The following is a 60,948-nucleotide window of genomic DNA, read 5'->3' on the forward strand; positions in this document are numbered from 1 at the left end:
TCGGTCACCTGTTCTCCCTAATTCAAAGGTTTCAATAGTTTTAAAGGTTGCAAAGGTCTTTTATTGTCACATGTATCAAACAGTGATATGCGAATTACCATCCAGCCATACGGGAAAAAAAAGCAACAAGACACACAACTACATAAAAGTTAACATAAATATTCACCACAGCAGATGTTAAAGTCCGCGGTGGAGCTCTCAAAACTAAGTTTCCAACAAAGGCCGCCAACTCCTCGATGTTAGGCCGCAGTGCGGAAGGAGATACGATACGGGAAAAAATCACATCTTCATCGAGGTAAGAGATTATAAAAGTTTTCCCCAACCCCACATAAAACAAGCTAAAGAACACTAAAAACATACATTTAACACATACTATTTAAACACAAAGAAGGGACAGACTGTTGGCGAGGCAGCCATTGCTGGCGCTACCCGGTTATCTATGTTATCCCACTTTTACATCCACTCCCTACACACTGAGGGTAGTTTACAGAGGCTAATTAACCTACAAACCCGCGCACTGTTGGGGTATGGGAGGAAACCGGAGCACCCGGAAGAAACCCACATGGTCACAGGGAGAAGGTGCAAACTCCACACAGATAGCACCCAAAGTCAGGATCGAACCCAGGTCTCTGGCGCTGTGAGATAGCAGCTCTACCATATGTAAGTGACCTTGGTCTTTCTGTAATTTCTGAGGAATTTACATGGAACAATGGGATTTGTCTCCTAATACACGATACTCACTTCGTACAAAATAGCAATAGCTGAAGACCACATTATCAATGTGCGGTGCTAAAGTGGCTCAAGCTTGTAAAATAACTTAATGATAGCACCAGGATACATTGCATTGCCAACAAATTAATACAGGAAGTAAAGATGGTTATTGTAATAATGAAGCTTGTTATATTAGACAGTCACTATCTACAGACATGAGTGGGAACAGAAAGAAAGGCTTAAGAGAACAATAATGTATATGAAAATAAAACAGTGGAGATTTCGGAGATCTAAGTCTAAACAAAAAAGCTGGAAATGATCGGGTATCTGCGGAGAGGGAATCAGTTAACATTTTAGGTCAGTGACTTTTCACCCTGGCCTGAAATGTTAACTATTTTACCTGTCACTGAGATTGATGGCTGTTGAGAGGTGTTCATCACAAAACACTGCCCCGTTTGGCATCTCTCAGTTTCTGACTATGGGCCTCATTGGTCGCTGCTTGCGGTGCTTCTAACCTCTTCTAACTGCGGTTTACATCCGCTGAGGTTTCTCACTTTGTGGAGCAAAGCTTGGCCCTGTTGTTACCCAACGTTAACAAAGTGCTTGATGTATTCAAGAGAGAGTTAGATATAGCTCTTAGGGCTAACGGAATTAAGGGATATGGGGAGAACGCAGGAACGGGGTACTGATTTTGAATGATCAGCCATGATCATATTGAATAGCGGTGCTGGCTTGAGGGGCCGAATGGCCTACTCCTGCACCTATTTTCTATGTTTCTAAGAGCCTTTGATGGGTGGGATCCTGTCCAGACTCATCATCCGTGGTTACCACTCGTCCATGCTTTCCCCATCCACATCTAGAGGGTTCACTGAGTTGACCCACCTCGGAGGTCCTGTGAGGCGGAGTGGTCTCCATGTGGTGACCTGTTCTCATAATGTGTTCCATTAAAGCCCAGCCTTGACTCTCCCTGACAACCCTTGACGAGATGGATGACTTATGAACATACGATTCTGATAGTCAGAGACATTTAAATTATTCAATGTTTAACAGAAATGTGCAGACATTAAAACCCTTTTAATTAGAAAACCTTAATTAGGGCGGCACAGCAGCACAACTGGTAGAGCCATTGCCTCATAGAGTCAAAAACCCGGGTTCGATCCTGACCCCGGGTGCTGTCTGTGTGGAGTTTGCATGTTCATTCTTCTACACTTTAGCCGTCCTCGGCCTGAAGCTGAGGGAATTAGAAGCAAATGGCTATGGGTCTGTTTAAAAGGAGTTTGAAATGGCTACCCGAGGACTTTTATGGGCCTGTCCCACTTAGGCGATTTTTTTGGCGACTGCCGGCGAATACAACATTAAAATTCACCAAAGTCAGCACCGGCGACAACCTACGACATCCTGTCGACAACCGACGACATCCTGGTGACCGCCTACATTAACCTGGCGACAACCTACGACAGCACCTACGTCAAGCTACGCTAATTTGGCGTAAAACCCAATGTCGCTACTGTCGCCGAATGTTGAAATTTTTCGGTAACCAGAAAGACGCTACGACCCTACAGGCAACACCCCTGCGACCACCGACGACCATGTGGCAATCACATAGTTTCCTGTAGTCGCCCAAAAAGTTGCCTAAGTGGGACAGGCCCATTACTGTCATGTTAGAGATGCCTTCAGTGTATTGCAGCCTCTTATAAATCCCATGGCCTGTATAATCAGAGGAAGATTGCAGCTAACTAACTGTGGTATCTAATTGTAGACTGGCCTTTTCCTCAAATGTGACCTGGAAAAGCAGTCTGTTTTTTTTAAAAGAGTTGGAGAACAAATGAATGGGTGGTTCTTGAGACCAGCCCTCTCCACAGCTGACAAGGTAGTTAGCATCACTGAAAAAGATTATACTGAATAGCTGAGATATTTTCTTTTCTACCTGATGGGAGTGGCGAAAAAAGACTACAACTGGGGTGTGAGTGGTCCTTGATTGAATTGGTGGCATTCCAAAGGCAGTGTAGTCAATGGGGAAGGGTGGGGGGGAAGGGGGCTTGTTTGTGTGATGGACTGGGCTATGACTCTCTGCAGCTTCTTGCCGTCTTGGGCAGAGGAGTTGCCATACAAAGCAGTAACGCATCAGGTTAAGATGTTTCTATAGCGCATCCACAGAAATTAGTGAGAAACTTTGGGGATTTGCCAAACTTCTTTAGTCTTCTGAGGGAGTAGAGGCACTAGTTAGTGAAGCACTGCCAATGCCTGAAGTGAAGTCCTAATCCAAAACCTCGCCTTTCCATGTCCTCCAGAGATGCTGGGTTACTCCAGCACTTTGTGTCTCTTTTTACCACCATAACCCATGACTCAAGGACTTACATCAAATCAAATATCTGAGCGCCATCTAGTGGTGCACTCCAGCTTTTGCAGAAAATAAGGTAATTTAGGAAATTCTTCGATTACTGCAGTTTAAATAAGTAGAAGTGATAGAAATGTAATTTAAAGAAATGGTTGGTAGGGAATAAAGTTGCCAACTCACAGTAAGCATCCGTGAAGAGCACAAGCAAAAGAATTACAAATATCCATTAAATACTGGAAAATATTTTAGCCATCAATTTCTTATAAAGGACAAACCAAAGTAGCTGGGCCAAGGTAACAAGGGCTTAGACAGCGTAGAATTCATCAAGTGTGTTCAGGAAACATATCTCAGGCTATAGACAGAGGGCTCTACAAGGGAGAGGACATAGCTGGACCTATCTGTGGGAACTGGGCAGGCCAAGTGACTGAAGTGTACATGGACTAGGAATTTGGGACCAGCGACCAACTAGTTCTATTAGCTTTAAAATAATTATGGATAAGGACAGGGTAAGAAAGTTACCGGGGAGGATTCTGAGGGATAAGATATACAAGGGTTGATGGTTGATAATGTCTCATGAATTAGATTGAGTTTTGGAAGAAGTAACCTAGAAGATGAGGGCAGGGTCTATATGGATTTCAACAAGGCCTTTGATAAGGTTCCATGTCATAGCCTGCTCTGGAAGGTAAGATTGAATGAGATCCAGGGAGAGCTAGTAGAGTGGATACAGCAGGAAGCAGAGGATGGTGGTGGAGGTTTTTCAGACTGAAGGCTTATGGCTAGTGATGCGCCTCAACAATTGGTGCACCCCCCCGTTGCTGTTTGACATCGATATCAACGATTTGGATAATTATGTACAAGGGATGATTATTATGTTTGCAGATGACACTAAAAGAGGCAGAATCAAGGATGGTGAACATGGTGATCAACAGTTAAACAGTGAGATCTTGATAACCAGTGAGCTGAGGCATGGTTTATGGAGTTTAATTCAGGTAAGTGTGAGGTGCTGCAATTTGCAAATCAGGGCAGCATCTGCACAATGAAAGGTAAAGCCCAGGAGAATGTTATAGATCAAAGGGATTTAGGACTACAAGTACATAGTTCCCTGAAAGTGGCATCACAGGCAGAGTGGTCAAGAAGGCTTTTGGTATTCTGGCCTTTATCAATCATGGAATTGAGTATAGAAATTGGGGCATAATGATACAGTTGTACAAGACATTGGTGAGGCTTTTTTTCTAGCATTATGTTCAGTTTTGGTCACCCTACTACAGGAAAGATGTACCTGTATTTCCCGGCAATGAAGATGCACCCCACAACCTCCAGTGGTTGCGCCTGTGCTGAAGGATACTGTGGCAGGCTAGCGGGCGGGCGGCAGAAGGCGCTGAGGTGGCGGCCTGTTCCGCTGTCCGGTCCCGGCAGTCGCTCGCAGCCACCCGAGCTACTTCCCGCACCAGCCACAATGCAGTGCTCTGCGCCCGGAGCGCCATGGCAGCGGTGAGTGAGTTGCTGGCATGATCCCCGACCCCCTCCTTCTCAACGCTCCTGCCCCGCCCCGCAACTTTACCCCTGGCGGCCCAGCCAAGTTTATTACTTTGTGCAGCCAGGCCGTGCTGACCCGGGCCAGACTCCCCACATGCTGTGGAAAGGAACTCTCCTCCTCTCTCTCCCCCCCCCCCCCCCCCCCCCCCCCGTGGCACTGTCCTTTTACAGCCACTTCCCACTTCACACAGTTCCATGATCGTAGGCGTTGCAGGTTCCACGGAGCAGTCACTACGAGAGTGGCATTGCTCGGACTAACCTTCAGTCTCCAAGACGCAGGTAAATTTCGGGCCTTTGAGTAAAAAATAGCATCTTGGATGCCAGGAAATACGGTAATTTTGCTGGAACGATTGCAGAGATTTACAAGGATGTTGCCCGGACTCAAGGCCCTGAGTTAAATGAGGAGGGTGTGCAAGCTAGGACTAGATGGCAGGAAGCTGAGTGCTGATCTAATGGAGGTGTATAAAATCATGAGAGGGATATGCAGTCTTATTTCCAGGATGGAGGAATCAAGAACTAGAGGGCATAGCTTTGAGGTGAGAGGGGCAAGAATTGATAGGAACCTGAGGGGTAACTTTTTCACACTGCAGGTGGTGGGTATATGGAACAAGCTGTCAGAGGATTTACAATAACAACATTCAGAAGATATTTTGACAGGTACAGGAATAGGAAAGGTTTAAGAGCGCGGGTACCCAACCAGGGGGTATATTTCGCCTATCCAGGGGGTAAATTTGTTAATTCTGGATTTGTACATATTTTTTCTCATTGACTGACTGTGTTTGGTTCTGGTGTTTGGCTCTGTTCATCATTAGTTGTTCATAATGTGTTCTAAAAAAGTTGCCTGGGGTAAACGGGACGAAAAAGGCTGGGAACTCCTGGATTAGAGAAATATGGCTCAAACACAAATGGGACTAGCTTAGATGAGGCACCTTGGTTGGCACGGATGGGTTGGGCCCTAGGGCCTATTTCTGTGCTATATAACTATCTCCTCAAATGAATATTCTCCTTCATTAGGACAGGCAAAGCCTTCAATTGCCATTGTAACCCACCTTAATGGGACAGTCTAGTCCTATTGCACACAATCCATCGCCCAGAGTAGGGGAATCGAGGACCAGAGGACATAGGTTCAAGGTGAAGGGGAAAAGATTTCATAGGAATTTGAGGGGTAACTTTTCACAGGTGGGTGTATGGAGCAAGCTGCCAGATGAAGTAGTTGAGGCTGGGACTATCCCAACATTTAAGAAAGTTAAATTCACCAGAGAACATATGGCGAGCAGTCTTCTGTACTCGCCTAAGTGGGACATACACATGGATAGGACAGGTTTGGAGGAATATGGACCAAGTGCAGGCAGGTGGGACTAGTGTAGCTGGGACATGTTGGCCGTCCTGTTTCCACACTTCATCACTCTATTACTGTTGTTTCACCTCACTGGATTACAGGTTTACACCGAAGATGGACACAAAATGCTGGAGTAACTCAGGACAGGCAGCATCTCTGGATAGAAGGAATGGGTGACATTGTGGGTCTCGACCCGAAACGTCACCCATTCCTTCTATCCAGAGATGATGTGGGGCTCGTGTTGTCGACCTCCCCGTGGTGAGCCCTGTCAACTGATCTCAGTCAGGCGAACGACAACATAGACAGCAGCAGCGCCGCAGCTTGGCGTCAACCCGGAGCATGCGCCCTTTTTAGGCCGGGCACCTACGGAAGTCGAACCGGATGGCATCACACTGCTGCAGACGCCTGCTGCCTCAAACGCAAGAAGAGATGCTGTCTGTCCCACTGAATCACTCCAGCATCTAACTTCCTGTAACATACTGGCCCAATATTCTCTCCTGGCCCTACGTTTTGAAAATATGAGACAAATACTTGTCCAATCATTTTCTCCAATTTGGCGGTAGTGCACCCCAAACAACCTTCCTCGATAAAATTGCAATTTGCATGAAAATTGCTTCCTCCAGCCTACTATATTCTGTTACCAGTTATCAACGGGCTCCATTTTAAAATGCCCCATTTGATTTTATCTGTCAGAAAACACAGTATCACTCTATACGGTAAGCATGTTTCCAGTGTTGTAATGAGTGGTATATAAACCACTTAATACTGAAAGAAAATGTGTAAAAACATAGAACTAGGGGAGAGAGGGGGCGCTGCACTGCAGCAGCCTCTACCTACAGCTTATTCCAATCTTTTTTTTATTTTTAGTTAGTCTAAAGTTTTGTGTTGGGGGAAACTTTAACTTTTCTATGTGGGGGAGGGGGGCAGGGTAAGGGGGAAACCGTTTCCCAGTCTCTTCCTGGCGGGGACGCGACTATTTCTCCGAGTCGCGTCCTCGCCCCCCTCCTCGCGGCCTACCAGCTGGATCGGAGCGGCCTTTCCTGCCGGGGACCGGGAACCGGACCAGGACTGCTACAGCGGCGGCGCAGCGTTGGAGTCACCGCGGAGCGGGCGATGCCTACCTGGGTCGCCGTTTGGAGCTCCGGAGCGTTGAGCCGTTGCTCCAACATCGTGGAGCTCTGGTGCGGAGAGCTTCCAACGCGGGCGGCGCTGAACAACATCGTGGAGTCTTGGGGCGCCTTGCAGAGGGCCTACAGCAGCAGGTCTCCACCCGGCACGGCCTGCGGACTTTGGAAGCCGCCGACTCCGGTAAGAGGGGGTCGACTCTGGTGTCCATGCCGCTGAGGACGTCCCGCAGCCCCGACGTCGGACTTGTATCACCCCGGCGAGCGGTCCTGGACATCGGGCCGCCCGTAGCTGCAACTGCGGAGGGCTTGGGGACGCCCTGACCACGAGGAACAGTGGAGGAAGAGACTGACTTTGGTGCCTTCCCACACAGTGGGGAAACTTTGATTCTGCGGTGTGGGGATGTTTTATGTTAAATTCTATAGTGTGTGTTCTTTATACCCTTTCTGGCTTAATCCCTCCCTTCACCACCTCCAGTTTAAATTCCAGTTGGAATATTTTGGAGGACCCAAGAACCAAGAACTGGAAACAGGCCCTTCGGCAGACCAATCCACACCACCCACTCGCACTAGTTCTATGTTATCCCTTTTTCTCATCCACTCGCAACACATTTGGGACAAATTACAGAGAGCAATTAACCTTTAGTTATTCAGGTTTTAAATCTTTTTAAATTCAATTGAAATTTCTAGATCGGGATGAACCTAGCAAAATATTGGTAGTCATATCAAAAATGGCAGTATTAAACAGATTATATTTTAAGCTTTGTAAATAAATGTGGTTGTTAAATTACAATTGTTAAACATAAATGGCTTTGGTAAAAGTCTATTGAAAACAATAAGTCATCCATGGCTACAATAAGGAAATGAACCCTCAAGATGCCAGCACCACAATCCAAGATTGTCCTTGGAGACACTCAAGAGGTGAATTATCTTTTTCGTGAAACAGCAATCCAAAATCGAGGGCTGCAAGATCAGCAAGGACTCATGTACAAGTCACAGAAAGCAAAAAAACTAAGAAAATACTGACATTTGTTGTTCTAATAAACATTTCAGCAACATGTTAAATAACAACGATATGAAAGCAATTGAAGCTAAAAAAGCAGAGCAGACCCATTCAATTGTAAAGATGTGTTCTGTGTATAATGCAACAATGTTACTTGTTCAATGTAAAATATTGACCATTGACTTTCTCAGTCATACATTATAAAACACAACTGCCATGAGTTTTGCTCAAATTTTTATTTCTCTACAAACATCAGCATTTCCAAAACACATCTTCTGTTTGTTAGACAGCCCTGAAAAAGAAAGGGACACATATTAAAAATTCTGAAAATGAGCAAGATTCAAATAATTGTAGGTTTTAATTAGTCAGTGTTATACAGCATAGAAACTGGCCCTTCAGCCCAACTAATCGATATCAGCTAAATTGCCCCATCTACGCTAGTCCCATTTGCCCACATCCCTCTAAACCTTTTCTATCTATGTATCTGCCCAAGTCTTTTAAATGTATTATTTTATCTGCCTCAACTACCTCCTCTGGCAGCTCATTCCATATACCTAGCCCCCTCTTGGTGCAAAAGTTGTCCCCCAGGTTCCTATTAAAACTTTCTGTCCAGTTCTCAATTCCCCTACCCTGGGGAATTGTGCATTCACCTTATCTGTTCTATTCATGATATTATATACCTCTGTAAGACCATCCTTTGGCCTCCTGTGCTTCAAGGAATGAAGTCCTAGGTTGCTCAATCTCTCCTTGTAGCTCAGGCCTTCGAATCCTGGCAACATCCTTGTAAATCCTCTCAGCACCCCTTCCAGCTAATGATATCCTTCCTATAGCATAATAACTAAAACTGGACACAATACTCCAAATGCGGCCTCACATACGTCTTGTACAACTGTAACATAACAACCCAACTTCTGTACTAAATATATAGGAAGGAACTGCAGATGCTGGTTTAAACCGAAGATAGACACAACATTTTGGAGTAACTCAGCAGGACAGGAAGCATCTCTGGAAAGAAAGAATGGGTGATGTTTTGGGTTGAGACCAGTTCAGACTAGACTAAAGAAGGGTCTCGACCTGAAATGTCACCCATTCCTTCAGTACTAAATACTCTGACTGATGAAGGCAATCTCGGAGTTGTACCTCTGCCTCCTCGAAACAATCCCACATTTTAAATAATATACAAAAGAAAACATGAAACACAATAAACAATTACAAATTTAACAGCTGGATTATGCCTGAGCCTTCAATGAGATTAACAAGATGTTGGAACACAAGGGGAACATTTGAAGAGAACGAGAAATAGTAGCAGATTCAAGACATTTCCTATATTTCCAGATCAAATCCACTGGAAATGGGATCAAGATTTTTATCATCCACTGAAAATTAGTTCAGACATACGTTAATATAAACAGAATACTGGAACTAGCAACTGAGAAACAGAGTTACATTCCATGTCAATAACTTTCATTAATACTTGGCATATTAATGTTGATAGTTACAAATAGAACTAATTAATTTATTTTCTTATGTCCTAGCTGATCCAATGAGTAATTGCACTATTTTCTTTTTTTAAATTAATTTTGTGGCGTGTCTTGGATTCACAGTACATTTCTTGTAATCAGAATTGTGAGTAAGACCCCCCCCCCCCCCCCCCCCCCCCCCCCCCAGTTCAATATCTCTTGAATGTTAAAAAATACAACTAGGCCCATGCAAAAGAAAATCACAGCGGACAAGAGGTTCAGAGCTTAACTTACTTGGCCACAATCCCATCATTCTTTGCTAGCCTCAGGATACAATCATCTGATTCACCCTGATAAGAAAAAGAGTGAAAATGTAGAATAATTCCTCACATGCACGCATGCATTGTGCTGTTTCCAAAATTGAATGTGTAAATGTAAAGAAACGCTGTGGTCTGCGCAAACAGATAAAATTGCATTTTATAAAGATAGCTCAAGACATATACACATGAGATGCCACATAAGTTTCATGCAACAGGGCACCGTGTCAAACTTTAGTCTTCTGACTCTCAAGCAGCTATTCTTGTTATGAATATCTATTCGATACGATAGAAATGTATTTATCCCAGGAGGGAAATTGATCTGCCAACAGTCATAAAAACACAAAATACACGAAACATTAAGTTAAGTGACTAGTGGAAAGGATTGGGCATGTGCAAAGATTGGGGAGGAGGGCAGTTACTGGTCATAATCATTACAGACAGTAATAACAAAAGGCTATTCCCTCTCAGTGTGGACCAAATGCTGCTTCAATTAGGAGTAAATAAAATGTTGTTGGGAAGTTGAGGCACTGAAACATATAAATCTACCAGGCTGTGGATCCCTCTTCCCACACCCAGTACTATCACTTTGCCCTTAAACAATCTGGAGATTCGCCGCTTAGTAATAAGTGATTTGAAAATGAGAATTGGTGAATAAGATGCAAGAGGCAATAAGAAAGTACTTCCTTTTACTGAAATCAAGATTTTCATTGTACCTGTAGCTCGCCATACTTGTGTATAATAAACTCCACATGACTTCTCCCTCAACTTTTACCAATAGTGTTTTAAGATCATGAGGGAATAGAGTAGATTCATAGTATTTTATCCAAAGTAGGGGAATGAAGAACCAGAGGACATAGGGTTTAGGGGAAAGATTAAAATGTCAGTTGTAGGGACCACACACCAACGCCCAGCTCTATGGGGAGACTCCACCTCTGACCAAGATCAGGTGAAGGATGAGGCTCGCTGGTCACTGCCACGGCCACCCAGAAATGCCAGCAAACAAGGTTGTGCTGTGGGAACCCGCCCATGGAAGACGTGACCCGGAACGGCCAATCAAGACGATGCTGAAGACGTTGATGGAAGACGCATATGTAGAGACAAAAGAGGAGCTTGACAGCTGCATGGAGGACAGAGATGTGTGATGCGTCCGTCACCTTGCCCGTCGGAAACCAGCACCACTGCATCGTTAATGTTTTCAACAATGATGATGATTTGATTAAACTCTGAGGGGGATCTTTTTCCACAGATGGGTATATGGAATGAGCTGCCAGAGGAAGTAGTTGAGGCAGATACTATAACAACATTTAAAAGATACTTGGAGAGGTACATGGACAGGAAAGGTTTAGAGGGATATGTGCCGAACAGGAACTGGGGCAGCCTGGTCATTATGGGCAAGTTGGGCCTAAGAGCCTGTTTCCATACTGCATGACTCTAAATAGCTAAGCCAATACACTTTTACAGAAAACCAACTAAAGTTGGAGCCATTTTGTAATTAATAAATCTTTGTGTAGTGTATTTGTCTGAAGAAGGGCACGTCACCCATTATTTTTGTCTGCAGAGATGCTGCCTTACCCACTAAGTTACTCCAGGACTGCATCTATCTCCAGTGTATTTAATATGGACGATCAAAGGGTCCACTCAACCAAAAGCTATTATTTTTAGTTTTTTTCCCCCACATTTAGTTTGTGCAAGCTATTAGGATGAAACTTTCGACATGGAACTTTGAACCTGTAGAGTAGGTTCTCATTCAAAAGTATTAAATTAGCAGATGCACATATGTCCATAGCAATTGCATATCAGTATATTTCTGTCTGTAATGATTATGGTCAGTAACTGAACATGTGACTAATAGAAATATGCTTAACACAGAGAATAGGGAGTCAGAGTCGTTTCATCCTTAAGCAATCCAGTAGCGTACAAATTATGAACAGACAAAAATATTCTGCAAGTAAAATGTTTCTTTTTGCCAATATATACATACCATCCTACGGATAGCTCCACAGATGGCATAGGTTTTGTGCTGTCCATTGAATCTCCCAGTCACTTTATCAACCTAAGACAAAGTATTTCAACAAAAAAACAATCTAATTACAAAAAAATGGGAAACCTGAAAATAAGTCAACAACCAAGCCAATGTAAGTCAATTAAATCTGCATCTTTGATGAAGTGAAGATGAAGGCTGAGAGGGGTAGTCTGGATGATAATGTGAAAATGAATAATCAAAATTCTCAAGATTCGGCAGGAAATAAATAGTTAGCACTTTTCATTGGAATTGGAGTAGGCTTTATATTGATCAAGTTTTAAGTTGCAGAGAATGGGGAAGGTGCAGAGTGAATCTTATATTTAAACTTTCTCAGGCATACATTTTAACATCTTGTTGGCCAGCACCACCGACCATCATGCGTGTCATTTCCCCAACATCAACTATATGAGACTTTCCCTTTTGCTATGTTCCCTTTTCTCCCTCTTTTTGCGTGACCTTCCTCATCTCAGCAACTTAAAACGTCCACTATTTTGACAATAAGATACTAACTTGAAACGTTAGCTCTGTTACTCTCTCCATATATGCTGTCCAACCAGTTGAATTATTTCTAATATTTTCTGTTTTCCTTTCTCAGTGTTTGGGCTGTTTTTTCCCCCCTCTGTTAACCTTAGATCAGTGTCTGCTAACTTTTGCATCGGAAACACTTTCTACGTACTTAAACAAAATCATTCATTTTGAACAAGTTCCCACAAAACCAAACAATTAGACCCACTCCCACTCATTCTTTGCGGCCCAGTAAAAATTTCACTTTGGGTGTTACTGCAATACTCTCAAATGCTTGTACTTTACCTGTTGCCACCCCAGGTTTCAGAAAGATTAGGACTTCAGATCATAGCAACCGTGTAAAAAGATTTATTTTGGTTGCATCTGCTGCTTTTGCTGATTTCTTTAAACCTGTCCATTGTGCTTTGTCACTATTTTTTTTCATTTAAAATTGTTCTAGATATTAGATTCCATTAGCCTCTGACCATAACAGGATACACCAGTGTGTATTTCCAATACCACCAAGACAACCTCCCGCTGCAGAAATACTCGTTGCTATTCTAATCTACGAAGGTTTAACTCACATCAGCAAGGTTGATTTGAATGGAGGCATGGTCCTTGGCACCAATGATTCTGTTGCTAGCAGAGCTAAAAGGCAAAAATCGACAGATCAGTGAACATAGTCAGCGCCTGTAATGCACAGTTCACCACATGCATATATCATACCCACCATTTGCGTGGAACGTAAAGATCAACAAATTCTCCTGCATCGTTCTGCATGTTGGACAGTTCAGTAGGTGGCCTTGTATTCAGTTATTGTAGAGATCTAGAAATGTCAATAGGAAAACATTAGTTGGTTGTTTCTTTTGTCACACTTCAATTGATTAAGCCACCCTACTTTTATCAATTATGGAAGCAGTAAAATGCTTCCTTTATTTTATTTCTATTTTAAGCATTATTTGTGGAACATTTGTTCAAAATTATATGAAAGTTATAGTTAATTGAAATTGGAAAGACTGCCATGAGAATAGGAATGGTTAATCCTGAAGGTAAGAAAAGCAAGAAAGTACTTCTCAACAGAGGTACAATGCTGAAAATATGGGTTTGTAGAAGTCTATTCTATACTCACTGTAATTTTGAAGAGCGGAAAGTGAGTTTATTGAAACATATGAGACTCAGAGCGACTGATACGGTTACTGCTGAGAGAATGTTTCCCTGAGTGGGGATATCAAGAAAAGTAGATAGACACAAAATGCAGGAGTAACTCCGCAGGTCAGGCACCTCTGGAGAAAATGTACAGACGACGTTTCGGGTTAGAACCCTTCTTCAGACCGATTCAGTCTGCTGAGTTTCTCCAGCACTTTCACCTTAAAACTAGGTGGCGAGGCCGCTGGTCTGCACCAGTGAGCCATTTTCCACCATCTATCACAAGATGCAGTTGACGTGGCTATTGCAGCTCACATTGTAGGCTCGGCCATCAGCTCTTTCTTCCGGCTGCTGCCATGGACAAGACACGTTTGGTCATTGTGGGGGCCCCTCTCATCAGCTATCGCATCTTCCTGTCGGCCTTTGTCGTGTCCTCCTTCCCGGCAGTCGCCGATATCTTCCAAGGTTGAGTGTGTTAATTCTGGGGAAGGTGGCCGATAGGATCCAGAAAGATAGGCGGCTATTTTATCTTTTGAGCCAGCTCCACCATTTGCGGCCAGCCTTCCAACTCAATATCATACCCCCATTCTCTCACCATGCCTCTTACTGTCTTGTACCTAGGAATCTATCTTTTTCTTATGCTGTGTCAGCGATTTGGTCTCCCTGGCATTCTGTGGTCGTGAATTCCATGTGTTCAACACTTTGAGTGAAGAGAATTCACTGCTTTTCTAACCAATGTCTGTTTTAGAGATAGTGCGAAAACACCCTTTGGCCCAACGAGTCCACACCAATCAGCGATCCCCGCACACTAACACTATCCTACACACACGAGGGACAATTTATAGTTATACCTAGCCAATTAATCTTTGGAGCATTGGAGGAAACCGAAGATCTCAGAAAAAAAACCCACGCAGGTCAGACAGCACCCTGTAATCAGGAATTGAACCTGGGTTACTGTCGCTGTAAGTCAGCACCACCCCGCCACCCAGTATATTTTGAAACACTTGGTTTCAGACACCACAGCCAGGGGAACCATCTTCTTAGCATACCACTCACCACGCTGTTAGAATTTTCTTTTTTTCATTAAAATCTCTTCTGAATATTGAACACGCCTGGGTGACCCAACCTCTCCTCGTGACAGTTTTGCTGTGCTTGGAATTAGTCCAGTGAATTCCAATGCACCCCTTCTGTCACAAATATATCCTTTTGTTGTTGGATAAAGACAGTACTCAAGATGTGATTTTGCCAAGACCCACCAGTCATTACTGCTCGTTAGATTTAGCTCTTAGTGCTAAGGGAATCAAGGGATATGGGGAAAAAAGGTAAACAGGGTACTGATTTTGGACGATCAGCCATGACATATTGCACGGCGATGCTGGCACGAAGGGCCGAATGGCCTACCCCTGCACCTATTTTATATGTTCTCAAATCCTCTTGTAATCAAAAAAAATCAGACCAATGAAGGGTCTTGACCTGAAACATCACCTATCCATGTTCTTCAGAGATGCTGCCTGACCTGCTGAGTAACTCCAGTGCTCTGTGTCCTTTTTTGCATCCGAAGCAATGTTGGAAACACGACATTTAGTCTTTTCACACAAATCATTGATTTGGATCATATATCACTGTTCACGCACGTTGCAGTTAAAATTTGCACTGCAAAACACAGGGCCCTTTCCTGAATAAATTTTCTTTATTATTGACTCGACTTGAGTCTTAATCCTTTCAAATAGTATCGTTCTTTGCTGTGGTTGTCATAAAAGCAAATTTTCCAGCATGCGACTTTAATACTTTTGACATCACCATTCAAAAACTGGTCACTCCCAGTCCTCACCAATGACTTTTGTCATCTTTCCAATGGGAAACAAACCAGGAATTTGAGACCCGGTCACATGAATCCGGCTGAGCCAGACCCGATGTAGACATAGAATAAGGGATTTACCCCATACTTGCCACCACTGCTCATGAAAATTCAGTAGAAACACAGGGGAAACACGTGTAATGCTTATTACACCCTAATTCCGTGTCTACATTAGGACCAGCAATGCAGGAAGCACTTGGCTGAATTGAAAGTGTCCTGCATTTGTCCCCCTCCAAAGGTGTCTAAACTCTTTGCAATTGGTTGCATTCGTTACTCTAACGAAGAGGTGTATTGACGGCTTTCTGCTGAAAGTTTGAACAAACTTTGTTCGGTGTTGTGAGATCTGATAATAATTATTGGAAGAGCGAGGGGTTTATGTCCACTGTTGGGAGAGCAATGATGTTCCTCACATGCAGGTGATTGAAGTAAGTGACAAACCATGTCGCTGACACATAGCCGGGACCTCACTGTCATGTATCCCGCGGGCCATCCTAAACTCCTCAGATCCTCCGGGAGCGCAGGGACAGCGCGGAGAGATGGGCTTCCCGGTGCCCATTAGTACAGGTGTCCGGGGGTTACGGGGAGAAGGGGGGTTAGGAGGGAGAGATAGATCAGCCATGATTGAATGGCGGAGTAGAATTGATGGGCTGAATGGCCTAATTCTGCTCCTAGAACTTGAGGTCGGGCCCCAGAGGGGGAAGTGGCGGGGCCTCGGAGGGGGGAGCGGCGGGGCCCCGGGGAGAGAGCATCAGGGCCGGGCAGGGCTCGGGCAGACACGCGGCGCCCCGCTCCTACACCCAGGCCTCTCACATCCCATCGTTATCCGGCCCGGCCGGGGCCTACATCTTTACCGCCGCCTCCCGCCCTCCAGCGGGCTCTCTCCCGCCAACGCCCGCAGCCCCGCTCCGCCTCCTCCCCGCTCCCGGCCCCGCTCTCACCTCCACGCTAATGGCCGACAACGGCAAGAAAGGGGCTTCAGCAGCGGACGTGACGACCAAGAGACCGCGCGCACCACCGTCACTTCCTGCCGGGGTGCGTGCGCACTGAGGGGCAGCGTCCCATCTGCGGGGCAAACCATGGTCTGGCCACTTCAAAATAGCTAGTTTAGTTTAGTTTAAAGATACAGCACGGAAACAGGCCCTTCGGCCCATTATTGTCATGTCCCAGATAGAACAATTAAATTCTTATTTGTAGCAGCACAACAGAATCTGTAAACATACTACACTGTAAACAATATATTAAACGAGAAAAGTTCAGACTGTGTGTGTGTATACACACACACATATTATTATATACATAAAAAACAAACAATACAGAAGGGCAACATGTCCTTTCATACCCTGCACACTAGAGACAATTTACAGAGACCAATTACCCAAGCCTTTGGAATGTGAGTGAGAACCTGAAAATCTGTAGGAACCCCACATTGTGACAGGGAGAACGTGCAAACACCACAGAGTGTCAAAGGCTTCAAATTCATGGGTGTGCATATCTCTGGAGACTGACCACCCCACCATCGAAGGGATCAATAAGAGTCACTGTCTGAAAAAGGCAGCCAGCATCATCAGAGACTCACACCACCCTGGCCACGCTCACACTCCTGCCATCAGGAAGAAGGTGCAGGAGCCTGAAAACTAGCGTCCAGGTTCAGGAAAGCTTCTTCTCTACAACCTCCAAATAGGCTCCTAACTATATGGATAGACACAAACAGCTGGAGTAACTCAGCAGCATCTCTGGAGAGAAGGAATGGGTGACATTTCGGGTCGAGACCCTTCGGTCGTGTTCTAAAAACCTGTGCGGACCAACTGGCGGGAGTTTTTACGGACATTTTCAACCTCTCACTTCTGAGGTCTGAGGTCCCCACCTGCTTTAAAAGGGCATCAATTATACCGGTGCCCAAGAAGAGTAAGGTGACGTGCCTCAATGACTATCGACCAGTGGCACTAACGTCGGTGGTGATGAAGTGCTTTGAGAGGCTGATCATGGAGCAAATCAACTCCTACCTCGACAAAAACCTGGACCCACTGCAGTTCGCTTACCGCAACAGATCAACGGTGGATGCGATCTCACTGGCCCTCCACTCCGCACTGGACCACTTGGACAACAAAAACTCATATGTCAGGCTGTTATTCATCGATTACAGCTCGGCATTCAACACAATCATCCCCTCCAAACTGGTTACCAAACTCGCAGAACTGGGTCTCTGTGCATCCCTCTGCAACTGGATCCTCGACTTCCTCATCCACAGACCAGTCTGTTCGTATTGGTGGAAATGTGTCAGCCTCGATAACAATCAGCACGGGAGCACCTCAAGGCTGCGTGCTCAGCCCCCTGCTGTACTCACTCTATACCCATGACTGGGGTGGAAGTTTGCAACCTTCACGTGGTCCGCCCTGTTTCGACTAATGCAATCAACTCGACGTACACAGGCGGAAGATCAAATAGAACAAGTCGTCCAACAACTTTGGGTTGTGCACGCCACACAAAAGAAGAAGACCCATGACTGCATAGCGAACCACAGTGCGAACTCCATCATCAAGTTCGCTGACGACACCACTGTTGTGGGACGTATCAGTGATGGGGATGAGTCAGAGTATAGAAGGGAGATCGAGCAACTGTCCATATGGTGCCAGCGCAATAACCTGGCCCTCAACACCAGCAAAACCAAGGAACTGATTGTGAACTTTGGAAGGAGTAGGAGGGGGACCCACAGCCCCATTTATATCAATGGTTGAAAGGGTCAAGAACTTCAAATTCCTGGGCGTGCACATCTCTGAAGATCTTTCCTGGTCCGAGAACACTAACGCAATTATCAAAAAAGCTCATCTGCGCCTCTACTTCCTGAGAAGATTACGGAGAGTCGGTTTGTCAAGGAAGACTCTCTCTAACTTCTACAGGTGCACAGTAGAGAGCATGCTGACCGGTTGCATCGTGGCTTGGTTCGGCAATTTGAGCGCCCTGGTGAGGAAAAGACTACAAAAAGTAGTAAACACTGCCCAGTCCATCATCGGCTCTGACCTTCCTTCCATCGAGGGGATTTATCGCAGTCGCTGCCTCAAAAAGGCTGGCAATATCATCAAAGACCCACACCATCCTGGCCACACACTCATCTCCCTGCTACCTTTAGGTAGAAGGTACAGGAGCCTGAAGACTGCAACAACCAGGTTCAGGAATAGCTACTTCCCCACAGCCATCAGGCTATTAAACCTGGCTCGGACAAAACTCTGATTATTAATAACCACTTTCTGCTATTTGCACTTTTTCAGTTTATTTATTCATGTGTATATATATTTATATCATGGTATATGGACACATTTATCTGTTTTGTAGTAAATGCCTACTATTTTCTGTGTGCTTAAGCAAAGCAAGAATTTCATTGTCCTATACAGGGACACATGACAATAAACTCACTTGAACTTGAACTTGTTCAGACAATGGGGGGCATTATTTTTGACTTTGCTCTACTATGCAAATTTGTCTTTTGTTTTTACACACTTTTTCTGTTGTTTATGATGGGTTTTACATATTTGTTGTGCTGCTGCAAGTAAGAACTTCAATTCTTCCATTGCTGGACATATGACAATAAACCACTGGATAGTATGCTTGATATGGATCGAACCCAGGTCTCTAATGTTGTGAAGTTGCAGCTGTACCACTACCAGCTGCACCTCTGCACTGTCGAAGACCCAGTGGAAGATGCTATTGTTGTATCACTTTGAAAGTACACAAATATTTTTTGTACGGATAAAATAAAATGTTAAATACTTGCTCCACTGATGAACATGTGCAAGATATGGGGCATTACAGAGATTCTTCATATCAATAGCTAGGTATGTTACAATACTTACCTTCAGCGGCGCTGCAATTCTGCCACTGGCCGTGTGCGCGATTTTGGCGCGTTTGAGAGGGGGGGGGGGGGTTAAAACGTGTTTTTTTTCCTACCTTGTCCTGGATTATTATTGGTTGGAGTGCAAGCTTTTGCTGAAGAATCGTTCCGACGGGCGTTCTGTCTTTTTTTTTAAATTATTTTTTTTTTATAAATCGCCCGACTCGTTCAGCGCTGGTCATTTTTAAATCAGCTTCTAAAGCCGTCAACGCCGACGGATTTCATGTAGGTGACAGGTAAAAGAAAGCTGTTTATTTTTATGTATAAAAGTGGTCCTTAAGATACCTTTAGTTCACATTTTAAGTTGCGAAACGGTGATTTAGTCCCCATACCAACCGACAGTGTTTTTCATGCAGATATGGGGGTCTAAATCTCTGCAAACCGCAACTTTCCAAATGGTTGCGTTCCAGAAAAACCCACTCGCAAGATGATTTAAATGGCCATTAATTTACAGGTATTAAACATTAAATTCCTTCCATTTGGCCTATAAATCCATGACAATGAGATTTTAAAATTATGTTATATTGTGAATTATTGTGTGAATGTTATTTGGACACTTAGGCTATTAAAAAATGTTAATCTATTCTTAAGAAATTGATAGATGTTTAGATCTAGTAATTAAATTTTGTAATTAGCTACAATTAGGTAACTAACTAATTATATGCTTTAATTTCAAGTCATCTAAGTAAGATTGTTTCATATTTGTTTCAGAATGCTTCAATCTATAATAACTGAAAATGTCTTTTAGTTCTCTTAATTTTTAAGAAAGTTATGGCCATTTGACTGTCCTCGATCACGGCTTTTGTGTTAAGTCAATGGAAAAGCAATAGAGAACAAGATGCTAATTTCCGAGTATGAAGATGGCCATAACCTTTTTAATACTGAAGATATGAAAGTGAATTAGGTGACAAATTAAACTTCTTTTTATGCTTTATCTGATGGGATAAATTACAGACTTGATTTTTTAAATCTCAAAATGTTGTAACATTGCTACAATAGCTAACGAATAGGCTGTTTAAAGTTGAATCACAATTTAACATGATGTCATCACTGTTTCACTAATTTTGTGTTGCACCGTAAGAGGGTAGGTTAAGGACATTGTCAATGTGTTCCATGCCCAACTGTGAGCACGGGCAATGGTTATGGACTGCATTGTGTCCCAAATAGAGTGTGGAAAAGTCATCTAAGCGTTAAAGTGACACACTGGGAGAAAAATGTTACAGCAGCTCGGAATGTAAACAAGCTTGATATCTGGTACCATAATAGGATAAATTAGCAAGAAAAATATTTCAAAACACTACTCTAAAAGTAGAAAGAACATCCATCAGGAAACTATGCAAAGTTGATAATGAGGAAAAGATATAGTTAGTACATACCGCCGTCATGGTGCGCGTGGGTGAAAGGAATGAAAACACAAAGAAGTTGAAAAAAATTAAAAGAGTACACAAGGCAAAAGTGAAGTAAATCGATGTAGGAAAAATATAAAATTGACAACTAAACAAAATCCCAAAAAGTTTAATGCTCAGCTACCAGTCACAACATTTCTCTCCATACCAAACTGTTAGTAGAGGTTCAGGCCAATACTTTCCAGTCGGGGTGAAAGGTAAAGTTGTTAAGATTCAGTAACCTTGGGTTACAAAGGCAATTAAAGCTTTGATCACGGAAAAATAAAAAAATATATGGCAGGTACAAGCTTGAGAGAATCTCTTGAAGAATTTAGAGTACAGGAAAGTACAGGCAGCACAGTGGTGCAGTGGTAGAGTTGCTGCCTTACAGCGCTAGATACCCGCGGTCTATCCTGACTATGGGTGCTGGCTGTACAGAGTTTATACATTCTGCCTGTGACCGTGTAAGTTTTCTACAGGCGCTCCGGTTTCCCCTCACATTCCATAGCATGCAGGTTTCTAGGTTAATTGGCTTCTGTAAATTGCCCCTCATGTGGAGGGTAGAATTAGTGTATGGCTGACTGCTGGTCAGCATGAACTTGGTGGGCTGAGAGGCCCGTTTCCATGCAGTATCTCTAAACTAAACAAGATGAGGTAAAAAAAAAATTGGCAAGATTAAGGAGTATTCAAAGACATTTTTCTAAGTGTATCAGGAGCAAGGGAGTATCTGTGGAAGGGTGGATCCCATTAGTAACTAAAGGGGATGATCTATGTGTGTGCCAGGCAATATGGATCAGTTCCTAAATTAATACTTCTCATCTGTAGTCACGAAGGAGAAGAGCATGGAACATAGTGAGTTCGGGGGTGGGAGTGTGTGGAAAATCTGGAGCTGGTCAGTATTAAGGAAGAGGTATTAGAAGTCATATGATGCATAAGAGTTCATAAAAGCCCAGGCCTGATGAGATCTATCCAGATTGTTAGGAAAACATGGGAGGAGATGCAGACCCTGAAGGGGAGATTTGCAATGTTGTTAATCACGGGCAAAGTGCCAGACGAGGGCAGTTAATGTCACTCATTTATTTGAGAAGGGGATCAGGAGTTAAGAAAGGCTGGTGAAACGTATTGGTGTTAGGTAGATTGTTGGAGAGAATCCTAAAGAAATTATTTACATTTGCAGAGGCTGGGGTGATCAGGGATAGTTAGCATAAGGGTGGGTCATTCACCAGTAAATGTTAGGGCACTAAGGAATGTTGCTGAACAGAGACCTTTGAGCTAAATTCCATAGGTCTCTGAAAATGGCAAAATGGTAGATTGGGTGGTGAGGGCATGTGGCATGTGTGCTTACATAGGTTGAGGCATTGAATATAAAAGTAGGAACATTATGTTGCAAACATTGCTTGCACACCTTAATTATTATAGTCTTAGACCGACACAACACGGAAACAGGCCTTTTGGTCCAACTCGTCCATGTGTGGACATAACCATATCCCTCCAAACTGTCCTATCCGATACGATAAAAGTTTAGTTGTTCCAGGAGGGAAATTGATCTACCAACATTCATAAAAACACAAAATACATGCAATTATAGCGACGAGTGAAAAGGATTGGGGATGTGCAAAGAGTCACTCAGTCAAGCCCACAACAGAAGGGGGAGGAGTTGTACAGTTTGATAGCCACAGGGAAGAAGGATCTCCTGTGGTGTTCTGTCCCGCATCTTGGTGGAACCAATCTGTTGTTGAAGGTACTCCTTATGTTGACCAGTGTGTCATGGAGGGGAAGAGCTGTATTGTCCAGGATGCTCTGCAGTTTGAGGAGCATCCTCCCCTCCAAGACCACCTCTCAATATTTTAAAAAAACAATCCAACTCCGCCCCCAGGACAGAGCCAGCCTTCCTGATGAGTTTGTTAATCCTATTGACATCCACGGCCTTCGCCCTGCTGCCCCAGCACACGGCAGCGAAAAAGATGGCACTGGCTACCGCTGATTGGTAGAACATTTGCAGCATCTTACTATGGACGTTGAAGGAGTGGAGCCTTCTCAAAAAGTACAGCCGGCTCTGCCCCTTTTTGTACAGGCCTCAGCGTTCCTGGACCAGTCTAATTTACTGTGCAGGTACACTCCAAGGTATTTGTACTCCCTGGTAAACTGCACATCCACACCGTGTACTTGTCCAAGTTTATGGTGGGCAGTTCTGGTCGCCTCACAATAGGAAGGATGTGGTTGTGCTGGAGAGAATGCAGAGAAGATTCTACCAGGATGTTGTCTGCATTGGAGGACTTTAATTATAGGGAATGATTGGATAGGCTGGGCTTGTTGTCACTGGAGCAAAGGTAGTTGAGGGGTGGTCTGATGGTAGGTTACAACATTATAAGAGGCATAAATAAGGTAAAAATCTGAATCTTTTCCTCATGATTTGAGTATCAAAAACAAGTGACGAGATTTAAGATGAGGATTGAGGTTTTAATGGGGATTTGAGAGGAGTTTCTTTCCTACCCCATAGGAATTGGTGAATCAGATACAATCACTTTAAGAGACATTTACGGAGGCATTTAAAATGGTACGGCATGGAAGACACAAGGAAATTAGACAGCGTACACAAGCAAACAGGTTACAATGGTCAAAGTGTGTCAAAGGGCACATTTCTGGTTGTACCACTCTATGACTTGTAATCTGGTAAATATACTGTTTATTCTGAGAAATTAAATTCTATGCGCTTGGCATCAAACTTTAAATTTGCAGGTTCATCTCAGATTAAAGAGATCTAAATTAGAGAATGCATACAATCTTTTGGGGACAGTGACATCACAGCTGTTCCGTCATTTGTAGGATTTGAATATTGTGACTTGAGGAGTTTGACAATCACAGGATTGTATTTCAAGACTTGTGCAGTCATATTAAGTGTCTAGCTTTCCAAGATTGCTTCCTCCATTAATTATTTTGCCAGACACCAGTGGTCAACTGGTACCTCGAGTGGTCTTGAACAGCACGATTAAGGAAAAATACATGTCTCAGTAAAAATGAAATATGGTATAATTTGCATCTGAAAAAGACATTTCATGAGCTCATATAAGAAATTAAATATTAAGGAATTACCATCTAAATATTTGATGACTTAATCAACTGTACATCTGCATTAGTTATAGACTTAAATTAAAATCCATCTGGGAAAATAACTAGACCGAAGACTTGATTATATTCAAAATTGAATTTTTTACTTCAAATATTGCAGTTCCACTAATACAAAATGAATAAAAATATGCATATAAGCCCCAAGATGGTCATATTGTGCAAATAGACAACTGAGAGTTCATACTTCATTTAGAAGTACACATATGCTTCTTAATTATCTACAGCAATGACAACCCGTTAGAGAAATAACCAATTTCATTTCCCATGGTCAATAAATAAAAGAGCACATTACTTTATAAACCAATTCAATCTGCAGCACCCGGGAAGCAAAATCATTTGTATTTTCAGTTAAATCAAGATAAACAAAGAATAGAAAAAAAAATGCGAAGGCTTAATCTAAAGTTACAAAACATAGTTGGGTTAAAACTGAGATGGGGTTGAATTGAGATTGAAAGCATACACATTGCATTTTCTAAAAAACACCTTAAAATGACGAAATTAGTACTTCAGGTATAAAAAGTAAGAAAAATTATATTTGGTCATTAGATATTGTTTGGAGCTTCATTGAAATCATTTGGATATACTTGGCTTTTGTTCCTTCAAGATTAAGATGAAGAATTCTCAGATTAATTGCAGTGCAATCTTCTTCTGGTAGGCAGGCAAGAGAAGGGGAAAGTACATAGTGGGAAGGTATAGTCCAAAATTTAAGAGCAAGGCCAATTATATGTAAACTATTACAAAGAAAGAATAATTCTGGAGCACATCCCACATGTTGTGGATGCTGGGTTATTGAAGTTTTTTAAACATGGAAGTAGATGGAAGGGTTTCGGCCCGAAACGTTGCCTATCTCCTTCGCTCCATAGATGCTGCTGCACCCGCTGAGTTTCTCCAGCTTTTTTTGTGTACCTTGGATATTTGTGAAGTTGTGAGGATGAATGGATACAATGTACAGATCAACCTTGATCCTACTGAGCAGACAGACTCAAGTGTTCAAATGGCTTGCTTCTGTTCCCATGCTGGTTGAAAAATAGAACAGATAACAATACAAAAGCAGCAGAGCATTGTGCTCTTTTCACAGTTTTTGACTGATCATGTGATCATAGTTTGCTCACTCTTGGTTCTGATATCAATACCTGAAATGGCCTTGTACTGTGAAGCCACTAAACAAAATGTAGACCAAATGCAAAATATTGCAGATGCTAGCAATCTAAAATAAAAAATAAACAAAGTGCTGCAACAGTCATCAAGATACACAGACTCTAAGAGACAGGAAGGAAGAGTTAACTTTCCATTATACACTTCTGATGCGGATTCATCAATTTAAAACATTAACTCTCCTTTCCCGACTCCACAAATGCTGCCCGACCTGCTCAGTCTTTTCAGCATTTGCCATTTCTAATTACAAAAATATTATACTCTCACAGACAAGGTAATATGTCAAAATGTAGAAGCTAAATAAACTTTAAGGACAAGGTTAACATTTAAATATTAAATATTTGCCAATATTACCATTCTTAAAAGTGGAAAACTGAAAGCTGGTCTTCAATATTATTTTCCAAACTACTACAATCTAGAAGACCCTATTAATTACACCTATTGGTAACATTCAACTACATGAATGGAGATGTAAAAAGGAACAAGTTATTTTAGTTTACATTTCACAAACAAGATTATGAAAAATAATCCAATTTTACTGAAGACTGCAGAATGGACGGCTGAAATGAAATATTCAAAAAATATAGTTCAAATATTATCTGCAGAGCACTATAAATGTGCTTCATTTAAAATCTCTAACATAGAGTGGTGGCTTCTGTGCAACTAACAGCAGAGTTGCTTTTATCACTACAGTAGCATAATGCTTGGAAGAACAAATAGCGTGGAACAGGCTATCACAGTGAAGACAAGTCACCATATAGAAAAGTGCTGTTGCCTATTATTAATTTTTTGGTAGTTATTACAATCCCTAGCCATGTCGCACATGACTGGTCATTACACACATATACCTTCACAAGTTTCACCCAAATATCAATAAAGGTGCTTTAATGAAAAAATAGAAAAACTGGCACAAATCAACTTCAAGAAATCGGATGAATCACCAGTAATTGTGGCCAACTATTATAGTTGTTTCTTTGTTACTGTGTTTCTTGAGCTAATAAAGAAAAGTAAAATAAAGACATCAACTAGTGCAGCATTTTAAGGAAGAACTTCTTGTTTCTTCCAAGTCAGTGTCATCTTCAGAAGGAATGTAATTAGGATTGCTGGACAAGACGCCTGTAGTGAGGTAACACTTTTTTCTCAGGAAGGTAAAGGCCAAACTCTAAAGCCACAAGTGTTGTGAACTCAAAACAAACCAGCTCCTTTGAGTTCAATCTTAATCGCTCTTCCAGTTTCTGTGTACAAAGATTGATAAAAGTAATTCAGTGTTACAAATACAAAATATGTAATGCACCCATCAACTACAAGTTTTCAACAAAGAAAGACTGATGTATATGCAGAACTGAGGCATAGCATCAATGGATTACATAAACTGAAAATGATGTACGTAAAACAAAATAAATATTTGAATTGAATCAGGTTACTCTGTTTAGAAACATTTGGGTGGTGCAGATAAAAGTAAATTGACAGAACTATCCGTTCTATCATTATAAGGTTTTCAGCAAGGACAATAGATGTTTTTTAAATTGATGTATTGTAACCTGATTAGGATTTGTTGTGTGTCTATTGAAGTTTACATTTTTTATTTGGACTATATTTAATTGGATTATTTTAGATAATTAAAAACTGACTTAAAATGGTTGAAAATGTGTTACATGAAGTATCAACCACAATAGGTAGTGTACCACAACAATTTGAGGCGATTGATCCTAGAGTCAGAGTAATACTGCATGGAAACAGGCCCTTCGGCCCACCTTGCCTTCACCGTCCAACACTAGTCCCACCTGCTGCATTTGGTCCGTATCCATCTAAACCTGTCCCATCCATGTATTTGTCAAATTGTTTCTTAAAAGTTGTGATAGTCCCTGCCTCAACGACCTCTCCTGGCAGCTCGTTCCATACACCACCCATCCTTTGTGTGAAAAATTTACCCCTCAGATTCCTATTAAATCTTTTCCCCTACACCTTAAACCTATGTCCTCTGGTTCTCCATTCCACTACTCTGGGCAAGAGACTCTGTGTGTCTACCCAATCTATTCCTCTATATCCGACCAGATACTGACCAGAGGATCAGCACAAGGTACACACAATTGCTGGGGAAACTCAGCGGGTGCAGCAGCATCTATGGAGCGAAGGAAATAGGCGACGTTTCGGGCCGAAACCCTTCTTCAGACTTAGCACAGTTGCGCTCTATAATTCTGAGATTTACACTGATGTTTATAATTATGGTTACGATTAAACTCAAGATGTGTTGATGTGAATACTGATAGGGATCAACTTGTGTGTACTTATAATGTATGCTTATGTACACAGTTATTCATTAGTTGGTGATACAAAACTATTTTCCTTCTACAACTATCCTATCTGTTTTTTAAAATTAATTCCATTGCAACACGAGACAATTGGTCAGCTTGATGTAAACAATTTTACTTACATCGATCAGATGTTTAACTTCATGTTTCTTGAGATCACTGCTAATTTTGGCTGCTAGTAGTAAGCAGGCACCAGAGCAAAGCTTTCTGTTCTGCTTATTGACTCTGCCTTGGAGTACAAGCTTCTCAAAATAAACAAATGACAAAGCCACAGTACAAGGTTCCAGATTACATTCTTCTGCCAGGTTCCGCATTTCTCGTTTCAGACTACGGAGAAAACAGAAAATTGCATGATGAAGCCATGGGTAATTTTGGCTGATGGTTTAAACTAATACATCAACATCAATTATTTTCTTTTGTTCCTTTCCAAGCGCTTCATGTCTTTTCTTTCTGAGTACTGAGCCTTCCCTAGAATTATAGGACAATAACTAACTTCATATTCAGTAAGAAGCTATCTTGGTTAATAATCAATCTTAATAACAGAACATGATGACAAACTTTGGCACTGCGCTTGGTATTCTTGGTTGAACCAGGTTTTATATCACAAGTATCTGGTGTTTTAATAGTAATTATTACAATTTGCTCATTGTCACTCCAGCATGACTGATGATTTACGATGCCACTGGAGACTGTGTATTTACTGACTTTATTGCAAATCTATCTTTAGATCATAATGCTTGCACAAGCTTCTACTGAAATGGATTTTATTGCAATAAACTACTTGGTACCACAGAATGCAATGCATGGACTAAAGATCTAGGATTCCACATTCTGGGTCAAAGGCAATAAAGAGTAGTAACTTATTTTAAATTGACATAAGCAACCAGGAATTGACTATATAGAAATACATTGTTCACGCTGCATATTGTGACATGGGAAATATGACAGCCACTTTGGACAAAATATGCTCCCACAAACAAAATGAAAACTACCAGATAATCTATTTGTTCAGTACTGATTGAGGAAAAAAATGTTTGCCAAGACATAAAGAACTTCTCAGCTCTTCAATCAAATAGTGCCAAAAGAAAACACAAACAGAATCCTAATTCCATCTATGGAAGAAAAGTTTTCTTAAAAGTACAATGTTAACATGGTGAAAAGAGCAACTTATGGATAAAATGCATTATATGCTTAGTTTTTGTTAAACAGCACTATTTCAAGAATGGCATTTCAACACTGAACATGCCATTCATTAGCTAAGTTACCTTCTTATCTTACTAAGTGTCAGCTTAATGTGAGGAAATTTTTCCTTGAATGTTTCATTCATATCCTTTTTCAGGTCAGATGGTTTTACGTATTCAATCACTGTTGTCTGGCAAAAAGCAAGAAAATTCATTCATGAAAAATGGTTGTGTTTTGATAATGTTGAACATTAAATACATAGAATCATTGAAACATTCTGCGCGGAAATAGGCTCTTTCGGCTGACCTCATCATGCCCGCCATGTTGCCCACCTATAATCCCATTTCCCTGCATTAGGGCCCCGTACACCTCTGTGTCTGTCCTATTCAAATACCCATCCAAATGCCTTTTAGTTGTACCTGCCTCTACCACCTCCTCTGGCAGCTTATTCCAGACAACCACCACCCTCTTTACAAAAAAGCTTCATGTCGGATCACCTTTAAGATTTCTCTCCTCTCACCTTAGACCTGTGTCCTTGAGATATACAGTGCCCTCCATAATGTTTGGGACAAAGACCCATCTTTTATTTATTTGCCTCTGTACTCCATAATTTGAGATTTGTAATAGAACAAATAACATGTTAAAGTGCACATTGTCAGATTTTAATAAAGGCCATTTTTTATACATTTTGGTTTCACCATGTAGAAATTACAGTAGTGTTTATACAGTCTCCCTATTTCAGGGCACCATCATGTTTGGGACACAGCAATGTAATGTAAATGAAGGTAGTCATGTTTAGTATTTTGTTGCATATCCTTTGCATGCTTGAAGTCTGCGATTCATGGACATCACCAGTTGCTGGGTGTCTTCGCTGGTGATGCTCTGCCAGGCCTGTATTGCAGCCATCTTTAGCTTATGCATGTTTTGGAGGCTTGGCTCCTTCAGTTTTCTCTTCAGCATATAAAAGGCATGCTCAATTGGGTTCAGATCGGGTGATTGACTTGGCAACTCAAAAATTTACCATGTTTTAGCTTTGAAAAACTCCAATGTTGTTTTAGCAGTATGTTTGGGATCATTGTCTTGCTGTAGAATAAACCACCAGCCAATGAGTTTTGAGTCATTTGTTTGAACTTGAGCAGATAGGATGTGTCTATACATTTCAGAATTCATTATGCTACTACCATCAGCAGTTGTATCATCAATGAAGATACGTGAGCCAGTACCTTCAACAGCCATACATGCCCAGGCCATAACACCCCCATCACCTTGTTTCACAGATGAGGTGGTATGCTTTGGATCTTGGGCAGGCAGTTCCTTCTCCCCTCCATACTTTACTCTTGCCATCAACTCTGATATATGTTAATCTTTGTCTCATCTGTCCACAAGACCTTTTTCCAGAACTGTAGTTGCTCCTTTAAGTACTTCTTGGCAAACTGTAACCTGGCAGTGGGTGGTGCCTTGGTTTGATTGCTCACAGATTAAAGTCTTAGTTTACTTGATGCCTCCTGGATCGCCGCGTGGAAGCCGGGCCAGGGCCTCGTGGGTCGGAGTCTGGGTCGGCGGAGCAGCTGACTGAGCCCGCGGCTGGTGCTCGGGGCGGCACCACTGAGGCGTGAAGTGGGGCGACAATAGCGGTGGGACCTTGTCGGCTACGCCTCGCGATGATGGGGCTTCGGCGGGAGCGACGCCTTGTAGGTCGTCCCGTGGTCAACGGTCGATGAAAGCGTCGAGGACCACTGTGAAGGGGAAGAACAATGGAGGACCCAGCGTGGGGCAACCGCCAAGAGGGAGGTGGGGGGAGAATAATGGACAATGGAGGGGTGTGGGACAAAGGACACTCGGGATCCTGCGTGGGAGGCGGGGGGGACAAAGAGGGAGCCGGCGTGCTTTGTAACTTTGTCAGCGCCGTGGGTGGCAAGCAAACAATTGCACCGTGCCTAGTCACATGTGACACTAAAGTATTCCTATTCCTACCTTTGAGAGTTCATCTTATAGTAAGTGTGATTCAAGTATTTTTTATTTATACTTAAAATACTTTGCATAAAGACAATTGCCATGACTACAATAGAATTGTGTGTAGAAGACTATTAGTGCCAGTATTCAAAGATAAATTTCCCATTTTTCTGTTAGGTTTCCAGACTATAGCACAAGCTAACGGAGAATGCAGCAATCAGAGAGAGGTGAAATGAGTTTCAGGTATAAAAACATTGTTATAACCATCATTTGCAAGTTTTTTTCTGGTGCCGTTGATATCAAGCTCATTACAGACATAAAATGATATCTCACCAATACAGATGAGGCATAATTTTATTCAAGAATTCAACAGCAGGACTGTCCATTCTCATCCGTGGCATTTCTATGAAATGAGCTAGTATTCAGAACATAAGCAAGTGCATGCGACAAAAAGCAGAACATCATATAAGAAAAAATTGTTATTTCTGAGTCTACCCCATAACTTTCTTTAATTTGATTTGTATAGATCTCAATTACCCTGTAATGAGTGATTATGAGCAAAGTGCAGATTTCCTTCTTCATAGAAACTATGCCATTCTACATTGCTATCAATATAGTCTTGGGTCAGGAATAGGGCGGCACAGTGACGCAGCGGTTGAGTTGCTGCCATAACCCCGTTCGATCCTGATTATGGGTGCTGCCTATATGGAGCACCCATATGATTGTGTGGGTTTTCTCCCTGATGATTGTGTGGGTTTTCTTCAGGTGCTCCGGTTTCCTCCCACATACCAAAGATGTACAGTTTTGTAGGTTAACTGCATTAAGTAAAATTGTGAATTGATCCTAGCACGTGGGATACTGCTAGGACATGGGGTGATCGCTGGCTGGCACGGACTCAGTGGGCCGAAGGGCCTGTTTCTATAGTTATATCTATAAAGTCTAAAAGTATGTCTGTTGAAAGTAATATCACAAATCAAAACTTTCTTACTAAATTTCGTACTAAATTTAATAACAATGATCAACTAGAATTTCAGATACAGAAAATGAAAAAGGAAATAAAGACATTTGATGATTAGAATTAAAAAGATTTTAAATGTCATGTTATGGATCAAAGGATCACAAAAATAATCCAGTACTGCACGCAGTAAATTTGTGCCTTTATTATCAAGTATTATTCAAAATGCTCTTACCATATAAGATGCAAAGATTAGAACCCGTTTGTGTTTTCCACATGGCCACTGGGGATCATCAAGCAGATTAGGATCATATTCTATTAAATCTCCAGGTTCACTCCCTACAGGATGACAGAAAACAACATATGTTTAAGCCACGCACTTTTATTTTTAGATACATAATATGCAGTATACAACTGTGACATTAATCAAATAATTGGCTTGGAGCACAATGTACACTGGCAGCTGGATGCTCTGACAATAGAAAATTTCAACCATTCCATTCAATACTGAGTCTTCTTCCCGTTTCGACACTCATGTATATTTAGAGTAGAGCTGAAACACAAACTGAAAAGCACACTTCATGGGGTTCATTGAGTGCTCTCAGGCCAGGCAATTTTGATATATATCAAATTAGGTTACAACATGAGGAACAAAAATGGATTTGCCCATTAGCTTTAATATCAGGAAAATCACATGTTCATATGGAAAAATGGGACTAGAAACAAGCTGCATTGTATTCTTTGATACAAAGAAGTCATGTTTCTTTTATTCATTTCCATGTTAGGACGTCACTGGCTCGGGCAGCATTTAATGCCCATCCCTAAATGGCCTTGACTTTTTACATCGCCATCTGGTCTTACCCTGGCAAACATATGCCCTCTATTTTATGTATTCTTCCCACAACTTCTCGGCTTCTAAAACAAAATGTGTTTTCTCCATCCAAGTTCTGAGAAGAGTTCCAGGCTTGAATTATCAATTGTTCTCACAGATGCTGCCTGACCAAAATTGAATATTTCCAGCATTTTCTGTTTTTATATCACATTTCCAGTTTTACCATTTAGATCTTCAGTTTCAGACTCAACCTCGACTCAGGAACAGCTTCTTTCCCAGAGCTATAGCTGCTCTGAACCAGCCCTGCAGAGTGCCCCCCACCCTCACGGACTGTCTCCCTCGGATGGTCACGTCGCACAGACACATCTGCACTTTAGTCGGTTTTGACTATTTTACTGTTGTCATGTTCTTTGTACAAACCATGTTCTCGGGGTATCTAAACCTAAATTTTAGTAGTTACTTAAGTTATGATGTCGGATGGAAGCTGCATACCCAAATCTCGTTGCACTTGTGCAATGACAATAAAAGATATTATTATTATTATTCTAGGAGTGGAAGGTTTCCTCCACCGGCTGATACAGGTGCCAGAATCAGCAAACTGCCTCGCAGTTTTTTGACTTTCATTACCTGTAAATGTTTTCCTTCTGAGTAAGAGAGGTCATGAGTTGAGATGCATTTAGTTTAGTTTAGTTTGGAGATACAGCGCGGAAACAGGCCCTTCGGCCCACCGGGTCCGCGCCGACCAGCGATCCCCGCATATTAACACTATCCTACACTCACTAGGGACAATTTTTACATTTACCAAGCCAATTTACCTACATACCTGTATGTATTTGGAGCGGTTGCATCTTCAATATTGTAACACTGCAGTCACACCAAAGCAATTGTGGATGGACTAAATGTTTAAAATGAAAGTTAAGTGCCATTCAAAAAGCTACTTTGTCCTGTTTGATGTTAAGTTTCTTGACTGCTATTGGAGCTGTGTAGGGTACTGGTAACTATGGAATATTCTTTCTTATAGGCCATTCTCACGTTACGAGCTGACGCAAGAGGTAACCCGAGTGAAGGGGTTGTGGTTGAGCACGATATAACAAGTGAAAGATCAAGAGTTTAACCGAGTTCCCACGGGTAGGCGGCAGTTTCCCGTTTACTTGTCATTTCTGCGATGTTCCCAGTTCGTCTCCCGAGTTACTCTTGAGCCAATCCTGATTGAAGTTTTGTTTTAATAAGCAACAGTGTTATGTTTTAATAAGCAACAGTGTTAAAGAAGACCTCTCCATCCTGTGGCTTTGTTTTAAAGATATAATTCAGAGCGGCCGCATCTATTGATGTGACCTACAAAGGGAAAATGCGCACCATCCAGTGCCAGAGCAGTTATACTTATGATTTGTTTGAAACACACAGGTTTGAGATGTTTTAAATGAATTTACTGCCATGTCTACACACTGCGGGGAGACGGGAGATTAAATCTTTGAATGTGGACGGATGGGCACATCAGATTGTTGTGAGACGGACTCAAGGTTCGCCTCCTGAGTTGCTTTGGTGCCCAGGCGTGAGTTGAGATGGAGAGAGGTTGGGGGGGGGGGGGGGGCGTCATTAATCTGTCTGGGATGACATGGCTCTTGGGTTAGGCTGAGATCATTCTCTGCGGGGTCATCTTAGTGCGGGAGACAAGTGCAGGAGAGGTGTACTGACTGTGTGGGCAGAACTTTGGAAGTGATTGCCCACCAGTCTCAAAAGCCGCTGTGTCTCCCTGTCCCTGGGATAGCAGGGGGCGATCAAACAGCACAATCCCCCCCCCCCCCCTCCAACTCCAGAGGAATCCGCTCCCCAATGGGCCGCTATGGCGACAAGTGGCAGTTCGCCCACAGCCCGAGCTACGCCTCCTCATCCGCCACCCCAAGAACAAGACGTACCTTGCACACCATCAGCTTCTGCCCCTACGGGGAACGTGTTCCTCTGGAGTTGGAGCGGGGCTGGGCTGGAGTTGCTGCTGGCTGTGGGTCTCTGGGATCTCCGTGCTTGGAGTGGGCCTGGGGGGGTCGGTGTCCCGTTGGTCCTGACGTCTCCGGCCACCCCCCTGGACAGGAGCTGAGACTGGGAACTGTACCGCCCTTGCCCCCTCCCTCTGCAACTGCAAACAACCACACTCTCCTGCTCACCTGCAAGGGAGGTACAGTTCCCAGTCTCAGCTCCTGTACAGGGGGGTGGCCGGAGACGTCAGGACCAACAGGAACCCGCTCCCCGATGGGCCGCTACGGCGACAAGTGGCAGTTCGCCCACAGCCCGAGCTGCGCCCCCTCATCCGCAACCCGGGTTCCTCTGGAGTTGGAGCGGGGCTGGAGTTGCTGTTGGCTGTGGGTCTCTGGGTTCTCCGTGCTTGCAGTGGGCCTGGTGGGTCTGGGGGTCGATGTCCCATTGGTCCTGACGTCTCCGGTGACTGGCACGGACCTGCTGGCATCGCCGACGTGAAGACAGTGCAAAGCCCCCGCGCCGGTGCAATGGGCGGGGAGATGGAGAGGGGAGGGAAGGGGTCACACACATGGCCGGGAAGCAGAGGGGTGTAGGTGGGGGTGGTGACAGATGGGGCCAACAATGAGTGGAGAAAGACAGAAACACCGACGTGCAAAGGAGACCTACAACAGTGCATGATCTCTCTCGCGTGGCAGGTGACTGTCGCTGGGAAACTGAAGGGAGCGACATTCTGCTGCTGCCTGCCCGCTGAGGTAAAGAGTTCCCACGGTAGACTCACGATACACTAAGGTAAACGCACGGGCCACTACGTTCTTAAATCAAGTTAAAATGTTTCAATTATTAACCACAAGAGTAAAATTGACTCGTGGAAAATTTCAAACATGTTTGATTTTTTCAAAGAGTAGACAAGTTACACGAGAACCTGCCGTTAGCGCCACGATGCACTACGTTGCGTCCACGAATGCCGTACGTTAATCGTACGTTATTACCACGAGGTTTAACTCGGGTTACCTCTTGTGTCAGCTCGTAACGTGAGAATGGCCTATTACTAGGACATGCTTTGTGGATTGTGGAAAAGTTTGGGAAGTCAGAGTTACTGCAGAATCCTGACCAGCTCTTGTAGCAACAGTATTTATGTGGCTGGTCGAGTTATATCGTGTCAACTTTTAATTAAAAAACCTTGTTACACAATAGATTGATTGATACACAACAGCCAAGATGGTAAATTAATTCAAAACAGTGCACATTTTCAAATGTGTGTTCAAAAGTATTCAAAAACAATATTAAAGTCTTCAACCACTTTTATCGTACCTAAGTCCATTGATATTGCAGCGGGCCCATGTCTTCCTGGTGTAAAACTCCGATTATTTCGAGCTTGCGCTTGTGAAGTTGAATTCTCAGTTAATGCTTTTGGCAAAACAAAGGCATTGGTTGGATAAAGAAATTGAGCATAAGAAACTGACTGTAAAGAGAAAAGAAACAAAGTATTGGTTCCAGGTACAACTACTGAAAAAAAGCACCAGGTTTTAAGATTTGTTCTTCAATTCACTACTTCCAACACTCCTGGATGACCATTCTTGAAACATCCTCTAAAGCTGAGATCTTCTCAAACAATTGCCTCTTTCATGACTTATTCCAATAATCTAACATGCTTGTGCCTGCAAAACTAGATTGGCTCCCTGTTTTAATATTTTCCTGCTCGTATTTCAATCACGCCACAACCTACCCCTCCCCATCTATAACCCTCAAATCTCCACCCATCTGAGCAGTTTTGCCTATTTATGTTGCATTTTAATCACTCTGCTATTGATGGCATCCCTGCAGCGTGCCATCAAGCTCTGGAATTGTGGCCCTGAACCTCTGCTCGTTATTTTGCAACCAAGATTTATTCTGTTGTAATCTATATATGGATCAGCATCAAATTTTGTTTGATTACATTCCTATTAAGTGCCTTGAAGTTCTTTCTCGTATAAATGGCACCATATAAAATGCAAGTTGTTGATAAATATATGAGTTATCAGTAAAGTCCAAAGCAGAATACATATTAAATTTCAGCCAGCATAACTGATCCCTGGCATACACTAGTTAATTCTTACATAAATTTTATTTAATCCCAACAATATGTAGCTCCTTCATTAGAACAACATTTTTATCACTAATAAAATGGGAACTCAGCAACAAAAGCAGCTGAACTAATATGTTTGGGTGTGTTTAATTTTCAATTTAGACAAAAGCAAATGTATTCGTAAAGGATTTTTAGAGGAAAACTACCATCTACAAACCATTAAAAAAAAGACAATTTATGGAGGAATTATTCTAAAATGAAGAAGGATGTGTTAATTCAGATGCGAAAAAAGTACCTATTCAGCCTGAACTTAATGTTTAGCTGCAAGAATAACAAGCAAATCATGAATAAAAACAACTAAATTGCCGTTTGCAAAGCAGCTAACCGTTACCTTTCCATCTGCAGCAAGTTCAACTCCGTCAAGACCATGCAGCATGTCTGTTGGGCATGAAATGCCACCAGAAGGATTACGTTGTCTTGGTCCTTCCAGTTTGCCGTCGCTGTGTAGAGAAATATCAAAACGGTCTGCTTACAGAAGTCAAAAAAGACTAAATACAAATTAAATATTTAAATAACTGGCCTGCACATACAATAGATGCAGAGCATACAATGGAAGGAACTAGTTTCCTTTATTGTTCATACAGAAATCAAGGCTGCATACAAACAGGAAATGATTACACAAAAATAATTTTTATAAAGGTCTCAGAAACATGTTAGATTAAGGATCACAAAGCACAAATTATTTTGAATGTAATTTACCCATTGGCTGTTCTTCATTTGAACCCTAAATAATTTGGGACAGTTTATCAAAATAAGGTTCTTGACACAGACAGTATACTCAGGCAGAAACTAGTTTAATCTTTCATCTGATGACAAGGAAAACAATACACAATTTTCCTATGGGTCTGCCAGCTATAATTTTCCATTCGGCTCATGGGAGAATTTATGGAATGCCTGTTGTAGCTTCCCTTTCAAGGCATCCGTTCCTATTATAGTGACTCCATAAATTAGAAAATGGATTACAACAGCATACAAGTTAAGAAGCCAAGTCCCACTTGCTGCAAAATAGTTACTCGGCAGAACAAAATGGAGCAAAATATTAATTTAATCACAATCTGCTATACATGCTAGCTGTTGTATTGCATTTTGAACACTTGATATATAATAACGAACAATCTAAAAGTGAAAGCAAGACTGCAGTTTCAGCCATAGTATGCCAGTAGAGATGCTGTCAGATTAACAACATTGATCAGGGCAGATTCTGGTACAGATTCAGCTGCACTTGTCACATTATATCCAATATGTAAACAAATATACATTGTACTACAGATACTAATCTGCATGCACAAGACAGCCATAGGAATTTATTAAATTAGTTTATAAATGTCAGATCACCACCTCAAGCTACTGGAAATTTAAATTTTAAGCAATGGCTGTTGTGCAATCTGTCAATAGCACAGGGGGTGATCATAGTGGAATATCACATTTTGTAGTCCATAAGCGACCATCACCAAATCAGAATAAAAGGAGAGGATAAAATTACAATGAGCCCTCCTAATTAGCAAACAATTCACCTAATTAGAGCCAAAATTGTACTTCACCATGATTACTGATATAGAATAATTCCAACCTACCCCCCCTCCCGTTGAATTTACAGAGGATGGCAAAACCGTTTTAAATAGGACGCACTTTGTTATTCCAAGCTTTATGATATATGGAAGGATTTTATTCCAAGTGGCAAATTTTTCCATGGTATCAAAAGCTATTGGTGGTGTTTGTGGGTGAATAGTATAGTATATCTTTATTGTCAATTTCCTGAGTACTCACATACCCAGAGGGATACCAGTAGGAGGGAAAGCATGATCTGCTTTTTTAAAATGAAACTTGAAAAAGTTATTTATGTCTTCTCACTTGTGTGCAATTCTGGTCACCCAGCTATAAGAAGCATGTCATTAAGCTGGATAGGGTGTATAGAATATTCATAAGAACGTTAATGAATTGGGGGGCTTGAGTTACGAGGTGAGACTGGATAGGTTGGGGCTATTATTCCTTGGAATGTAAGAGGTCAAGGGGTAACTTAAAGGATATCAATTAGAATGGACATAGATAAGGTGAATGGTTACAGACATTTTTTTCCCATGGTAGAGGAATGTAAAATTAGAGGGCACACTTACAAGATGAGAAGGGAAATATTTAAAAAGCACCCGTGGGGCAACTTTTTCCACAGAGAACGATGACATCTGGAATAAGCGCCCAGAGGAAATGGCAGAGACAGGTACAATTACAAAGTTTGAAAGACATTTTGACAGGTACGTGGATAGAAAAGGTTTAGAGGGATGTGGATTAAACGCAGGCTAATGGGACCAGTTCAAGTAGACAATGCGTTGGGCCAAAGGGATTGTTGCTGTGCTGTATAATTCTATGACTATTGGCTTAAAATGAGTGCAAAGAGGATTTGCTTTCATACGCTTGGCAGAATGTGAAGTACTACAGAGGTAAACTGACAGAAATAAATTGAAACTCTGGTGTCAGTTCAGGTCAGAATTAGGTTGCATTTATGTTGTGTAGACAAGAGCAACAGTATAGGACAAAGTGTGTTAATATTATTGCTAGTGTGGCAGAAATATTGAATTGGGCACATAATCAACATTTTAGGGAAATTACAATTTTAAACAGTTCAAAAGAGAATCTCAACTTTTGAATTTAGTTTAAAGCAAAATATTCTTACCTATTAGTATTAAATTCTCCATAAGGCAGTATAGAAAAAGCTGAACACAGTGATCTTTTAGCACAGATGAGAACTATCCTTGAATAAAATGAATTAAAACAAAATTAGATTATAAAGGCACACAGATTTTTGGTATAAGAACGTTTTATATTTGCATCAGAATCAGCACCTCATAGTCCACTTCTGTAGCTTCCAACCCTAAGGTATGAACACCGAATTCCACAATTCTAGGAAATACCCCCCCCTTTCTTTCCTGTGGTCCCCATCCCATCCAGCGCGCACCATTTCTCCCACAATCCTGCCTCTTCCCTCGCTCCCCAGTCCACCCCCTGGACATTTACACCTATATCCCTCCATCCCACTTTACATTCCATTCCTCTTCTCTCCTTATCCGATAGTCTTCTTTTCATCTCTGGCCTCTGTCACTTGTCCACACATCTGCCAATTAAATCTTCCTCACCTGTATCCACCTATCATGCCAGGTTTTGTCCTACCCCCACCTCTCTTATCCAGTTCCCCATACTGTGATCAGCCTCAACAATGGTCTGACCCAAAACGTTGCCTGTCCATTCCCTCCACAAATGTTGTCTGACTCATCGATTTTCTCCAACTCTTTTTAAAGATGCAACAGACCAAATAGAACAGAAGGGTAAGAAAAAGTGACTCGGGGCCGATTTTCAAAGAGCAGCTCTTAAAGAACAGGCGCCTGAAAAGGCATTAAAAAACATGAGTGCCCAGCAGCCATTTGCACACATTGACAGTTAGCATTGTCTGCTCAACCCATTCATTTACAAATACAGTTTACTGAAAGGTTGTCCTCCCAGTATAGATCTTTAAAGAACACCATTATTCATAGGGTAATCCAACCATTTTAATACAAACAACTCATTCCACAGGCTTAATATTTTTTATGCGCTAGTAACTGGCCCCATTAGGCCATCTCAGTCCATGCACATCCTTCCCCCTCCTTCCCCCCGACTGAAAACCTACTAGCAACACTTTCCCAATTCAGATGAAGGGTTGCAGACTAAAACTTTACATTTATTTTCAACACATTCTGCATGATTGTTTCTAAAATCTTCTGCACATTACCCCTAGTGTCCAACCTGATCAATTGACCAGTGTCATTGTGTCTCCCTATTTGCAAATTCCTACTGATATTCTGCACAACATTTTTTTGTACCTACAGTGTCCTCCACGGGACAAAGACACATCATTTATTTATTTGCCTCTGTACTCCACAATTTGTGATTGGTAATAGAAAAAAAAAAATCACATGTGGTTAAATGCACATTGTCAGATTTTAATAAAAGCCATTTTTATACATTTCAGTTTCATCATGTAGAAATTACAGCTGTGTTTATACATAGACACCCCCCCCCCCCACCACCCATTTCAGGGCACCATAAATGTTTGGGACACAGCAATGTCATGTAAATGAAATTAGTATTTTGTTGCATATCCTTTGCATGCAATGACTGCTTGAAGTCTGCGATTCATGGACATCACCAGTTACTCGGTGTCTTCTCTGGTGATGCTCTGCCAGGCCTGTATTGCAGCCATCTTTAGCTTATGCTTGTTTTGGGAGCTAGTCCCCTTCAGCATATAAAAGGCATGCTCAATTAGGTTCAGATCGGGTGATTGGCTTGGCCACTCAAGAATTGTCATTTTTTTAGCTTTGAAAAACTCCTCTGTTGCTTTAGCAGTATGTTTGGGATAATTGTCTTGCTGTAGAATGAACCACCGGCCAATGTTTTGAGGCATTTGTTTGAACTGGAGCAGATAGGATGAGTCTATACACTTCAGAATTCATTATGCCACTGACATCAGCAGCTGTATCATCAATGAAGATAAGTGAGCCAGTACCTTCAGCAGCCATACATGCCCAGGCCATTACACCCCCACCACCGTGTTTCACAGATGAGGTGGTATGCTTTGGATCTTGGGCAGTTCCTTCTCTCCTCCATACTTTGCTCTTGCCATCACTCTGATATAAGTTCATCTTAGTCTCATCTATCCACGACCTTTTTCCAGAACTGTGGTTGCTCTTCTAAGCACTTCTTGGCAAACTGTAATATGGCCATCCTATTATTGTAGCCAAACATCGAATTGCATCTTGCAGTGTCGCCTCTGGATTTCTGTTGATGAAGTCTTCTACAGACAGTGGTCATTGACAAATCCACACCTGACTCCTGAAGAGTGTTTCTGATCTGTCGGACAGGTGTTTGGAGATTTTTCTTTATTATAGAGAGAATTTTTCTGTCATCAGCTCTGGAGGTCTTCCTTGGCCTGCCAGTCCTTTTGAGATTAGTAAGCTCACCAGTGCTCTCTTTCTTCTTAATGATGTTCCAAACATGTGATTTTGGTAAGCCTAAGGTTTGGCTGATGTTTCTAACAGTTTTATACTTGTTTCTCAGTCTCATAATGGCTTCTTTGACTTTCATTGGCACATCCTTGGTCTTCATGTTGGTAAACAGCAATTAAAGTTTCCAAAGGTGATGGAAAGACTGGAGAAAAGGCTGGGTGCTGAGAGCTCTCTTATATCTGCATTAAGGAGGCAATTAAACATACCTGAGCAATTACACACACCTGTGAAGCCATGTATCCCAGACATTACGGTGCCCTGAAAGGAGGACTATGTATAAACACAGTTGTGATTTCTACATGGTGAAACCAAAAGGTATAAAAATGTCCCTTATTAAAATCTGACAATGTGCACTTAAACCACACGTGATTTTTTTCTATTACTAATCTCAGATTGTGGAGTACAGAGGCAAATAAATAAATGATGGGTCTGTCCCAAATATTATGGAGGGCACTGTATAAACACAGCTGTAATTTCTACATGGTGAAAACAAAATGTATAAAAATGGCCTTTATTAAAATCTGACAATGAGCACTTTAACCACATGTGATTTTTTTTTCTATTACAAATCTCAAATTGTGGAGTACAGAGACAAATAAATAAATGATGGGTCTTTGTCCCAAACATTATGGAGGGCACTGTACTACCAATTACCTGCTGTTTCTTGTGTCATACTGACGCATATTTTTTATAAAATGGATTTTCTTTGTGTTTTTTTGATGGGGAGATCCTGAAGAAGTCCTACTTCTGAAAAACAAAAAAAAAGTTTATTAAATAATACCAGCCCTGTAAGAATCGTCAAATCTCACTGAAAATGAGGAAAAACACTTTTTTTTTTAAAAGTGCTATAACTCTTCTCTTTTTATTAATGTACGTAAAAGGTTAATTGGGAAAGCTTTGGTCTCCTTCTAATAGTCTATTACAAACATCTTTACAACAGATTTTCTTTTAAACGAGTTTGCCTACTGTTTAAAGAGGACAGAATGTTGTACCCCCCCCCCCCCCCCTTCAGATGTACGATGAAAGAGGGATGTGTTTTTGAAAAAAAAAATTCAGATGGCAACCTGAAGCAAATGTAATTCAATATGGCAAGGTCATCTGAAATGCATAAATTAATTTAGAACTATAAATTGCAAAGCACACAACTGTGAGCAACATGTGTAAATCAAATTGAAAATGGATTAATGTTTGCCAATTTAATATTCCCAATATAACCCACATATTACTGTAAGTCAGTGAACTATATGAAATGTCACCATAGAAAATTATAGCACTTTCTGTGAACATCATGAAAAATACTAAATGCTATTTGTTAGTCTTCTTTGGGCAGCAGCTGTGACATCCAACACAGTATAATACAACATGGGAGGCACAATGGCACAGTAGTAGAGTTGCTGCCTTATAGTGTAAATACCAGTGGATCTTAGCTTGATGGTGCTTTGCAATTTGGGCATTTATTGGCAAGGTTTAGATCATATGGTTAACACAGAATTTCTCCAGTTTTTTGGTAGGTTGAATAATCATAAATTATTTTGGGAAGACACTGGAGGTTGATGCTAGTTAACCAGTAAACATTTATACATTATAATATGCGAGATATTAGACAGGCCAGCTGATAGCTCCTTGATCAATAGTTTTATTGTTGTGCTTCAAAACTAAGATTTTGCTATTGATGACCACCAGAGAACTTTGCTTTCCAATGGCAGAGTATTGGTCAGCTGAGGGATGTTTACATGCAGCATTAAACATATTTCTGAATCCATTCCCCCTTTCTGCGATCTTTATTGGTCTTTGAAAACTTCAAGCCACTCAAGATAGTGCATTGAGATATATAAAACGAGCATTTAGCCTTTGACAAAAGTTAGGAAAATTAGAGCTCAGCCATGTTTCTTGATGGCTTCACCAACTTATCTAGACAATGGTTAATACTAAATCTGTTCACTGCCCGCAGCAGCTGCATTCCATTTAAAATCTTACCTATACAATAAACATTTTTATTTCCTGTTCTTGCTGATGAAGAAAATGCCCTTGAAATTGCAAGGAAACTTCAGCAAGTATGTGTCGAACTGTCAGCATTTGCTTTCATTAAATTGTAAATCCAGTGTGAAAGCCAAAGTCTTGAACTTGCTGGTTAAGAAATGGTGGCAATTTCCTGACTGTACTTCCAACATAAGATTCAGTTGGACAAGAAACATTCTGTGCTCTGCCAGTTTTGGTGGGAAACCCGCTTGTTAAACAACCCACATAACTCCCTCCATAACCCCACTCCCCTCCCTACTCCCCAACTCCTCACCTCCCCTATCCCACTCTCCCTCCTCACCTCCCCCACTTTCCCCTCCGCTCCCTCTATCCCCCTGCTCCCCCACTCCTCACCTCCCCCCCCCCCCCCCACCCACCACAATGAAAATCGCGATGTTTTCTTTAGAACGGAATCTCCCCCCTAGAATTAGATTAAAACTGAGTTTTTTAATGAAAATCACGATTTTTTATGTAAATGAGATTTGGGATCCCATTGTGACCTCATTGTGATGTCGGAATTGGCTGACGGGCAGGGCGTGGAAAAGTGGTTTGAAACGTGTTTTTTGTAAAGTTTAAAATGTCAATAACTTTAAAATATACCATCAATCTGTATGAAACTTGTTTCTTTTACATCCCAGGACAATGGTGAGTAAGGTGGGCCAAAAATCGTAGGGCTGTCGTGGTCGTTTTGGCAGGGTTTTGGAATATCATGCACACCGCAAACAAAAAAGATGAGAGTTTTAGTAATATATAGAGTTGATTACGTTCCCCCATGCAAAGGTGATCCAGAAGATTAAGATGCATGGGTTTTGCAGTGAGTTGGTCATATGGATACAGAATTGCCTGAAGAGAGGATTGTGGGGAAATTACTATATTCAGGCTGGAGATCTGTGACCAGTGGTTCCACAAAGATCTGCCTGGAAATGCTGCTGTTTGTGATATATATATATATATACATATATATAAATGTAAATGCCTTAGACGCAAATATATATGGGTTGGTTCGTAATTTTGCAGATGACACCAAGAGGGTGTGGATAGCTGTCAAAGTGTACATCACAATATAGATTAACTACAGAAGTGGGTGAACAAATGGCAGATGGAGTTTAATCTGAGCAAGTATGGGAGGGGATAAGGGGAAAATATACAATTATTGTCATGACCTTTAACAGCATTGATGTACAGAGGGATCAAGTCCATTACTCCCTGAAATTGGCGACAAAAATATGTAGAATGGTAAAGAAGCCATATGGTACACTTGCGACACAAAAAGCTGGAGCAACTCAGTGGGACAGGCAGCATCTCTGGAGAGAAGAAATGGGTGACGTTTCGGGTCGAGACACAGAGCATTGAGTACAAGAGTCGGGAAGTCATGAAGCAGCTTTATAGGACTTATGTTTGACCACATTTGTAGGACTGCATGCAGTTCTGTTCATCCCCATTACAGGAAGGAAAGTGCGTGGAGGTGGTTTACCAGAATGATGCCTGGATTAGGGGGTATTAGCAACAAGGAGAGGTTGGACAGTCTTGGATTTTCGCTGGAACGCCAGAAGTTGTGGGGAGACCTAATTGAAGTATATAAAATGAGAGGCATTGATAGGGTAGACACAGAACCTTTTTGCAAGGATGGAAAATACCAAATACTAGTGGACATAGCTTTAAGGTGAAAGGGGGAAAGCTTCAAGATGTGCAGGATAATTGTTTGTTCTTTTTTTTTTTTTTTAAACACAGAGGGGGCGATTGTTTGGAACAATGAAAGAGACAGATACGAGTGGCATTAAAGAAACTTTTGGATAGACCTATGGATATGCAATGTATGGAGGTATATGGGTGATGTGCAAACAGATAAGAGTTGGTCTTGGCATTATATTTGGCACAGACCTAATAGGCTGAAGGATCTGTTCCTCTGTTGCACTGTTCCATGTTATATCTTTGTAGTTACACAAATCAAAACTAAATTTGATTGGTTAAACGACAATGGCTATTGAAATCCTAGAAGTTAAACTGATTTAATGATTCTATCTGCTGTGGCCCCATGTTTCTTAATTGGCATTGATAGAAAGTAGTATAATCTCATTCATATCCAACCTTTTAGCTAAACTTCTACAACATTATTGATCCCTATTTAAACACCCACCATCCATTTTATAAAGATTCAACAATTAAACATCTTAATGGAGATTGCAGAGGATAAAGACATTCAAGCAAGTCTCATAGCATACAGGTTCCACATTACATGGTGCAATTAATTAATGGAATTAAACTTAAGTTTGAAGTATTCCTTCAACATTGAAATTAATTTTAGATGAAGCATCTTATTCTCATTCAGTTGACATCTCATTTCATTGGCCTTATAGCAAAAGTAATCTTTGTGTTTACCCTATTGAAATTCCCTCCCAGCAACAGACCACATAAAGCAGGCTTTCACACTACAAATCACTCGCAAAGGAGATATGAAAAAACAAAAGGTTGCTAGAATTCTGGAATTAAAAAAAAAAAAAATAATGCTGGAAAGATAAAACTTGAGATAACATTTCAAATTAATGATCGTTCATTAGGAATTTACATAGAAAAAAAATCTGCTTTGCCATCTTCCACAGTGCAAAAGTACCAGTCTCAAGGTAATTACTGAGTAAACCAACCATGTCTTGGTTTGTCTACACAGGAAGATTAAACATCTCATAATGATTGCATGTAACTTGTGCTTCCTAGAATTACATTATAACCACTGTTTTTCAATCATCCTTTGCAGATAAAGATGGCGACTTGCAAGATGTGTCACCATGTGCGCCAGTACTTCCTTAACCCACTCTCTTTGCCAGGAGTCCTGTTCCTTAAGGAACTGCAGCAGCCAGTCTATTTTACAAACAGCTTACATCCCAGCGGTATGAATATTGACTTCTCTAACTACAAGTAACCCTTGCTTTCCCTCTCTCCATCCCTCCCCCTTCCCAGTTCTCCGTTCAGTCTGATTGTCCCGATTACATTTTATCTGTTTGCTTTGTTGTCACCTCCTAGCTAACAATGATCTATTCTACATTTTCCTCGGTCTAGATTTCTTTTGATGTCTCATTTCCATACCTTATCCTCTCTTATCTGTGTCTCCCTTTCCCCTGACTGTCTAAAGAAGCGTCTCGACCCAAAACGACACCCATTCCTTCTATCCAGCGATGCTGCCTGTCCCTCTGAGTTACTCCAGCATTTTGTGTCTATCTTCGGTGTAACCCAACATCTGCGGTTCCTTCCTGACATATTATTGCAGTTCTTTTGTGAGTTTCCACTTAAATTCTTAAACTTCTAGCACGGAGCATATTGTATTTGAAATAAAACAGAAGATAGTCTGATCAGGCAACATTTATGGTGAGAAAAAAACCCCACAGGAAATATGATGAAAGGTCTTTTGACTTGAAATGTTAGTGCTTTCTACGAATGCTGCCTGACCCACTGAATATTTCAATCATTGTCTATCATATTTCCAGTATTTTGTTCTTTGAAAATATTTACTCAGTTTAAAACAAACCTTAAATATCTTCCACACAATAAAAAACCCATCATATCACATAACTAATTTGGAAAATTAGCCTTGACATTACAAAGTTTGCCTAAACAGGATTGGGAATTGATGTCACCTAATGCGATTCACTACGTATCTATTTTTGTTTCTTCTCAATTGCCATGTTCACTTAATACTTTAAACTTTGTGTCATATTTTTTAATGCCGATGAACACATTACAGAAGCAGAGAACATACAATAGAGACAAATCTCTACGTCCTTAGCCTTAAACTAAAAGACTAATCCAGATCCAATTCCTTGCCAAAAGTAGATTTTTAAATTCACAATCGGCCACAATGATGAGTATATAGGACTTGGGACCATTGGGGAGACAGAGAACAGGAGTGTTGGGTGAACTGTGCAGTGAGGGATTGAAGTAGTTGGTGAGGAAATATAGCAATCACTTGATTTTAAAGCAGCAGAAGCAGAAAAGAGACTTCCATCAGTTGATGTATTGAACCGAGCAGCTACAATATGACTGCAATCAGTAGCTAGGAATGCATTTATATCAGATAATTAAGGTAATAGCTTCCATAGGTAATTACTTGGAGGGAGCTTCCATGCATTTCCAACTGTCAAACACAAGTAAAGGCCAAAATTAAATACACTAGGAAGTCTCTACACGTTTTACTTAGGAAATGATAAAATACACGTCAATCTTTTTTTTTTGATTACTGCGTACATTCTGCACTTTGTAACAAAATATAGGTTGGCTGTCAAATAACTAATCGTTTAAAAGCAATTAGAAAGAGTGTCAAGGGTTATGGGGAAAAGGCAGGATAATGAGGGTGAGGGAAAGATAGATCAGCCGTGATTAAATGGCGGAGTAGACTCGATGGGTTGAAAGGTCTAATTCTGCTGCTATGACTAATGAATTAACTAGTATGTGCAAAATTAATTTCATACAGCAGGATTCAATGGAAGAATTTTCTTTCTCACAAAAACAATTTTCAAAGAATAATTTGAAAAAAATCTGTTAATGTCTTGATCTTTATTAATGCATTAAGAAACAGCCAAAAATTGAAGCAAAGGTGAACAGGGAAGGATATTCAGTCATGCCTGGATGAAGAAAATGTTTAAAACTCGCTGTGTCCAGGGGCATAATGAATGAAGAGTAGTAATTTCAGCTCCGCTTTCAACACTGTCATCCCCGCCAGCTTGATCACCAAACTCAGCGGGCTTGGCATCTCCACCTCCCTCTGCAACTGGACACTGGATTTCCTCACCAACAGACCAGTCTGTTAGGGTCAACAACCTCAACTCCACCACTATAACACTGAACACCGGCGTGCCACAGGGCTGTGTGCTCAGCCCTCTCCTCTACTCCCTCTTCACCCACGACTGCATCCCTAAGTACGGATCCAACGCCATCATTAAGTTTGCTGACGACACCACGGTGGTAGGACTGATCAGTGACAACGATGAGTCAGCCTACCGAGAGGTCCAGCACCTCCTGACAACCTGGTGTGCCAATAATAACCTCGTCCTCAACTCCAAGAAGACGAAGGAACTTATTGTCGACTTCAGGAAGGTCAGAGGGGGCAGACATACCCCCATCCACATAAACGGGACTGAGGTGGAGCGCGTCTCCAGCTACAAATTCCTCGGGGTACACATCTCGGAGGATTTGTCCTGGTCCCTCAACACCTCCAAGCTGATCAAAAAGGCACAGCAGCGCCTTTACTTCCTGAGGAGGCTCAAGAAAGCCCACCTGTCCCCCCAGATCCTGACCAACTTCTACAGGTGTACCATCGAGAGCATCCTGACCGCCTGCTTCACGGTATGGTACAGCAGCTGCACTGTTGCGGACAGGAAGGCACTACAACGGGTGGTGAAACCCGCGCAGCACATCATCGGCGCCCCGCTCCCTGCCATGGATGCCCTCCACTGAAAACGGTGTCTGAAACGAGCTGGGAAGATCATTAAAGACCCCTCCCACCCCAATCATGGACTGTTTGCCCTCCTCCCATCAGGGAGGCGGTACAGGAGCCTCAGGTCTCGTACCAGTAGGATGAGGGACAGCTTCTACAATCATACCGTCGCATTGCTGAACTCGGAGTCCCGCCGATAGATTCCTCCGGTCCCTCCGTCCCCATTGTTTAATTATTCTGCATTTTCTATTGTTCTGTATCCTCTTTTTTTTTAAATTTCTATATTGCACTACTACGGACTGACGCAAAACTGCATTTCGTTGTACCGATACTCAGTATTTGTGCAATGACATTAAAGTTGAATTGAATTGAATTGAATTGAATTGAATTGAATGAAAAGTCAGTGTCAAGGAAGAAACATGATCCTAATAAATTGTAATTTAAAACTGATTTCTTAGCCGAGGAATAATTTATTGCTGTAATAGCATTGTAAATCTGGAGAATAAATACTAACTTTAACTGGAACAAGAATTTTAGAACTTACAAGAAAAAGTTTTCTTAGATGAAGCAATAGGTTTAGTCTTTTATAAATGATTGAGCCATTGATTGCAAATGAAGTGTCACTGCGTATGATCCATTTTCAACTGACCCATGGCGTTAAAAAGGTTTCAATGTCAAAACAACATTACTAACAACTGTCGCATGTTTCCATAATCTAGATGCACTTCCCCACAATCTGACAGCTTAAATATAATGCTAAATATTTAACAAGGTTGTGAAGCTCTTATCACAGTGGAACTCAAGCTATTTTTTCAGATTCAGATTCAGATTCAACTTTAATTGTCATTGTCAGTGTACAGTACAGAGACAACGAAATGCAGTTAGCATCTCCCTTGAAGAGCGACATAGAATATGATTTCAATAAATAAATCTATTTACATGTATACAGACATAGTGTTTTTCCTGTGGGAGGAGTGTCCGGGGGGGGGTGATTGGCAGTCACCGAGGTACATTGCCGAGTAGTGTGACAGCCGCAGGGAAGAAGCTGTTCCTGGGCCTGCTGGTCCGGCAACGGAGAGACCTGTAGCGCCTCCCGGATGGTAGGAGGGTAAACAGTCCATGGTTGGGGTGAGAGCAGTCCTTGGCGATGCTGAGCGCCCTCCGCAGACAACGCTTGCTTTGGACAGACTCAATGGAGGGGAGCGAGGAACCGGTGATGCATTGGGCAATTTTCACCACCCTCTGCAGTGCTTTCTGGTCGGAGACAGAGCAGTTGCCATACCATACTGTGATACAGTTGGTAAGGATGCTCTCGATGGTGCAGCGGTAGAAGTTCACCAGGATCTGAGGAGACAGATGGACCTTCTTCAGTCTCCTCAGGAAGAAGAGACGCTGGTGAGCCTTCTTGACCAGAGTTGAGGTATTGTGGGTCCAAAAGAGGTCATCGGAGATGTTGACCCCCAGGAACCTGAAGCTGGAAACACGTTCCACCTCCGTCCCGTTGATGTGGATGGGGGTGTGCGTGCCGCCCCTAGACTTCCTGAAGTCTACAATGAGCTCCTTGGTCTTCTTGGAGTTAAGGGCCAGGTTGTTGTCAGCGCACCATGCTGCTAGGAGCTGGACCTCCTCCCTATAGGCCGACTCATTGTTGTTGCTGATGAGGCCAATCACCGTTGGATCATCTGCATACTTGATGATGGTGTTCGTACCATGTACAGGTGTGCAGTCGTAGGTGAAGAGGGAGTAGAGGAGGGGGCTCAGCACACAGCCCTGTGGAACGCCGGTGTTCAGGGTGAGGGTTGAAGAGGTGTGCTTGTCTAACCTAACAGACTGGAGTCTGTTGGTTAGAAAGTCCAGTATCCAGTTGCAGAGGGAGGGGTCGATGCCCAGGTTACCGAGTTTGGTGATCAGTTTAGAGGGTATAATGGTGTTGAATGCTGAGCTGTAATCGATGAACAGCATTCTTACGTAAGTGTCTCTGTTGTCGAGGTGGGAGAGGGCGGAGTGAAGTGCCGTTGAGATGGCATCCTCCGTACTCCTATTCTTGCGGTAGGCAAACTGATAGGGATCCAATGTGGGGGGTAGGCAGCCTTTGAGGTGTGCCAGGACCAGCCTCTCGAAGCACTTGGTGATGATGGGGGTAAGTGCAACTGGGAGGAAGTCATTGAGGCTTACCGCAGTGGAGTGTTTTGGCACCGGCACGATGGAGGTGGTTTTAAGGCACGTGGGGACAACTGCTTGGGCAAGTGACAGGTTGAAGATGTCAGTCCAGACGTCTATCAGCTACGCAGCACAGGCCCCGAGGACGCGCCCGGGGATGCCGTCAGGGCCAGCAGCCTTACGTGCATTAGTCCTACTCAGTGCCACGTACACGTCGTAGGGGGTGAGTGTGAGGGGTTGGTGATCAGCAGGGAGCACAGCCTTGATGGCTGTCTCTAGATTGTCCCTGTCGAAGCGGCCATAGAAGTGGTTAAGCTCCTCAGGGAAGGAGGCGTCGCTGGATGTGGGGGTGGTGTTGGTGGGTCTATAGTCCGTGATGGCCTGGATGCCTTGCCACATGCGTCGGGGGTTGGAGTTTTTGCCAACCTACAATCAAAACAGCTTATGCTACTTTAAAAATTCTAATCTTGTCTTTACTATATTGTTAAATAATTTAAACTACAGCCAAAAACTTGTATTTTTATACTTTTTGCAGAATAGATTTTTTTTTTAATGACCAAAAACACAAAGTTCACATATCTCTGATCATTGTTATCGAGGACTCTCACAATGCAATTTTCTACATCTGAAAGGTTACCATCAGGAATATTATGTGACTGTAGCACTATAATTCTATTGTAGTTAGAGGATGAGCACACTGTAAATGATTACATCTGCAAATACATAATACACAGTATCTCATTACTAGTGACTGTTAGCATTTGTTTCTACTTGGCAAGTTCTTCATTCTAACTATTCAATTCATGTTGTTCTTTGTCATTACAATGGGTCCTGTGGTTGAGGATAAACGCTTGCATGAAAAGAGAATTAGTTAACAGAGAGCAAACAGTAGGATGACTGGTCATTTTCAGTTGGCAACGTGTTACCATTGGATGCCAAGGGCTTCAACGGTTCAGTCTATTGCTTCAATTAATTGGGTTCAAGACATTGGGTCTAACACAAAGGTCAAACGTTACAAGGAATTGACAAAGGGATATGAATTGTACACAAAAAAGCAAGAATAAAATGTAAAGATAGGATTTGCAGGGTTATTCATTTATGGTAGGGAACAACAAAAAAAAGGATTTAGAAGGGAAATAGCACATTGGCTTTTAGTGTACAGAAGATGAGTGTTCAGGAGCAAAGTGGCGAATGCAAGTGTACATAATCTACACGATGTAACGACTGGGGTACTGCCTGCATTTTGGTACCCAATTTGATTAAAAATTAGATGGTTGAAATATTGACAACTTTACTGAATACCAAGGTTCAATACTTATTCCTTATCCAATACTTAAACATATTTGTTCTCGCTATTTTTAGTTAAAGAATCAGTGTGCCATATTCCAATATACTTTCTTGATGCAGATCCTCTCATTGAAGCTTTGAGGAGGAGTTAATCAGGAGATAATATTTAGACAATTGTTTAAGGAACTGCAGATGCTGGAAAATCGAAGGTAGACAAAAGTGCTGGAGAAACTCAGCGGGTGCGGCAGTATCTATGGAGTGAAGGAAATAGGTAACGTTTCGGGCCGAAACCCTTCTTCAGAGAATTGTTCACTTTATAAATTAATTCCCATTTCACTCAACTCTCTGAAAATAAGAAATAGCTCACTTTTAAAAGCCCTTCAGAAATAAGATAATGGATCACTTGATAATGGAGTAACGAGTTAGATTGATAATATTCCAACGATAATTTAGAATAAAATCATTTGAGAGGTTGCAATTTATTTTATGATCTAACTAACATGAGAGACACTGATCAACCAAGCAACCTACAGGACTAGAAAATCTTGAGTATCTCATAACTTAAATGGTACAACATTTGGAAACCACTTTTCAATAATAACAGCAGAGCAAAATCAATTATCTCAATGCTGTACTTTAAAAGTGTATTTTTTATTTATTGAACATTGGCTGTTATTCATTACTTGTTTCAAAATATGCATGAAATTTTAGAAATATATTAGCAATTACTTTGATATTTGATTACAGGATATCATACATTAGGTATGTTGCAAAACCTACCTTCAGCGTCGCTGCAGATCTGTCCCAGCCCGTGTGCGTGATTTTGGCGCCGTTGAGAGAGGGGCGGGTTTAAAACGCGATTTTCCCTAGGCTATTCAAATCGAGGTTGTTCAGCCTACTTAGTTGCTGACGAAAAATCGCTGGGACGTTGGTTCGCTGGAGCTATTTTTAAACTATATTGGTTAATTTAGTTGTTATAGTAAGTTAAAAATTATCCTCTAAACCCGCGACCGCCGACAACGGGACGGATCTCATACAGTGGACAACGGAAGGTAGGTTGTTTATCTTTACATTAAAAAGGGCTTCTTAAGATCCCTTTATACAAAGTTTAATGTTGCCAGCAGCTAATATGGGGCCCCATTAAATCCTGCAGTATTTTTCTGGGCATATGGGGGTACAAATCTACCGCAATGTGAACGTTCTAAACCAGTGCGTGCCACAGAGTTCCACAGGATCCCACTCGAAAGCTGATTTAAATGGCCATTAATTTACAGCAATTGAACACTAAATTCCTTCCATTTGGCCTATAAATTAATGTCAATGAGATTTAAAAATCATGTTTTATTGTGAATTCTTTGTGAATGTTATTTGGACACTTAGGCTATTTAAAAATGTTAATCTTTTCTTAAGAAATGGATAGATGTTTAGATCTAGTAATTGAAGTTTGGAATTAGCTACAATTGGGTAACTAACTAATTATATGCTTTAATTTCAGGTCATCCAAGTAAGATTGTTTCATATTTGTTTCAGAATGCTTCAATCTATAATAACTGAAAATTTATTTCAGTTCTCTTAATTTTTAAGAAAGTTATGGCCATTTCACTGTCCTCGATCACAGCTTTTGTGTTAAGTCAATGGAAAATCAATAGGGAACAAGATGCTGATTTCCGAGTATGAAAATGGCCATAACTTTTTTAATACTGAAGATATGAAAGTGAATTAGGTGTCAAATTAAACTTATTTTTGTGCTTTATCTGATGGGATAAATTGCAGACTTGATTTTTTAAATCTCAAAATTTTGTAACATTGCTACATACATTATTGAGTATATCCTTGAACCAGTCACAAGCTTATGAAGGATACCCAAGAAACAGACCAGGAAGCGACATCGTCCCCAATATTTACAATTGCCATGTCAGCCTGGTGAGCCCTCAGTGCGCTAGAAACTATATGTTTCACTCTCATTACCAAAATCTGGTCCATGGGAAACAGTAGCTTCCTTTATTCAAAAATGGTAAAATTAAGTTTAAAATTTGAGATTTAGGGTACATTGCAAAGACATTTGCAGATCCAACATTACATGTCAAGCATGTTTACTAACCACATGCCAAAACCTGAACAAAGAAATTCTTATTAGCGGCAGCTTTACAGACACATCAACACAACAATAAATTCAGTTATTCTAGGTAAGCCAGACCATGATAGTGCAAACCAAAGTATGTAGCACAACCTTAGTGCAAAGCCTAGTGATAGGTCGGTATTGAGGTAGGGTTGTGCAGGCCGGTTAAACAGCCTGATGGGAAGAAATTGTTCTTGCACCTGGAGGTCGCAGAGATAAAACCGTGCCCAGGGTGGTGTGGTGCTTTGATATTCGCTGGCTTGAAGGATTGCTTCCTGTAAATCATTTCTGAGGTTGATACCAGTGAAGCACTAGGCATTTTCTGCTGCCTCATTCCTTCCTGAGCATTTCAATTATAGAACCAGGCCGTAATGATCATCGACTCCACAGTCAAAAAAGCACAACAGAGGATATACTTCCTACGACAGCTGAGGAAGCACAATTTGCCACAGGCAATGATGGTCCAATTCTATACGGCCATCATAGAGTCTGTCCTCACCTTCTCCACCATGGTCTGGTTTGGCACAGCCACCAAGCACGACACCTGGAGGCTGCAGCGAATCCTCTGATCAACTGAGAAGGTTATTGGCTGCAACCTTCCCTCCACTGATGAACTGTACACTGCAAGGGCCAGGAAGTGAGAGGGCAAGATCATCTCTGACCCCTCACTCTGGCCACAAACTCTTTGAATCACTTCCCTCTGGAAAGCGACTCCTGACTGTCAGACATAAAAACTGGTTTTAACCACGAGTAGTTGCTCTGCTCAACAGCCAAAAATCTGTTGCCTCCCTTTGATCTGGTATTTTGTTAGTTCACATGCTTGATCAATGGTGTTTTATCATTAATGTTTTATTATTATTAATGTTTAGTGTTTTCTGAGTCTTTCATAACTGTCACTGTATGTCATGTCGTTACTTGTGGGCAGAGCACCAAGGTAAATTCCTTGTATGTGAATACTTGACCAATAAATTTACTTACTTACTTAATGCAACCAGTCAGAATTATTTTCACTGTACACCTGCAGAGGTTCAACAGAGTATTCAGCCACATGCCAAATCTTCTCAAATTGAGTGTTGGCGTGCTTTCTTTGGAATTGTATCAATGTGTTGGGGCCAAGACAGATTGGAGATATGTACTCTCAGGAACCTGATGCTCTTCATGGTCATCCCTTTGCTGAAGACAGATTAATGGATCCTAGGCTTTCCTTTCCTGGAGTCACCAATTAGCTCCTCAGTCTTGGCTAATGTTGAGAGCAAGATTGTTTTTCAAGCACCATTCAACCAGATTAATGATCTCGCTCCTGCACTGAGTACAACCACTTTTTCAAGCAATAGCGAAGGTATCCTTGGCGAAGATGGAGCTGGAACAATGTGTGGCTACAGACACGAGGATAGAGAATAAAGCAGGGGATTTATCCCACAGACTTGATGTGGCCGTGCAGATGGTCAATCAGGTGTCCTTGGCAATTCGCTCTGATTGAGGTCTACCGATGAGGATGTCGAAGATCCAATTGCAATAGCGAATCTGTTTCTTTCCCAACATGCATTTTGATATTGCATGATTGTCATCAAATATGCTCATGCAGAGATAGATGCATAACTAAATCATTTTCTTGCTGGAATTGAACTGGAAAGCACCAGCCGCAAATGTATTACTTTCAGTAAAGAACACGGTGGATTTTAAAGATTAAAGATTGGAAAGAGGATGAAGTGCTCAAGCAGAGTGAGCAGATCGATGGGCTGAATGTTACAAAATGTTAAATGGTCAGCTCGACATAGATTACAAGACCTACACCAAACCCAAACCAATTAGGAGCAGACGAGGGCATTCGATCCAATTTGTGATCCCAGCTACAAAGACAGATGTGTACAGCAATTCGTTTTCCCCCCACACAATTAAAGCATGGAATAATCTCCACCCTACTATAGTTACCCAACCAGATGCAACTAAATTTAAAGTAGCTCTTTCTTCCCAATAACCCTTTCTGGCTTAAGTCCTCCCTCCACCACCTCCAGTTTAAATTCCATTTGGAATATTTTGTAGGACCAAGAAACCAAGAACCAATCCCCAACCTCACTAAAAAATCATAATTCTATTTAAAAATTACTTCCAGAAACATCCTAAAATGATTTTGCCACTTAGGGTGCATTCTCTCTGCAAGTTTTGTACTGATACAAAATGATAAATGCATGACAAAGGCTAAATATGCAGTATAGATTTAGAATTAGGACTACACCCAACTCTGCAAAACCAATCAAAAATCCCTCCAGGGTGTTTGACAGCCAATGACTAAATCCAATGTGGTTGCAATCATGTGCCATTCTTGGGTATGTTCAAACCTGCATTATATAAACACACCACAGATCTTCTCTTTCCCTTTCCCACCCACTGAAAGATTAATGCTATAAATATTATACATCAACTGTCAGAAGTGACACCGCAGGCACATAACCAGCTTTAGCTAGAACTCTCATTATTGCCATCTCCCCTCAATGTCAACTGTCTGGAACATAAAGGGGCAGCACAGTGGCACAGAGATAGAGTTGCTGCATTACAGCGCTTGCAGTGCCGGAGACCTGGGTACCATCCAGACTACGAGTGCTGTCTGTATGGAGTTTGGACTGTCTCCTCGTGACTGCGTGGGTTTTCTCCGAGGTTTTCAGTTTCCTCCCACACTCCAAAGACGTACAGGTTTGTAGGTTAATTGGCTTTGTGTAAAGTGTGTAAATTGTCCCTAGTGTGTGTAGGATAGTGTTAATGTGAGGGGAACGCTGGTCGGTGGGGCAGTTTCCGCGCTGTACCTCTAAACTAAACTAAAACAGCAGTTATGAATCTTAAACAATATATTTGCATTATTAGATGTATTGAAGACAAGATAAACTAGGGACTCTAGCAAGTGATAGGAGAAAAACACATTAGTTTCAGCAGAGAGAAAATGATTTAGTACTTTTTAAGGGTGAAACAATCATGACATGATTATTGCAGTGATACATTTATTACTACAATAGCTCAAAATGAAGAAGCCGGTTCAGCTTCAAGAAGAAGGGTGGAGTACACGCCCCAGTCTGTATCAATGATATCAAACTGGTATAGTCGAGAGATTCAAGCTCCTAATTATGGTGCAAATATTACCAACAATTTTTCAACAACCGCTACAGCCAAGAAAGCACACCACTGTCTCCAATTCCACAGGAGGGTGATTTGGCATGTCACCTCCAATGATTCTTCCTAATTTCTGCCATGAACATAGAAAGCATCCTATCCAGACGCAACACAGTATTTCAATTGCTCTTCTCAAAGCCATAATTTAGAGAAACATGTGAATGCAGCCTTGTCAATAATGCAAATCAGCCTCCTCTTCCCCCCCCCCCCCCCCCTCCCCCTCCCCCTCCCCTACATCAACTCCATCTAGATTTCACGCAGCCTCTGGAAAGGAGTCAACATAATCAAGGACCACTCATGCCCTGGTCATTCTCTTTTCTCCACTACCATCGGACAGAAGTTACAAAATCTTGAAAGAATGTACCACCACATTTAACAATAGCATCTTCCACGCTGTTATCAATTGCTTGAATGGACCTGTCAAAGGATGAATTCTCTGATCTACCTCTCAGCAGCCCTTGTATTTATTATCATCTGTTGCTGTAACACTATATTTTGCAGTCTGTTTCCCCTTTTGTGTTACCCGATGTACTGTGATTTGCCGGCATAGCACGCAAAACAGGGTTTTCATTGTATCTCGGTACATGTGACAATAATAAACAAAAACATTTCGCGACCGAGTAAAATCGATCAACTTGAATCGTTGACACTTGCAGCAGTTGAACTGCCTTCAAAACAAAACTCGGCCATACTACATAACTGCATATTTTGAAAGAAAGGTTTATAGTCCTTATTAAAAAGTGTTGTTAAAGGTTCTATCAGTAGACATATAAAACTTAATTTTAACCTCCGGATGTAAACATTAAAACCTTCCTGAGTGGCTCATGGCAGGTAAAGAAAACGAGAGATGCGAACACCACTGGGTATAAAACAGTCAATATTGAATGTATGGAGCTTTGTACGGTTTTTGTTTAGTATGTTTTTTTTTTTAAATCACGAATAAAGTTTATGATGTGTGGTGAGAGTATGTGGCGTGGCTGAAAACATCTACGAAGGTGTCAAATGTGCGCTCCGTCAAACCGAGTGAGCATCTATCCCGCTGACAGGATGCTGAGAGAAGCAGACAACTCACTCCCCCCTGGCAACCGCCGAGCATCCCGGACACCCACCTCTGCCTCTCCAACCCGAGGGGTCCGACGGCCGGCGTTGTCCCCAGCCCGCTCCTGGGCAGTGGCGTCCCCGGTCCCGAGGCAAGCTGCTGGGCAACGGCCTCGCCCGCGCTCGGCCCCAGCCCCGGGTCACCCGGCGAGGCGACCACACCTCCCGATGCTGCCGCCGCCACCGCTGCTACAGGCCCCAGCCGGGAGGTGTGAGCGATCACCGAGATGCTCGGTGTGGCCGACAGGCAGCTGATGCAGCCGCCGCCTGCCCTGGCGCTGGTGGGGGCCGATGCCGCCGCCGCCGCCACTTCCACCGCCGCCTCATGCTGCTGCTGCCGTTGCTCCGGCCGGTCTTGCTCGAAGCCATTGGCGAGCTCGGCGGGCCGGCGGCCGTCCAGTGAGATGTTGTTGAGGAAGCTGAGGGCAGCCTGTCTCCGCCGGGAGTCGGTGCGTCTCCTGACATGTTGGTGCTGGTTATGATGATAGTAGCGGTGATGCTCCTTCGTCCCGCCGTGCTTGAGGCTACAGAAGCGAAGCGTACTGCCACACGTAGCGGCCGCCATTACCCGAAGTAAACAGTGACAGCAGCGGCGGCCGCCGAGCAGGAGCGTGACGACACCAAGCCCCACCCCCCCACCTCCGTCACGGTGGGCGGCCCCGGCCCCGCCCACTGATTATGACCGATGCAGATTCGCCGGCAATGGGAGGCCGCTGACGTCACGGTGGGCGTTCCCAACCCCGCCCCGCCCGCTCAATATGACGTAAACGGCTTCTCCGGCAACGGGACGCCATTGACGTCACATAAGAGGCGGGGCCTCACAAGTGGCCGCAGATGCTGAAATCTTGAGTAAGTTCTGCCCTGCAGTATTGTGGCCATCTGTCCCAATATGGTTACTGAACATCCCAAAAGTTGATCTGGAGATATGGGAGGCAAAAAGGAGGGAAGAAAATTCGGACCTAAAAACAGAATACCATAACCATATATATAATAGATACAGGGAACACCTCTTAATTTTCACAGATGGATCAAAGGACCCAGTAGCTGAAACAACAGGGGCAGCTGTGGTAGTGCAAGGGATGAATGTTGAGATTTGCAAAAGAACAAATAACTATTTGGCAGTGGAACTGTACGCTATTTTGATGGCAGTTCGGTGGATAGAACAGGTGCAACCATGCAAAATATTAATATGTAGCGACTCATTGTCTGCAATCCAGAGTATTGGGTCTGGTGCATCCCATAGGCGGCCTGACCTAGTGTATGAAATTCTACTACTATTAAGCCAAGTAACAAGGAAGGGCAGTGACGTGACTTTGTTGTGGGTCCCAGCACACATTGGTGTGCTAGGAAATGAAAAAGTGGACAAATTAGCAAAAGAGGCCGTTAAAAAAGAGAACATAGAGGTAAACCTACAATTATCCAAATCTGAAGGAAGACACATTGTGTGGAAGAAAATAAATCAGGAATGGCAACAATACTGGGAACAGGAGACAAAGGGGAGACACCTCTATTCGCTACAAAACAGAGTGGGCATTACAGCAAGAAGAGGGGGGAACAGGAGAGAACAGGTAGTATTAGCAAGATTGAGGATAGGACACACTCACCTGAACAGCACATTAAAAATGTTGGGAAAACACCCTACTGGGATGTGTGAGGAATGCCATCAGCCGGAAACAGTTCAGCATGCTCTAGTTGCATGTAGAAGATATGAAACAGAAAGAAGAGTTTTGATCAGTGAAATGAAGAAAATTGGAATGACAGATATATCAGAAAAGAACATTCTAGAGTGTGGAGGGGAAGGAAAAGGAGTAAAGGTGTTGTTTAATTTCTTGAGGGCCTCTGGCCTTATAAAAAGGATATAATGTAAAGACATGAGGACTGTGGAGTGAAGCCAGAAGGTGGCAGCAATGCAACATTGTGGATGCCGGCTGCCGTAAAACTCCAAAGAAGAAGAAGAAGAAGAAGAATCTTGAGTAAAAAAAACAAGGTGCTGGAGGACAGACGGAAACAAAATGCTGGAGTAACTCAGCAGGTCAGGCAGCATCTCTGGAGAAAATAAATGGGTGACTTTTTAAGGGTTGAGACCAAAGAACATAGACGACCGAAGTATCTTTGGTTGAGACCCTTCATATTGAGGGTCTGGGAGAGGGAAACTACAGATATGAAAAGGTACAGAAGAAATCAAGAGTGTGCACTGATGGCCAAGGAAAGGTGGCGCCCACAATGGTCCATTATGCAGATTTGTAGGCTTCAGTAGAAATGTAAAATTATCCCCAGAATGTAGGAGAGTGCTAGTGTACAGGATGATCACAGGCCAGTGTCAACTTGGTGGGCTGAAGAGCCTATTTCTGCACTGTATCTCTAAAAGTCTAAAAGTAAAGGCACAGGATGACTG

General features: G+C 42.1%; 2 protein-coding genes across 2 annotated transcripts; both read right to left on the reverse strand.

Annotated features, from left to right (window-relative positions):
• Nucleotides 1–8,272: 8,272 nt before the first annotated feature.
• Nucleotides 8,273–16,396, reverse strand: rps21 (ribosomal protein S21). Its single transcript, XM_033041945.1, has 6 exons — nt 16,301–16,396; nt 13,089–13,184; nt 12,943–13,006; nt 11,813–11,884; nt 9,806–9,861; nt 8,273–8,343 (listed from the first exon to the last, which is right to left on the reverse strand). The coding sequence occupies exons 2-6, from the start codon at nt 13,136–13,138 to the stop codon at nt 8,334–8,336; spliced, it is 252 nt and encodes an 83-aa protein (XP_032897836.1). The 5' UTR covers nt 13,139–13,184; nt 16,301–16,396; the 3' UTR covers nt 8,273–8,333.
• Nucleotides 16,397–24,610: 8,214 nt separating this feature from the next.
• Nucleotides 24,611–59,165, reverse strand: cables2 (Cdk5 and Abl enzyme substrate 2). The gene is made up of 9 exons (XM_033041946.1): nt 58,565–59,165; nt 41,938–42,030; nt 38,919–38,996; nt 36,582–36,690; nt 35,437–35,587; nt 31,555–31,658; nt 28,495–28,601; nt 27,352–27,556; nt 24,611–26,152 (listed from the first exon to the last, which is right to left on the reverse strand). Exons 1-9 carry the CDS (start codon nt 59,116–59,118, stop codon nt 26,012–26,014), a joined length of 1,542 nt encoding a protein of 513 aa, XP_032897837.1. The 5' UTR covers nt 59,119–59,165; the 3' UTR covers nt 24,611–26,011.
• Nucleotides 59,166–60,948: the final 1,783 nt, after the last annotated feature.

This window comes from Amblyraja radiata, chromosome 23 (genome assembly GCF_010909765.2).
Source record: "Amblyraja radiata isolate CabotCenter1 chromosome 23, sAmbRad1.1.pri, whole genome shotgun sequence".
Taxonomy (NCBI): Eukaryota; Metazoa; Chordata; class Chondrichthyes; order Rajiformes; family Rajidae; genus Amblyraja; species Amblyraja radiata.

Excerpts from the sequence above, each read along its gene's own strand:
- rps21 (XM_033041945.1), bottom strand. The coding sequence starts at position 13,138 with ATGCAGAACGATGCAGGAGAATTTGTTGATCTTTACGTTCCACGCAAA. Across the intron at positions 11,885-12,942 it reads TTCAAATCAACCTTGCTGAT|GTTGATAAAGTGACTGGGAG; the intron begins GTGAGTTAAACC and ends ACTTTGTCTTAG. Across the intron at positions 9,862-11,812 it reads GTGGAGCTATCCGTAGGATG|GGTGAATCAGATGATTGTAT; the intron begins GTATGTATATAT and ends TTTTCTTATCAG.
- cables2 (XM_033041946.1), bottom strand. The coding sequence starts at position 59,118 with ATGGCGGCCGCTACGTGTGGCAGTACGCTTCGCTTCTGTAGCCTCAAG. Across the intron at positions 35,588-36,581 it reads AACTTGCTGCAGATGGAAAG|TCAGTTTCTTATGCTCAATT; the intron begins GTAACGGTTAGC and ends TTCTCTTTACAG. Across the intron at positions 26,153-27,351 it reads AAGTTAAACATCTGATCGAT|AAACTGGAAGAGCGATTAAG; the intron begins GTAAGTAAAATT and ends CTTTGTACACAG.